The following is a 72,089-nucleotide window of genomic DNA, read 5'->3' as shown; positions in this document are numbered from 1 at the left end:
AATCTATAAAAACAGACCCCATAATAATCAGTGTGGCCCCTCGGCTTCCGATACAGGGGACCCTAATAGGGGGTAAAAAGCGCTCCAGTACCAGCAGCCAGGTGGGAACTGTGGGAAAATACTAAAACCCTATGTGTCATATTTGTCTATACCTATGCCTATGGTAGATTTTACCTATACCTATGGTAGATTTTACCTATGCCTATGGTAGATTTTTTAGTCATTTTTGTCTGTACCTATGCCTATGGTAGATTTTGTACAGTGTGCGGGAAATCAGCGATTCCGCAAAATTAATGAACATGTTGCTTTTTTTTCCGCGATTCGTTTTTTCGCGGAAAAAATCGCAACATTTGCACAAGTTTTGCGGATTACATAGAATCGATTGGGAACCATATGTAAGCGGTTTTTTCACGTTTTTATCGCGTTTTTATAGCGAAAAAAACGCGATAAATACTGAACGTGTGCACATAGCCTTACAACTCCCTTCTCTGTGTACCTGAACTGAGAGAGGGAGGGTGATGTTTTGAGTGAGATAAAGGCACCTTCACACTGAACAACAATGATAACGATAGCGATCCGTGACGTTGCAGCGTCCTAGATAGCGATATCGTTGTGTTTGACACGCAGCAGCGATCAGGATCCTGCTGTGACATCGTTGGTCGGAGCTAGAAGGCCATCACCTTATTTCGTCGCTGGATCACCCGCTGACATTGCTGGATCGGTGTGTGTGACGCGGATTCAGCGATGTCTTCACTGGTAACCAGGGTAAACATCGGGTTACTAAGAGCAGGGCCATTTACCCTGGTTAACAATGTAAATGTAAAAAAAAACAAACACTACATACTTACATTCCGGTGTCTGTCGGGTCCCCCAGCGTCCGCTTCCCTGCACTGTGTCAGCGCCGGCCGGCCGTAAAGCAGAGCACAGCGGTGACGTCACCGCTCTGCTTTAGGGCCGGCGCTGACACAGTGCAGGGAAGCAGACGCCGGGGGACGCGACAGACACCGAAATGTAAGTATGTAATGGTTTTTTTTTTGTTTTACATTTACACTGGTAACCAGGGTAAACATCGGGTTACTAAGCGCGGCCCTGCGCTTAGTAACCCAATGTTTACCCTGGTTACCCGGGGACTTCGGCATCGTTGGTCGCTGGAGAGCTGTCTGTGTGACAGCTCTCCAGCCACCACACAACGACGAAACAGCGACGCTGCAGCGATCGGCATTGTTGTCTATATCGCTGCAGCGTCGCTTAATGTGACGGTACCTATAGGCTAGAAGCTAATGTTAATATTGTCTACCTTGAGATAGTATATAAACCCTCCTCTCACACATCCAGTACCCTAGCAACCAGAGAATGCAGAGTAAGTGGACATACTAGCTGGGGCATATCTTACAGAAGTCAAGCTGCAACACCAGGCTCTCCCATCATCACTTTGGTAAGTATTACGAATAACCATTTTAAGCTCCGTTTTTTTTATTGAAATAAGTTCATATTAGTGACAGAAAGTTACTTTCCCAGTTTCATTAAGATCTTTTTAGGGATTCAGTCTTTATGCGCCATATTCTTCCATACCTATGCCTAGTGTGTTATCATGGTTGGAAACGGAATAACGATTTTAAGCTCTGTTTTTTTTATTGGAATATGTTCATATTAGTCCATGAAAAGAAAACGCACACGTCCGCACTGATGATATAAGAAAGCCCCCCGGCAGAGCCTTTTAGCTCGCAGCCCAGCAGCTTTATGAAGGTTGGCAACGGCTATGCAACTCCTCCACACCTGTACTGTGGGGTGCGACTTCCAAGAAATGTGCACAAAATCCAATGAAAAAACAATAGAAAAAATGGAAGCGCACTTACCCTGGTGGGATACAAATCACTTTATTTGGACATTCTAAAAAGCAGACAGCAGGGAGGAATGTGGTCAGCTACGGACAACGGCCGTTTCGTGCCTGGTTGCACTTCAACGGGTCCTGTTGAAGTGCAACCAGGCACGAAACGGCCGTTGTCCGTAGCTGACCACATTCCTCCCTGCTGTCTGCTTTTTAGAATGTCCAAATAAAGTGATTTGTATCCCACCAGGGTAAGGGTACTGTCACACAGTGCAATTTTGATCGCTACGACGGTATGATTCGTGACGTTCTAGCGATATCGTTACGATATCGCAGTGTCTGACACGCAGCAGCGATCAGGGACCCTGCTGAGAATCGTACGTCGTAGCAGATCGTTTGGAACTTTCTTTCGTCGCTTGATCACCCGCTGACATCGCTGGATCATTGTGTGTGACACCGATCCAGCGATGTGTTCGCTTGTAACCAGGGTAAACATCGGGTAACTAAGCGCAGGGCCGCGCTTAGTAACCCGATGTTTACCCTGGTTACCAGCGTAAACGTAAAAAAAACAAACAGTACATACTCACATTCCGGTGTCTGTCCTCCGGCGTCTCAGCTTCTCTGCACTGTGAGCGCCTGCCGGCCGGAAAGCGAGCACAGCGGTGACGCGGTGACGTCACCGCTGTGCTTTCCGGCCGCTGTGCTTACACAGTGGAGAGAAGCAGAACGCCGGGGGACAGACACCGGAATGTAAGTATGTACTGTTTGTTTTTTTTACGTTTACGCTGGTAACCAGGGTAAACATCGGGTTACTAAGCGCGGCCCTGCGCTTAGTAACCCGATGTTTACCCTGGTTACCCGGGGACTTCGGCATCGCTCCAGCGCCGTGATTGCAACGTGTGACCGCAGTCTACGACGCTGGAGCGATAATCATACGACGCTGCGACGTCACGGATCGTGCCGTCGTAGCGATCAAAATTGCACTGTGAGACAGTACCCTAAGTGCGCTTCCATTTTTTCTATTGTTTGTTCATATTAGTCCAACAAGGTTATCTTCCAAGTTTCATTAAGATCTTTTTAGGGATTCAGTCTTTATGCGCCGCCATATTCTTCCATACCTATGCCTATTGTGTTATCATGGTTGGAAAGGAATAACGGTTTTAAGCTCCGTTTTTTTTATTGGAATATGTTCATATTAGTCCAACAAGGTTATCTTCCAAGTTTCATTAAGATCTTTTTAGGGATTCAGTCTTTATATGCCGCCATATTCTGCCATACCTATGCCTAGTGTGTTATCATGGTTGGAAACTGAATAACGGTTTTAAGCTCCGTTTTTTTTATTGGAATATGTTCATATTAGTAAAACAAGGTTATCTTCCAAGTTTCATTAAGATCTTTTTAGGGATTCAGTCTTTATATGCCGCCATATTCTGCCATACCTATGCCTAGTGTGTTATCATGGTTGGAAACGGAATAACGGTTTTAAGCTCCGTTTTTTTTATTGGAGTATGTTCATATTAGTCCAACAAGGTTATCTTCCAAGTTTCATTAAGATCTTTTTAGGGATTCAGTCTTTATGCGCCATATTCTTCCATACCTATGCCTACTGTGTTATCATGGTTGGAAACGGAATAACGATTTTAAGCTCCGTTTTTTTTATTGGAATGTGTTCATATTAGTCCAACAAGGTTATCTTCCAAGTTTCATTAAGATCTTTTTAGGGATTCAGTCTTTATGCGCCGCCATGTTCTTCCATACCTATGCCTAGTGTGTTATCATGGTTGGAAAGGAATAACGGTTTTAAGCTCCGTTTTTTTTATTGGAATATGTTCATATTAGTCCAACAAGGTTATCTTCCAAGTTTCGTTAAGATCTTTTTAGGGATTCAGTCTTTATGCGCCATATTCTTCCATACCTATGCCTACTGTGTTATCATGGTTGGAAACGGAATAACGATTTTAAGCTCCGTTTTTTTTATTGGAATAAGTTCATATTAGTCCAACAAGGTTATCTTCCAAGTTTCATTAAGATCTTTTTAAAGATTCAGTCTTTATGCGCCATATTCTTCCATACCTATGCCTAGTGTGTTATCATGGTTGGAAACGGAATAACGGTTTTAAGCTCCGTTTTTTTTATTGGAATAAGTTCATATTAGTAAAACAAGGTTATCTTCCAAGTTTCGTTAAGATCTTTTTAGGGATTCAGTCTTTATGCGCCATATTCTGCCATACCTATGCCTAGTGTGTTATCATGGTTGGAAAGGAATAACGGTTTTAAGCTCCGTTTTTTTTATTGGAGTATGTTCATATTAGTCCAACAAGGTTATCTTCCAAGTTTCATTAAGATCTTTTTAGGGATTCAGTCTTTATGCGCCATATTCTTCCATACCTATGCCTACTGTGTTATCATGGTTGGAAACGGAATAACGATTTTAAGCTCCGTTTTTTTTATTGGAATAAGTTCATATTAGTCCAACAAGGTTATCTTCCAAGTTTCGTTAAGATCTTTTTAGGGATTCAGTCTTTATGCGCCATATTCTGCCATACCTATGGCTAGTGTGTTATCATGGTTGGAAAGGAATAACGATTTTAAGCTCCGTTTTTTTTATTGGAATATGTTCATATTAGTCCAACAAGGTTATCTTCCAAGTTTCGTTAAGATCTTTGTAGGGATTCAGTCTTTATGCGCCATATTCTGCCATACCTATGCCTAGTATGTTATCATGGTTGGAAACGGAATAACGGTTTTAAGCTCCGTTTTTTTTATTGGAATATGTTCATATTAGTCCAACAAGGTTATCTTCCAAGTTTCATTAAGATCTTTTTAGGGATTCAGTCTTTATGCGCCATAATCTTCCATACCTATGCCTACTGTGTTATCATGGTTGGAAACGGAATAACGATTTTAAGCTCCGTTTTTTTTATTGGAATATGTTCATATTAGTCCAACAAGGTTATCTTCCAAGTTTCATTAAGATCTTTTTAAAGATTCAGTCTTTATGCGCCATATTCTGCCATACCTATGCCTAGTGTGTTATCATGGTTGGAAACTGAATAACGGTTTTAAGCTCCGTTTTTTTTATTGGAATAAGTTCATATTAGTCCAACAAGGTTATCTTCCAAGTTTCGGTAAGATCTTTTTAGGGATTCAGTCTTTATATGCCGCCATATTCTGCCATACCTATGCCTAGTGTGTTATCATGGTTGGAAACGGAATAACGGTTTTAAGCTCCGTTTTTTTTATTGGAATAAGTTCATATTAGTAAAACAAGGTTATCTTCCAAGTTTCGTTAAGATCTTTTTAGGGATTCAGTCTTTATGCGCCGCCATGTTCTTCCATACCTATGCCTAGTGTGTTATCATGGTTGGAAAGGAATAACGGTTTTAAGCTCCGTTTTTTTTATTGGAATATGTTCATATTAGTCCAACAAGGTTATCTTCCAAGTTTCATTAAGATCTTTTTAAGGATTCAGTCTTTATGCGCCATATTGTGCCATACCTATGCCTACTGTGTTATCATGGTTGGAAACTGAATAACGGTTTTAAGCTCCGTTTTTTTTATTGGAATAAGTTCATATTAGTCCAACAAGGTTATCTTCCAAGTTTCGTTAAGATCTTTTTAGGGATTCAGTCTTTATGCGCCATATTCTTCCATACCTATGCCTAGTGTGTTATCATGGTTGGAAAGGAATAACGGTTTTAAGCTCCGTTTTTTTTATTGGAGTATGTTCATATTAGTCCAACAAGGTTATCTTCCAAGTTTCATTAAGATCTTTTTAGGGATTCAGTCTTTATGCGCCATATTCTTCCATACCTATGCCTACTGTGTTATCATGGTTGGAAACGGAATAACGATTTTAAGCTCCGTTTTTTTTATTGGAATAAGTTCATATTAGTCCAACAAGGTTATCTTCCAAGTTTCGTTAAGATCTTTTTAGGGATTCAGTCTTTATGCGCCATATTCTGCCATACATATGGCTAGTGTGTTATCATGGTTGGAAAGGAATAACGATTTTAAGCTCCGTTTTTTTTATTGGAATATGTTCATATTAGTCCAACAAGGTTATCTTCCAAGTTTCGTTAAGATCTTTGTAGGGATTCAGTCTTTATGCGCCATATTCTGCCATACCTATGCCTAGTATGTTATCATGGTTGGAAACGGAATAACGGTTTTAAGCTCCGTTTTTTTTATTGGAATATGTTCATATTAGTCCAACAAGGTTATCTTCCAAGTTTCATTAAGATCTTTTTAGGGATTCAGTCTTTATGCGCCATAATCTTCCATACCTATGCCTACTGTGTTATCATGGTTGGAAACGGAATAACGATTTTAAGCTCCGTTTTTTTTATTGGAATATGTTCATATTAGTCCAACAAGGTTATCTTCCAAGTTTCATTAAGATCTTTTTAAAGATTCAGTCTTTATGCGCCATATTCTGCCATACCTATGCCTACTGTGTTATCATGGTTGGAAACTGAATAACGGTTTTAAGCTCCGTTTTTTTTATTGGAATAAGTTCATATTAGTCCAACAAGGTTATCTTCCAAGTTTCGGTAAGATCTTTTTAGGGATTCAGTCTTTATATGCCGCCATATTCTGCCATACCTATGCCTAGTGTGTTATCATGGTTGGAAACGGAATAACGGTTTTAAGCTCCGTTTTTTTTATTGGAATAAGTTCATATTAGTAAAACAAGGTTATCTTCCAAGTTTCGTTAAGATCTTTTTAGGGATTCAGTCTTTATGCGCCATATTCTGCCATACCTATGCCTAGTGTGTTATCATGGTTGGAAACGGAATAACGGTTTTAAGCTCCGTTTTTTTTATTGGAATATGTTCATATTAGTCCAACAAGGTTATCTTCCAAGTTTCGTTAAGATCTTTTTAGGGATTCAGTCTTTATGCGCCATATTCTTCCATACCTATGCCTACTGTGTTATCATGGTTGGAAACGGAATAACGATTTTAAGCTCCGTTTTTTTTATTGGAATAAGTTCATATTAGTCCAACAAGGTTATCTTCCAAGTTTCGTTAAGATCTTTTTAGGGATTCAGTCTTTATGCGCCATATTCTTCCATACCTATGCCTACTGTGTTATCATGGTTGGAAACGGAATAACGGTTTTAAGCTCCGTTTTTTTTATTTGAATATGTTCATATTAGTCCAACAAGGTTATCTTCCAAGTTTCATTAAGATCTTTTTAGGGATTCAGTCTTTATGCGCCGCCATGTTCTTCCATACCTATGCCTAGTGTGTTATCATGGTTGGAAAGGAATAACGGTTTTAAGCTCCGTTTTTTTTATTGGAATATGTTCATATTAGTCCAACAAGGTTATCTTCCAAGTTTCATTAAGATCTTTTTAGGGATTCAGTCTTTATGCGCCATATTGTGCCATACCTATGCCTACTGTGTTATCATGGCTGGAAACTGAATAACGGTTTTAAGCTCCGTTTTTTTTATTGGAATAAGTTCATATTAGTCCAACAAGGTTATCTTCCAAGTTTCGTTAAGATCTTTTTAGGGATTCAGTCTTTATGCGCCATATTGTGCCATACCTATGCCTACTGTGTTATCATGGTTGGAAACTGAATAACGGTTTTAAGCTCCGTTTTTTTTATTGGAATAAGTTCATATTAGTCCAACAAGGTTATCTTCCAAGTTTCGTTAAGATCTTTTTAGGGATTCAGTCTTTATGCGCCATATTCTGCCATACCTATGCCTAGTGTGTTATCATGGTTGGAAACGGAATAACGGTTTTAAGCTCCTTTTTTTTTATTGGAATATGTGCATATTTGTCCAACAAGGTTATCTTCCAAGTTTCATTAAGATCTTTTTAGGGATTCAGTCTTTATGCGCCATATTGTGCCATACCTATGCCTACTGTGTTATCATGGTTGGAAACTGAATAACGGTTTTAAGCTCCGTTTTTTATATTGGAATAAGTTCATATTAGTCCAACAAGGTTATCTTCCAAGTTTCGTTAAGATCTTTTTAGGGATTCAGTCTTTATGCGCCATATTCTTCCATACCTATGCCTACTGTGTTATCATGGTTGGAAACGGAATAACGATTTTAAGCTCCGTTTTTTTTATTGGAATATGTTCATATTAGTCCAACAAGGTTATCTTCCAAGTTTCGTTAAGATCTTTTTAGGGATTCAGTCTTTATGCGCCATATTCTTCCATACCTATGCCTAGTATGTTATCATGGTTGGAAACGGAATAACGGTTTTAAGCTCCGTTTTTTTTATTGGAATAAGTTCATATTAGTAAAACAAGGTTATCTTCCAAGTTTCGGTAAGATCTTTTTAGGGATTCAGTCTTTATGCGCCATATTCTGCCATACCTATGCCTAGTGTGTTATCATGGTTGGAAACGGAATAATGGTTTTAAGCTCCGTTTTTTTTATTGGAATATGTTCATATTAGTCCAACAAGGTTATCTTCCAAGTTTCGTTAAGATCTTTTTAGGGATTCAGTCTTTATGCGCCATATTCTTCCATACCTATGCCTAGTATGTTATCATGGTTGGAAACGGAATAACGGTTTTAAGCTCCGTTTTTTTTACTGGAATAAGTTCATATTAGTAAAACAAGGTTATCTTCCAAGTTTCATTAAGATCTTTTTAGGGATTCAGTCTTTATGCGCCGCCATATTCTTCCATACCTATGCCTACTGTGTTATCATGGTTGGAAACTGAATAACGGTTTTAAGCTCCGTTTTTTTTATTGGAATAAGTTCATATTAGTCCAACAAGGTTATCTTCCAAGTTTCGGTAAGATCTTTTTAGGGATTCAGTCTTTATGCGCCATATTCTGCCATACCTATGCCTAGTGTGTTATCATGGTTGGAAACGGAATAATGGTTTTAAGCTCCGTTTTTTTTATTGGAATATGTTCATATTAGTCCAACAAGGTTATCTTCCAAGTTTCAGTAAGATCTTTTTAGGGATTCAGTCTTTATGCGCCGCCATATTCTTCCATACCTATGCCTAGTGTGTTATCATGGTTGGAAACTGAATAACGGTTTTAAGCTCCGTTTTTTTTATTGGAATATGTTCATATTAGTAAAACAAGGTTATCTTCCAAGTTTCGTTAAGATCTTTTTAGGGATTCAGTCTTTATGCGCCATATTCTTCCATACCTATGCCTACTGTGTTATCATGGTTGGAAATGGAATAACGATTTTAAGCTCCGTTTTTTTTATTGGAATAAGTTCATATTAGTCCAACAAGGTTATCTTCCAAGTTTCGTTAAGATCTTTTTAGGGATTCAGTCTTTATGCGCCATATTCTGCCATACCTATGCCTAGTATGTTATCATGGTTGGAAACGGAATAACGGTTTTAAGCTCCGTTTTTTTTATTGGAATAAGTTCATATTAGTAAAACAAGGTTATCTTCCAAGTTTCATTAAGATCTTTTTAGGGATTCAGTCTTTATGCGCCATATTCTGCCATACCTATGCCTAGTGTGTTATCATGGTTGGAAACGGAATAATGGTTTTAAGCTCCGTTTTTTTTATTGGAATATGTTCATATTAGTCCAACAAGGTTATCTTCCAAGTTTCATTAAGATCTTTTTAGGGATTCAGTCTTTATGCGCCGCCATGTTCTTCCATACCTATGCCTAGTGTGTTATCATGGTTGGAAAGGAATAACGGTTTTAAGCTCCGTTTTTTTTATTGGAATATGTTCATATTAGTCCAACAAGGTTATCTTCCAAGTTTCATTAAGATCTTTTTAGGGATTCAGTCTTTATGCGCCGCCATGTTCTTCCATACCTATGCCTAGTGTGTTATCATGGTTGGAAAGGAATAACGGTTTTAAGCTCCGTTTTTTTTATTGGAATATGTTCATATTAGTCCAACAAGGTTATCTTCCAAGTTTCATTAAGATCTTTTTAGGGATTCAGTCTTTATGCGCCGCCATGTTCTTCCATACCTATGCCTAGTGTGTTATCATGGTTGGAAAGGAATAACGGTTTTAAGCTCTGTTTTTTTTATTGGAGTATGTTCATATTAGTCCAACAAGGTTACCTTCCAAGTTTCATTAAGATCTTTTTAGGGATTCAGTCTTTATGCGCCATATTGTGCCATACCTATGCCTACTGTGTTATCATGGTTGGAAACTGAATAACGGTTTTAAGCTCCGTTTTTTTTATTGGAATAAGTTCATATTAGTCCAACAAGGTTATCTTCCAAGTTTCGTTAAGATCTTTTTAGGGATTCAGTCTTTATGCGCCATATTCTGCCATACCTATGCCTAGTGTGTTATCATGGTTGGAAAGGAATAACGGTTTTAAGCTCCGTTTTTTTTATTGGAATAAGTTCATATTAGTCCAACAAGGTTATCTTCCAAGTTTCGGTAAGATCTTTTTAGGGATTCAGTCTTTATGCGCCGTCATATTCTTCCATACCTATGCCTAGTGTGTTATCATAGCAAATAGATAATGGCTGCACTCAAGTTTATTGTGCTAAAGGAAGGAAATGTGCAATACATGAAATGTGAACAGCATAATGGCTTGTGAAATTTATGAAAAAACACATGAGATTTTTAGCACAAAATTTGGCCAAATGTTGTGAGCCCATTCACCAAACGTCAAGGTAATCTCAGATCGAATGGGTAACTAACCTGTCTGCCTAGTGTGAACACTTACCTATGGCTAATAAAATGGTAAAGCCTGTATTTATAGAGGAGGTTAGAACCAACTGTGTTTGGATGTAGTTAAAATCACAGCATGGTGAAGGGTGGGGCGTTCAAGTCAGAAAAAGCAATACATAGTAGGCCGGTTTCACACGTCAGTGGCTCCGGTACGTGAGGTGACAGTTTCCTCACGTACCGGAGACACTGACACACGTAGACACATTGAAATCAATGCATCTGTGCAGATGTCATTGATTTTTTGCGGACCGTGTCTCCGTGTGCCAAACACGGAGACATGTCAGTGTTCGTGGGAGCGCACGTATTACACGGACCCAATAGAGTCAATGGGTCCGCGTAAAACACGGACCTCACACGGACATTCTCCGTCTGGGGTCCGTGTGGCGTGCCGGAGACAGCGCTACAGTAAGCGCTGTCCCCCCCCACATGGTGCTGAAGCCGGTATTCATATCTTCCCTGTAGCAGCGTTTGCTATAGAGAAAATATGAAGAATAGTGTTAAAAATAAAGATCCATGTGTCTGCCGCCCCCCCACCCCCTGTGCGCCCCCCCGCTGGTCAGAAAATACTTACCCGGGTCCCCCGTCGGCTGTCGCTCCTTCCTGGTCTGGCCGCGCCTCCTACTGTATGCGGTCACGTGGGGCCGATCATTTACAATCATGAATAGTCGGCTCCGCCCCTATGGGAGGTGGAGCCACATATTCATGACTGTAAATGATCGGCCCCACGTGACCGCATGCAGGAGAAGCCGCGGCCAGACCAGGAAGGAGCGACAGCTGACGGGGGACCCGGGTAAGTATTTTCTGACCAGCGGGGGGGCGCACAGGGGGTGGGGGGGCGGCGGACACCTAAATCTTTATTTTTAACACTATTCTTCATATTTTCTCTGCAGCAAACGCTACTGCAGAGAGGATATGAATCACAGCTTCAGCAGGTTCAGCACCATGCAGAGTGGGTACCACACGCTCCGTGTGGTACCCACTCGCCATACGGGCGGCACACGTGTGCCGCACGTATGGCCTCCGTGAGTTCCCAGGCACACGGACACGGATAACTCCGGTACCGATTTATTCCGGTACCGGAATTATCTGGACGTGTGGGACAGCCCGTAAATATAGAAAAACTGACTGAACAGCCATCAAGTCTGAACTGGTGCATAACCAAAAAGTCTTACATAGCAAATAGATAATGGCTGCACTCAAGTAAATGTGCAATACATGAAATGTGAACAGCATAATGGCTTGTGAAATTTATGAAAAAACACATGAGATATTTAGCACAGTGTGTTAGTGTGTTATCATGGTTGGAAAGGAATAACGGTTTTAAGCTCCGTTTTTTTTATTGGAATATGTTCATATTAGTCCAACAAGGTTATCTTCCAAGTTTCGTTAAGATCTTTTTAGGGATTCAGTCTTTATGCGCCGCCATATTCTTCCATACCTATGCCTAGTGTGTTATCATGGTTGGAAACGGAATAACGGTTTTAAGCTCCGTTTTTTTTATTTGAATAAGTTCATATTAGTCCAACAAGGTTATCTTCCAAGTTTCATTAAGATCTTTTTAGGGATTCAGTCTTTATGCGCCGCCATATTCTGCCATACCTATGCCTAGTGTGTTATCATGGTTGGAAACGGAATAACGGTTTTAAGCTCCGTTTTTTTTAGTGGAATAAGTTCATATTAGTCCAACAAGGTTATCTTCCAAGTTTCATTAAGATCTTTTTAGGGATTCAGTCTTTATGCGCCATATTCTGCCATACCTATGCCTACTGTGTTATCATGGTTGGAAACGGAATAACGGTTTTAAGCTCCGTTTTTTTTAGTGGAATAAGTTCATATTAGTCCAACAAGGTTATCTTCCAAGTTTCATTAAGATCTTTTTAGGGATTCAGTCTTTATGCGCCATATTCTGCCATACCTATGCCTACTGTGTTATCATGGTTGGAAACGGAATAACGGTTTTAAGCTCCGTTTTTTTTATTGGAATATGTTCATATTAGTCCAACAAGGTTATCTTCCAAGTTTCGTTAAGATCTTTTTAGGGATTCAGTCTTTATGCGCCGCCATAGTCTTCCATACCTATGCCTATGGTATTTTTTTTTCTAAAGTTGTATTTTTTTAATGTATTTTTCCTTTCCACTTCACTCTATTTAAAAATAAATTAGCGGAGGTTAAACTTTAATTGCGTTTTCAACAAGGCAAACCCATACATTTCTATATAGTAACTTTAAATTTTAAATAAACACTGAATCCCTAAGAAGATCTTGATGCAACTTTGAAAATAAGTTTGTCATTAATATGAACTTTTTCCAGCAAGAAAAACAGAGCTTAAAAATGTAATTCTGTTTTCAACAATGTTAATTCATACATTCCTATATAATAACTTTACATTTCAAATAAACAGTGAATCCCTAAGTAGATCTTTATCGAAAAATGTTGCCTTAGGCCGGCCTCACACTAGCGTGTTTTACGGACGTATGAGAGGTGCTGAAAATACGGATTGCATATGGTACAATGCTTGTCTATGCCCCAGCCATATTTTACTGATCCGTATATTATACGGTCTTCTACGGCCGTAGATAATCACAGCATGCTGCGTTTGTCACCGTATTGCTCAAAAAAATACGCCAATGAAAGTCTATGGGGGTGAGAAAAATACGGATTACACACGGACCAGCAGTGTGACTTGCGAGAAATACGCACCGGTGTTCTATAGAAAAGCCGGCAATTCAATGCGGTGTACAGTAAAATCACACTGACAGGTTACATTAGAATAGCTAAAATAAATGTCTACACATAGTATAGGGGTGTATATATATATATATATATATATATATATATATATATATATATATATATATATATATATATATATATATATTAGATGGTGGCCCGATTCTAACGCATCGGGTATTCTAGAATATGCATGTCCACGTAGTATATTGCCCAGCCACGTAGTATGCTGCCCAGCCACGCAGTATGCTGCCCAGCCACGCAGTATATTGCCCAGCCACGCAGTATGCTGCCCAGCCACGTAGTATATTGCCCAGCCACGTAGTATATTGCCCAGCCACGTAGTATGCTGCCCAGCCACGCAGTATGCTGCCCAGCCACGTAGTATATTGCCCAGCCACGCAGTATGCTGCCCAGCCACATAGTATATTGCCCAGCCACGTAGTATATTGCCCATCCACGTAGTATATTGCCCAGCCACGTAGTATATTGCCCAGCCACGTAGTATATTGCCCAGTGACTTAGTATACAGCACAGAGCCACGTAGTATATTGCCCAGTTACGTAGTGTATTGCTCAGCAACGTAGTATACAGCACAGAGCCATGTAGTATATTGGCCAGTCACGTAGTATATTGCCCAGCTACGTAGTTTATTGCCCAGCCAGGTTTGTCTGTCATATACTCACCTTTCCGAGGGCCCCTTGTAGTCCACGGCAGCTTCCGGTCCCAGGGATGGTATGAGCGCAGGACCTGTGATGACGTCGCGGTCACATGACTGTGATGTCATGGCAGGTCTTTCTAGCGCAGGCGCGCTGGGCCTGTGAGGACGTCGCAGTCACATGACCGTGACGTCATGGCAGGTCCTTCCTCCCATACCATCTTTGCCACCGGAACCTGCAACGGAAGATGACGGCCGGCGCAAGCGACTATGGAGGGTGAGTATAGTATTTTTTTTTTTTATTATTGTTTTTAACATTACATGTTTTACTATTGATGCCGCATAGGCGGCGTCAATAGTAAAAAGTTGGGGACACACAGGGTTAATAGCAGCGGTAATGGAGTGCGTTACCCGCGGCATAACGCGGTCCGTTACCGCCGCCATTAACCCTGTGTTAGCGGTGACCGGAGGGGAGTATGCGGGCGACAGGCACTGATTGCGGGGAGTAAGGAGCGGCCATTTTCTTCCGGACTGTGCCCGTCGCTGATTAGGCCCGCGGCAGCCATGACAGGCAGCTTGCGAGACCAATCAGCAAATGAATAACCGTGACAGACAGACAGACAGAAGGACAGATGGAAGTGACCCTTAGACAATTATATAGTATACTAGATGGTGGCCGATTCTAACGCATCGGGTATTCTAGAATATTTATGTCCACGTAGTATATTGCACAGCCCACGTAGTATATTGTCCAGCCACGTAGTATATTGCCCAGTGATGTAGTATACAGCACAGAGCCACATAGTATATTACCCAGTTACGTAGTATATTGGCCACTTACATAGTATATAGGCCAGTTACATAGTATATTGCCCAGTTACGTAGTATATTGTCCAGTGACGTAGTATACAGCACAGAGCCACGTAGTATATTGCACAGCCCACGTAGTATATTGCCCTGTGACGTAGTATATTGCCCATTGATGTAGTATATTGCCCAGTGATGTAGTATATTGCCCAGCGACGTAGTATATTGCCCAGCCATGTATGACACAGGTTAAAAAAATAAAAAATAAACATATACTCACCTTCCGCAGGCGCGTTGTAGCTCTGTCGCCTGTGTGGGGTGCAGGCGGCAGCTTCCGGTCCCAGGGTGTGATGACGTTGCGGTCACGTGACGACGTCACGGTCACATGACCGTGACGTCACGACAGGTCCTTGTCGCGCAGGACCTGTGATGACGTCGCGGTCACATGACCGTGTTGCGGTCACATGACCGAGACGTCATGGCAGGTCCTTTCCGCGCAGGACTTGTGATGACGCATTCCTTTCATTAACTGCTCAAACAGATCTGAGTAGTGAGGTCTCGGTAGCATAACTTTTCCTTTTTGGCAGCATTGAGTAAACTGATTGTCAGATGGTTTTTCATCAATGAAATTCAGAGAGTCGCATTTAGAGCAAACTGCATTCATATTCCCGCAGTAGTGTTCATGAATTGTACTTTCATTGTCTGTTACTTAATGTGCAAGTTGTTGAATATTGTCCTGGTCGTGCCTTAGTTGGTAGAGCATTCGTTTTTTATGAATTTGGCGATCATGTTGTTCCTGTCGTACAACAGTTTGTTGTGGTGTCTCCAGTTGGCGAAGGTGTCTGTGAGATGCCGCATCCTGGGCTTGTCTAGCAGCAGTTTGTTGTGGTGTCTCCTGTTGGCGATGTTGTCTGTGAGATTCCACTCCCTCGGCTTGTCGGGCGGCAGTTTGTTGTGGTGTCTCCTGTTCCCGATGTTGTCGTTTTCTTGCTGCTGCTTTTCTGTCATCCTCATTGGCGTATTTTCGTTTACGACCCATTCTAAGATAGAAACACAAGGAGATGCCGCCCATACAGGGAGACGCAGGCACACACCCTACACAATGGCGGCACTTGACAGCAGTGGAGGACAATGATGATTCCAGAATTCGCGGCAGACTGTGCCCGTCGCTGATTGGTCGAGGCCGGCTGGCCTCGACCAATCAGCAAGTTGGGATTTCCGTATGAAACCAAAGAGAAAAAGGTAGACTAGTATAGTATGCACAACCACAATCAATATAGAAAATATATATAACACCTTTATTGCACCTCAAAAGATATACACATAAAAACATTTAAAACATGGTACATGAATTAGTACGAAAAAACCACACTCCAAACGATAGAAACTCCTCATAACACCTATAAATATTGTCCTGCATATGCATTGAAAATGAATGGCAATCCATATATATGACAACAACAGCACTATGTATATATCCACTATCCCAGGTATGAAGAGCAAATAGCCCAGGAGGGTGACCCATATATATAGTCCCCTGAAGTAAAGGTGACAATGAAATACATCAACCCTGTGGATACAACCTGTGCATGGATAAGATGGATCCTGAAATGTGCTTCAGAAAAATATGAGGCAGAAGTCCAAAAATAGCAAGTAAATAAACTCCCTATGAATGAACCGGGGAGATGGGCAGAATAGCCCAGAAATGGAGGAGTGTGGTGGAAGCAGGCCCCACGCGTATCGCTGCCGTAGCAGCTTCGTGACCCTGGGACCGGAAGCTGCCGTGGACTACAAGGTGCCCTCGGAAAGGTGAGTATATGTTTATTTTTTAAACTGTGACAAACCTGGCTGGGCAATAAACTACGTAGCTGGGCAATATACTACGTGACTGGCCAATATACTACATGGCTCTGTGCTGTATACTACGTCGCTGTGCAATATACTACGTAACTGGGCAATATACTACGTGGCTGTGTGCTGTATACTACGTCACTGGGCAATATACTACGTCACTGGGCAATATACTACGTCACTGGGCAATATACTACGTCACTGGGCAATATACTACATTACTGGGCAATATACTACGTCACTAGGCAATATACTACGTAACTGGGCAACATACTACATGGCTGGGCAATATACTACGTCGCTGGGCAATATACTACGTGGCTGGGCAATATACTACGTGGCTGGGCAATATACTACGTGGCTGGGCAATATACTACATGGCTGGGCAATATACTGCGTGGCTGGGCAATATACTGCGTGGCTGGGCAATATGCTGCGTGGCTGGGCAATATGCTGCGTGGCTGGGCAATATACTGCGTGGCTGGGCAATATACTGCGTGGCTGGGCAATATACTGCGTGGCTGGGCAATATACTACATGGCTCTGTGCTGTATACTACGTCGCTGTGCAATATACTACGTAACTGGGCAATATACTACGTCACTGGGCAATATACTACGTCACTGGGCAATATACTACGTCACTGGGCAATATATTACGTCACTGGGCAATATACTACGTTACTGGGCAATATACTACGTCACTAGGCAATATACTACGTAACTGGGCAACATACTACATGGCTGGGCAATATACTACGTCACTGGGCAATATACTACGTGGCTGGGCAATATACTACGTGGCTGGGCAATATACTACGTGGCTGGGCAATATACTGCGTGGCTGGGCAGAAAGGGCTATGGGTCACAAGGACCCAAAAACGACCAAAAAATCCCAGTATATATTCAAAAATATATAAACTTTATTAATATATAATAATGATGAAAACATAATATGTAAAAAACAGGTGAGGCACAATGCCGCAGGGTGTGTACAGACACCACCACAGGAGCATACTAAGGGGGCACGGGGCCAGGATACAGATATATACCCATCAAAAAACAACAATACCAGTGATAATGGACTGCATAATATATAATTATAGATGCCGGACATACTGCCGGAAATCCAGACATGTACAGATAGAAAGCAGGCCAGATATCAAGACATAGTACATAAATATATTACCTCAAAGAGCAGATGGGTACAGTGTATCCAGGGTCCGTGCGCCCTCCCCGACGCACGTTTCGGTGATAAGACCTTCCTCAGGGGGATTAATAAGAGGGGTCAAATGTGCTGTTTTATAGACGCCAGCGACCGGAAGTAACCGGAGCAAAACCGGAAGTTCTTCGCTGTTGCTATAGGGACGAAATGCGCATATCCCCAAAAGAAAATAACAAATGCTATAAAGCGGTTTGTGCCTGACCCCACCAGACACCGACAAACACGTCGCACAAAGCCACACACCGAGTCGACACAGGGCCCTGTGTCGCTCGGCGGTGAACGTGTGACGGCGCAAGCGCAGTGCAGGGTGAGGCAGGGGAAAGAGCCGCGCCTGCGCAGCAAGGCCAGCAGCTACAAAACCGCCATATTGAAAAGGGGAAACATCACCGCTAGCAACAGCAACACGCGGGAGAACGGTAACCGGGCATACATAATACATATATCAGAGGACAACATAAGGACAACATACTATACAAATGTGCAAAAAGACAACAAAATAAAAACAACATATGGTGGATGTGCAGATGCAAATAGTATGGATCGGCTGTCTGCAAAAAGAAAGAGATCACCATTCAATCTTATCAATTCCGGCCATATACAATACATATAAAGACATATACAGTATCTCATATGCATAGATTGTGTAAATAGCAGAGAAAATACGAATAAAACCTGATACTAATCAATATATTTTGCTAACAAGCTTATAATCTTATGCTAATACAGGTATTCAATCCGTATTATGCTCCGCAGTATGTCAACATGTTTGATGTATCCCGTTCATACAGAAATAGCCATCAGATGACAGTCGATCCAAAATTAGAAATTGTCCATATATCAACATCCATATATCAGACGCAGGAGAGACATGAAACAGCACACCTAAACCTAAATAGATCAATAAAAAAACGATTAGAAAACCACATATATGATAAAAAATTTAAAAACAACAGCAAAACTAAACTGAGGCGGTACCCAGCACAGATGTACCACAGGGAGAGATCACAAAAAGGACGAGAAATTGAAATGCTCGTTGAGACCCCGTGGATGGACCGTGCCAAGTGTCCAAATCCATCGGGATTCTAATTGAGAGAGGCGCTGAGAAATGTTGCCCCCCCGAATACCCAGATCAATTGAATCAATGCATCTAACACGTAGACCTCTACTGTCACACATATGGTGCAACTTGAAATGCTTTGGTATTGTTTTAAGGAGGGATGCATCCTCCTGTTCACTGGCCGCCTCTATGCCACGCACGTGCTCCCTGACCCGCACCTTAAACTGGCGTGTAGTAAGGCCAACATAGATCAGGGAGCACGGACACGTGGCATAATAAATGACATTCTTAGACTCACAGTTAAATGATTTTTCAATTTTAAAGCTATTATGCCCAGACGAGTCAACGAATGAGTTACTATGCTCAACATTTCTACAGGCGACACAGTGTCCACAAGGCCTACACCCACTCCTGATGGGAAAATCATCAAGAAATGTATGTAGAGGCGTACTTTCATAGTGACTACGTATTAGCCGATCCCGGAGATTTTTTGCGCGACGAAAAGTGATAGCGGGCTTCTTAGGGATAATTTTGGCGAGAGTTTTATCAGTCATCAAGATAGGCCATGCTTTCGTTAGGGCAGCACGTACCGACTCGGATTGGGTGCTGAAGTTGGTAACAAACCTTACCACGTTTCCATCATTGGTGTCAGCACGAGCCTGGTATAGTAAAGTGTCCCTATTTGACCACTTAGCCCTATGGTAGGCCCTCTTGATAGCCCTGCGACTATACCCTCTTTCGAAGAACCGCTGACTAAGCTTCTCCGCCTCCGCCTCAAATAATGCCTGGGTGGAACAAATACGTCGAAGGCGCAGAAACTGGCCCACAGGCACAGCACGGATCATGTGAGCCGGGTGCGAGGAGGAGGCATGTAGCAGCATATTAGTGGACGTGGGTTTACGATAGCGTGGCTGGGCAATATACTGCGTGGCTGGGCAATATGCTACATGGCTCTGTGCTGTATACTACGTCGCTGTGCAATATACTACGTAACTGGGCAATATACTACGTGGCTCTGTGCTGTATACTACGTCACTGGGCAATATACTACGTCACTGGGTAATATACTACGTCACTGGGCAATATACTACGTTACTGGGCAATATACTACGTCACTAGGCAATATACTACGTAACTGGGCAACATACTACATGGCTGGGCAATATACTACGTGGACATGCATATTCTAGAATACCCGGTGCGTTAGAATCGGGCCACCATCTAGTATATATATATATATATATATATATATATATATATATATATATATATATATATATATATATATATATATATATATATATATACACCCCTATACTATGTGTAGACATTTATTTTAGCTATTCTAATGTAACCTGTCAGTGTGATTTTACTGTACACCGCACTGAATTGCCGGCTTTTCTATAGAACACCGGTGCGTATTTCTCGCAAGTCACACTGCTGGTCCGTGTGTAATCCGTATTCTTCTCACCCCCATAGACTTTCATTGGCGTATTTTTTTGCGCAATACGGTGACAAACGCAGCATGCTGTGATTATCTACGGCCGTAGAAGACCGTATAATATACGGATCAGTAAAATATGGCTGATAGGAGCTGGGGCATAGACAAGCATTGTACCATATGCAATCCGTATTTTCAGCACCTCTCATACGTCCGTAAAACACGCTAGTGTGAGGCCGGCCTAAGGCAAAATTTTTCGATAAAGATCTACTTAGGGATTCACTGTTTATTTGAAATGTAAAGTTATTATATAGGAATGTATGAATTAACATTGTTGACAACAGAATTACATTTTTAAGCTCTGTTTTTCTTGCTGGAAAAAGTTCATATTAATGACAAACTTATTTTCAAAGTTGCATCAAGATCTTCTTAGGGATTCAGTGTTTATTTAAAATTTAAAGTTACTATATAGAAATGTATGGGTTTGCCTTGTTGAAAACGCAATTAAAGTTTAACCTCCGCTAATTTATTTTTAAATAGAGTGAAGTGGAAAGGAAAAATACATTAAAAAAATACAACTTTAGAAAAAAAAATACCATAGGCATAGGTATGGCAGAATATGGCAGCGCATAAAGACTGAATCCCTAAAAAGATCTTAACGAAACTTGGAAGATAACCTTGTTGTACTAATATGAACTTATTCCAATAAAAAAAATGGAGCTTAAAACCGTTATTCAGTTTCCAACCATGATAACACACTAGGCATAGGTATGGAAGAATATGGCGGCGCATAAAGACTGAATCCCTAAAAAGATCTTAATGAAACTTGGAAGATAACCTTGTTGGACTAATATGAACATATTCCAATAAAAAAAACGGAGCTTAAAACCGTTATTCCGTTTCCAACCATGATAACACACTAGGCATAGGTATGGAAGAATATGGCGGCGCATAAAGACTGAATCCTTAAAAAGATCTTAATGAAACTTGGAAGATAACCTTGTTGGACTAATATGAACTTATTCCAATAAAAAAAACGGAGCTTAAAATCGTTATTCCGTTTCCAACCATGATAACACAGTAGGCATAGGTATGGCAGAATATGGCGCATAAAGACTGAATCCCTAAAAAGATCTTAACGAAACTTGGAAGATAACCTTGTTGGACTAATATGAACATATTCCAATAAAAAAAACGGAGCTTAAAATCGTTATTCCGTTTCCAACCATGATAACACAGTAGGCATAGGTATGGCAGAATATGGCGCATAAAGACTGAATCCCTAAAAAGATCTTAACGAAACTTGGAAGATAACCTTGTTGGACTAATATGAACTTATTCCAATAAAAAAAACGGAGCTTAAAACCGTTATTCCGTTTCCAACCATAACACAGTAGGCATAGGTATGGAAGAATATGGCGGCGCATAAAGACTGAATCCCTAAAAAGATCTTAATGAAACTTGGAAGATAACCTTGTTTTACTAATATGAACTTATTCCAATAAAAAAAAACGGAGCTTAAAATCGTTATTCCGTTTCCAACCATGATAACACAGTAGGCATAGGTATGGCAGAATATGGAGCATAAAGACTGAATCCCTAAAAAGATCTTAACGAAACTTGGAAGATAACCGTGTTGGACTAATATGAACATATTCCAATAAAAAAAACGGAGCTTAAAACCGTTTTTCAGTTTCCAAAAAAGTGAACCCCTACATTCATGTATAGCAACTTTATGTCAAAATAAATACATAAGTAAATAAATTGGTTACTCTGCTTCAAATAGAGTGAAGTGGAAAGGAAAACTAAATTAAGAAAATGAAACGGTAAAAAAAATCTAAAATAGGCATAGGTATAGATGAATACGACTAAAATATCTACCATAGGCATAGGTATAGGTTAATTTGGCACATAGGGTTTTAGTATGCACCGGAACTGTGTCCCAGTCACCCCTGCATTATTCCAATCTGCCCCATCAGTCGCTTACATAACGTGCAGCCGGCACCTCTGCATTCCCAGCGCAGACTGCCCTGTGTGCCGGACTGCGGGGAGCTCCAGGCCTGATGTGACTGACGGGAATAAAAACGCAGATTGACGCTTGTGCAGAAAAACTATCATCCCAGACCCTCCATGCAGCCCCCACAGCAATCATCCCAGACCCTCTATGCAGCCACCCACAGCAATCATCCCGGACCCTCCATGCAGCCCCCCACAGCAATCATCCCATTCCCAGACCCTCCATGCAGCCCCCCACAGCAATCATCCCATTCCCTCCATGCAGCCCCCCACAGCAATCATCCCATTCCCAGACCCTCCATGCAGCCCCCCACAGCAATGATCCCATTTCCAGACCCTCCATGCAGCCCCCACAGCAATCATCCCATTCCCAGACCCTCCATGCAGCCCCCACAGCAATCATCCCATTCCCAGACCCTCCATGCAGCCCCCCACAGCAATGATCCCATTTCCAGACCCTCCATGCAGCCCCCCACAGCAATCATCCCATTTCCAGACCCTCCATGCAGCCCCCCACAGCAATCATCCCATTTCCAGACCCTACATACAGCCCCCCACAGCAATCATCCCATTTCCAGACCCTCCATGCAGCCCCCACAGCAATCATCCCATTCCCAGACCCTCCATGCAGCCCCCCACAGCAATGATCCCATTTCCAGACCCTCCATGCAGCCCCCCACAGCAATCATCCCATTTCCAGACCCTCCATGCAGCCCCCCACAGCAATCATCCCATTTCCAGACCCTACATACAGCCCCCCACAGCAATCATCCCATTTCCAGACCCTCCATGCAGCCCCCCACAGCAATCATCCCATTCCCAGACCCTCCATGCAGCCCCCCACAGCAATCATCCCATTTCCAGACCCTCCATGCAGCCCCCCACAGCAATCATCCCATTCCCAGACCCTCCATGCAGCCCCCCACAGCAATCACCCCATTCCCAGACTCTCCATACAGCCCCCCACAGCAATCACCCCATTCCCAGACCCTCCATACAGCCCCCCACAGCCAGATGTGACCGGCGCAGAAGAAGAACTCTGTGCAATCATTGAAATCGCAGTCCCCGCCCCCTCCCCAGTCCCCGCCCCCAGTCCCTCACAATGACCTATCCCTGATTCAGGAAACCTCGCCGGTGATTCAGCAATGGGGGAAGTGTCTGCTGCTGGTTTCTATCCAGTCTCTTCCTGCCTATCACGAGACATCGCCTGTCCTTCACCATGTACAGACATATGTTGCTTTGTGCCCTCATCTCCTGGGTTCATGGGGGGCTCTACTTTCAGGAGGGTCAGCACTGCTATAAACCAGTATCCAGAGGCAACTTTGGAGTGAGGTAGGTACCGCCGCCAGGTCAGTAGATGAAGGGATAGAAAAAAAGACTTCACATACAGCTGTTGTAGAACTATAAGTCCCAGCTTATCCTGTATAGGACTTCTCAGATACAGCTGTGGTAGAACTACAAGCCCCAGCATATCCTGTATAGGACTTCTCAGATACAGCTGTGGTAGAACTACAAGCCCCAGCATATCCTGTATAGGACTTCTCAGATACAGCTGTGGTAGAACTACAAGCCCCAGCATACTCTGTAAAGGAATTCTCAGCTGCAGTTCTACCACAGCTGTATCCGAGAAGTCCTATACAGGATATGCTGAGACTTGTAGTTCTACCACAGCTATAAGTCCCAGCATATCCTGTATAGGACTTCTCAGATACAGCTGTGGTAGAACTACAAGCCCCAGCATATCCTGTATAGGACTTCTCAGATACAGCTGTGGTAGAACTACAAGCCCCAGCATACTCTGTAAAGGAATTCTCAGCTGCAGTTCTACCACAGCTGTATCCGAGAAGTCCTATACAGGATATGCTGAGACTTGTAGTTCTACCACAGCTATAAGTCCCAGCATATCCTGTATAGGACTTCTCAGATACAGCTGTGGTAGAACTACAAGCCCCAGGCCTCCTTTATCATACTAATGTTCCACAAAACTTTAAAGTTTTTCTGTGTTTTTTGTGCCCCTCAGACGGGCGATACACATTAGGGTAAAGACAGAACGGAGACAATTTGGCCGAACACTGCAGTAGATGCATCTGTTCTCTGTTATCAGCCGCTGACTGCAGTGCTCGGTGTGCGATCCTCTGCCCTATGATAATGGTGCCGCACTATTAGGGTGTGTGGCCCTTTAATCCTCAGTCTCGCAGAGGCGTATAGTGACAGTGGTGGCTCCGCTTTACCAATATGAGTGCACTTTTCTAGTAAATGAGTGTGATGATCCGCTAAGTGCTGGAAAGGTGAACAGCGACAGCTAACCTCTCACCACGGAAAGATGACACGAGGGACATGTAAAGGGCACCTAACAAATATTCAGACACTTCCTCGGGTATAAAATATCCAGACTCGACATCTCCTGCGTGATTCTAGGACACTATGACAATAAGCGGCCGCACTATTAATCGGTGCGGTCAGGTGACACGTTTCGGTGTTGCAGTCGGGCTCACAGTGGGGAGGAGATTTTTCCAGCTCTCCGACTGGTAGTGAATCCTATTGTGCCCCTTAGGTCCATACCTTATACTGGTGTCAGGGTCCCTTTAAAGGGGTCTCATCATAGCCATCGCTAGTGTATCTGATCAATAGGGATCTCTGGCCTTTAGATCCACCTGATCCCTAGGCAGAAGGATCCATAGTACTAGGTAAAGTCCAGCACAAACATTGCAGATGTTCTACAACATGTTGTACAATCCAAAGAAACACTGAAAACAAAGGATTTTATATTGTTACACCTGAATGACTGAAGCTAGGCTGCAATACCACACACAGCCTGCTGACAAGTGTGGCGCTGTTTTAGCAAATCATACTTTTCTATTTTCTAGAACTCCAGATGGCAAAATAGTTCTCTGGCCGGCAGCCATATTCCCAATCATGTTTTTTGGTTCATGTATGAAGATCAGCTGCACGGGGGGGGGTACGGTAGCTGCTTATCCCCCAGGGAAGCAAAGGATCGGACAGGTTTTCATTAATCAGTGAAACTTTAGTTGTCAGCAGCCGCCGGTGGGATCTGTAGACCCCGCTGTATAAGAAGTGCGGACGTCTACAAAAATGAATGGAGTCACCGGCCAGATTATGTAATAATCCGGGCGTCTCGGCCAGTGATCAGTGTGCAGCTCTTAATGGCACTTGTTCTTCTCCAAGGTTCTTATACATACTTCACACTCCAGAGACTTGGATGCCAGAAATTCCTCCAGCAAATCTGTGTTACTTCCCGCTAGAGGTCATTTACACCTTCCCTTTAAGGGGATTTCCTCTCATCATAAATGGCTAAAATTGAAAATTTCTTGTAATAATTTATTAAAAATCATGAAGGAGTTAGTCCAAAATGTTGTCACTTATGGCATCAATTAGTGATGAGCGAATGTGCTCGGATAAGGTGTTATCTCAGCATGCTCAAGTGCTAACCGAGGGTCCTCGGTGTGCTCGAATAATGTGTTCACTTTGTAGCATATTCTTTTTCTTGCACCAGTCATTGACTTACGTATAATTTTAGCCCTTTCTTTGCTGCAGCTGCTGCAGAACATCATAAGGATTTCCTCGGAGACCTGTATGCATTTCCCGTAGCTTTGCTCTTGTATAATGTCACATTCTTATAACGTGAGCCCACATATAATATAGTAGAGACCAGGTAAATAATCACGTCCGTGACTTATCATATCCGCCTTCCTCTTCTACAGGACCTACCCACGTCCACATGAATACATCCCAGTGAAAAGTCTGCCCAAAGTCTGGGACTGGCGGAACGTCAACGGCACCAACTATGTCAGCTCCACCCGAAACCAGCACATCCCACAGTACTGTGGCTCGTGCTGGGCACATGGGAGTACAAGCGCTATGGCCGGTGGGTTCTAGTAAACTGACCAGTGCTCCCAAGGCCACGTGCACACGGTCAGTATGTGTAAGCCAAAACCAGGAGTGGGACAGTCAGAGGAAAAGTATAATAGAAACACGTCACCACTTCTGTATTTATCACCCACTCCTGGTTTTGGATTACAAATACTGAGGTAAAACACTGACCAAATACTGAGGTAAAAAAAACTGACCAAATACTGAGGTAAAAAACTGAGGTAAAAAAAACCCTGACCAAATACTGAACGTGTGCACGTGTCCCTAAGAGGAAGAAAAAAGAAGGCTCAGTCCAGTTTCTTGTAATGACACAAATTTGTTGAGTTTCTCCATCTCTTTGGCTTTTGCTGCACATAGTAATAGTAATAACACGGAGCTGCTCTGCACTGTAAACCTTAGGATTAACGTGGCAGTGGTCTTACCTATGTTAAGTTCCTGCTGTTACAAAGGGTTTCTCTCTCCAAACTGCTGCTTTGTCCCCCATGCTTGACACTTCACCTTTGTTCGCTTAGGGAAAGTAAAACTAAACTCAGCCAGAAACTCAGTGCCATTATAATTAAAAGGGGTATTCCCATCTCCAACATCCTGTCCCAATATGTAGTAGGTGTAATAATAATAATATTAGGAAATACCTCCAATTAGAAATGTAGTATAGTTTTTCTGATTCGCTGTGTCGCTTACCCCATGTGCAGGGCATTGCAGTAGCTTAAGTATCCATGGTTACGACTACTTATAGAGTGACAGTTAGTTGTTGGTGATCATAACGACGGATATGTAAGCTAGAGCATTGCCCTGCACATGGGGTAAGAGACATAGCAAATCAGAAGAACTATACTATATTTCTGATAGAAGGTATTTGCTAATACTATTGTTATACCTATTACTTGGAGATGGGAATACTCCTTTAAGGTTCGATAAGTAATTAAATTGCCAATAAGAACAAGATTACACGGTTACCGTCACACAAAACTAGGGGATATGAGCACATTTATTATAAGGAATAATTACAGGATTTTCTACACCCTAGAACTGAAGATGATATTGCTTCCCTTTCAGACCGGATTAATATTAAGAGGAAAGGAGTGTGGCCTTCAGCTTACCTGTCTGTGCAGAATGTGATAGACTGTGGAGAAGCAGGATCCTGTGAGGGTGGTGATCACGGAGGAGTGTGGGACTACGCCAGCAGGCATGGCATCCCGGACGAAACCTGCAACAACTACCAGGCGAAGGACCAGGGTAGGAGGACCTCATCAGCAGGGTGACCTCATCAGCAGGGTGACCTCATCAGCAGGGTGGCCTCATCAGCAGGGTGGCCTCATCAGCAGGGTGACCCCATCAGCAGGGTGACCCCATCAGCAGGGTGACCCCATCAGCAGGGTGGCCTCATCAGCAGGGTGACAAGGTCATGTATCCTTCAGAGGTCAGCCGTATGCTGAATTCGGACATGCGTGGAACATGGATACGTACCGCGATGTGAGGCTTGGCCGCGGGTCTCTTGAACCACACTTGACAGCTACAGGCATATATGAGGTTGTTGGGTTTGGTTAGGGAGCAGTGATGGGTCGTTCGCGACTGATATGAGAGAAAGAACCAGCTCCTTGCTGGGAACAATGAGAGCCGGCACCCCCGTGAGTGCAACTAAATTCTCCGAATGGCTCTCACTGTTAATTTCACTCATCTTCAATGTTCGCTCACCTACAGTAAACACATATTTAATAGAGATCCATAAGAGTCGGCTCTTTATGGTGAGCGGAGCCAAGTGATCCAGATGACTAAAAAGAGCCGGACTGCCCGTCACTAGACCCGGGGCCAGTCTATAAATCGCGGTAAGTACACAGACGTCTAAACTGAGCCCTAGTTCTGGAGGATTATCAAGAGTGACTTGCATCAAATTGTTTTCCAGCTCCATGCTATTCTCTCGTTTGAGGAAGGGCGTGAGGCCGCCCTAAAATACCATCCTTAAATAACATGAATTTGCTTTACATTGGTTATTATTATGATGTGGCACACACCGACAATAGTGATCCTGCTCCCTACAGTAAAAAGGGTGTCAACATTAACGGCCTATCCCTAAGATTAATGCGGGTGCACCCTCCAGGAATCCATGATTAGCTATCAAGGTCCCACTCTGACGCATCCCCCGCATACATCTGATCGTCCATAGAGGACCTCTATTCATTTTAATTTTTCCCATACAAGTAATTAGGCAGGAGAAGCAGCCCCTTCATTGCGCTGATCCGTGGGCTTCTGGAAATCAGACGCCTCAACGATACAACATTGATGGCGCATCCTACAGATATCAGTGATGAAGTCTTGCAGAACCTCTTTAATTCCCCTATGACGTTGCCAATCATAGTAAGCTACCCCAATACCAATAATAGTCCGGACCTCAGAATTTCCAGCATAGCAGACAGTGAGAACGGTGGTAACTGCAGTGCCAGTAAGCGCCCCTAGACCCCCCCAACCACAGCGCTACTATAGATTACATATAGAAAGTAAACAATATTTGTATTTTTTTCACACTAGATTTAAATGATCTAACATATTCTATGTGACCAGACATTAGACCTTCTTTACAGATCTGTCTGTGGCTGTAAGACAAATGGCTGCAGCAGGAGCCTCCCCCCACCGCTACCTGCAATAGAAGCCGCCAGCCCTCATTATCTGTAAGGTGTCGGAAGAACCCTTGTAATAGTTATGATCCCTGTAATTCCCAACCTTTCTCACTCCTGCGTCTTATTTCCATGGAATCCAGCATAAAGCTTCTCATGAGCGCTCTGCTCAGTTATCGCTAAACATACAGCAGAGAATAGAAATGGTGCAGAAAGCAAAATAATACATAACGTGTATGTAGCCCTCCGTAACAGACGTCTGCAGGGGCTGAAATCATTTCTACCATGTTATTTCTTACTCTTCAGAGTGCAACAAGTTTAACCAGTGCGGCACCTGCATCACGTTCGGCAAATGCTTCAACCTCTCCAATTATACGCTGTGGAAAGTCGCTGACTACGGCGTGGTCAGCGGGAGGGAAAAGATGATGGCAGAGATCTACAAGAATGGACCTATCAGGTAAAAAAATGGCACCTTTCACTATGCCAATGGCTGTAACAGACCAGAGGCCGAGGCAGCACCATCTGAGATGTTACAGTAGAGGTCTCCTCACACTGGGGGCCCCCTTTAGGCACCATGACATAATCTCAATGTATGAGAGAATATGTAGCTGTATAACCGACAAACCTGCAGCTGGTTGGTGATCATATATCGATGTAGGTGGTCAAATGTAAACGAGCGCTTACACTAGACAAGTCTAAAGATGCATCAGTGCTATCACACAGCATGAACCACCATGAGAAATAGGGTGCCTTTCAAAAAGGTTTCCTGGAGATGTCCAGAGCTGCTAATAAGCATCATGCTCTGTAGCCTGCAGTACACACAAGTGTCATGCTCCGCCCCGACCACCCCAAAACATAAGTGTCATGCTCCGCCCCGACCAACCCTAGGCATAAGTGTCATGCTCCGCCCCGACCAACCCTAGGCATAAGTGTCATGCTCCGCCCCGACCAACCCTAGGCATAAGTGTCATGCTCCGCCCCGACCAACCCTAGGCATAAGTGTCATGCTCCACCCTGACCAACCCTAGGCATAAGTGTCATGCTCCGCCCCGACCAACCCTAGGCATAAGTGTCATGCTCCGCCCCGACCAACCCTAGGCATAAGTGTCATGCTCCGCCCCGACCAACCCTAGGCATAAGTGTCATGCTCCACCCTGACCAAGCCTAGGCATAAGTGTCATGCTCCGCCCCGACCAACCCTAGGCATAAGTGTCATGCTCCGCCCCGACCAACCCTAGGCATAAGTGTCATGCTCCGCCCCGACCAACCCTAGGCATAAGTGCCATGCTCTGCCCCCCCCAATCCACTGCTACACTTAGACATAACCATTTTACATAGAACATTTATTTAATTTTTGGTAAACGAGTCATTTGTACATGTCGTTATTAAGCATGCAGATTTAACCCTTGTTGCTTTCTTCAGCTGTGGGATAATGGCTACAGAAAAGCTTGATGCCTATACTGGAGGGCTGTATGCCGAGTACCAGCCAAACCCGATGGTGAACCATATAGTCTCCGTGGCTGGATGGGGCATAGATGAAAATGGAGTGGAGTACTGGGTGGTTCGGAACTCCTGGGGAGAGCCATGGGTGAGTACTGTATCCGGTACGGCATGTAATAGACTGCCTGGGTCCTAGCATTGTACCTGCAAGCAGGAGGCGCCGTTCTAGGACTGCTGTGAATTCCTGGACCAGAAATTCTGGGTAATTTACAATACAGCCCATGTCGGGGATTTGGAAAATTTGTAGGTCTGTAGTGTTTGCCCCTAAAATTAGAAACCACAGTCAGGACTTTGATTATTATCAAATGTCCCAATTCAGAGACCCCACTGGTGACATACTTGACAAGGCCGTGCCTCACGTAGCACCATCTGTCCCAGTAAATCTGCTGCTCCTGCCCCACTGCAATCTGTATTTCCATAGTACATGGGCTGGCATTATGTAGAAAACATTAAAAAAACAAACAAACACTTTTTCTATAATCCTATATTACACAATTTTTACTACTTGACACAAGGCAACTTCTGGCTATGGGCTGTCTCTCATATTGACTTGAAAGGGTTTGAGCTGCAATACCAGACTCAGCCTGTGGACAAGAGTGGCACTGTGCACAAAGGGAAAAAATATATACAATTATACAACACCCCTTAAGGCCAATTTACATAAAATAATCATGGTTCAGATATACATTCTTAGGGGTTTTAGCAATAATAGTCACAAGTGTTGTACATCAATGATAAAACTACTTATTTATCGGTACTCAGGGTGAGAAAGGCTGGCTGCGAATTGTGACAAGCACATACAAAGGAGGCCAGGGAACGGACTATAACCTGGCCATTGAGCAGGACTGTGCTTATGGAGATGTAATAGTCCCTTGATGACTACAAGATGGACAAGGAAGACAGAATCTGTTGCAATCTGCATTTACCGCCTTGCTAGGAATGGGACTTTCTGCAGAGTCCGAGAGAACCACGGTACATCACACAACCGGATCAGCACCACAGGGACTGGAGCCCGATGCCGACAAGACGTCTTCTATTATTACCAAATCTGTTGTATAGATTGTGATTTTTACCTGTACATCGCTGTATTTTCATCGAGTGCAATAAACTGACTGCCGGCCATGTAAAAAACGCCAGCAAGGACAATAATGCGGGAGCACAAGTGCCCGAATAGGACACATGCTGAGAATATGGTCTGTGTGTGACGCAGTAATGATTCAGGAACATAATTAAAATCTGTTATTATACAAAAAGCGGGAGAATTTCTATCTATTTGCAGACCGGCTGCCCACAGATATAGCCGAGCAAAGATTTGCGCCTGGCCCGTCCGACCAGGACGGTTATCGCTCCCTAAGCCCCTGGGAGTCTCTTGCACTTACCGAGTCCCCTGCGATGTGATGACTGTTATGTAACACGTTAGGACGTTTTGTTTTTTTAATCAATAAATTTTTATTGAAATTTGCAAATATGGTAGAGGAAAAAAACTGGTATATTCGTACGTTACAGTATACAACAGAGAAAAGGGAAATATACCCAGTTAACATACTAACAAACGTTAGGACGTATTTTTACATATTGGTACAATTATTGTCCATAACAACACATTGGATCACAGCCTGTACTTTTTTCTTAAAACATACAGTACACAAAGTGGGCGCCACTCATGTTATACCATACAGAACACAGCCCAAATCAAATTACACTCTGAAAAATATAGCTACCATACAATAAATCAGAAAAAAAATATATAAAAAAAAATTGTGGAAAAATAAACACATAAAAAGGAGGAAAATTTCATAGACAGAAACATACAGCCGAGGGTCAGGTTGTATGGGACACAGTACATAGGATGCAGAAATGATAGAGCAGTACATCAGGAACATATAATCAACTGCACATTATGCTTTTATTTAAGTTTAGAGAATAAAACCAGCACACTACAAATGAAGTGAGAAGTGCAAATACCATGAAATATGAGGTATCGACCCAATAGGCTCTGCGTCCTGACGTGTGTTTCGCTTGCGCTTCTTCACAGGGCAATAAGTGCAATAAAGACATACGTCTGGGTGCAAAGAGTTATTTTATCCTGATGGAGTGTGCGGGATCTATTTTCTCGCTGTATCATTTCTCTATTATTTATTATTACTATCTATCACTGGTACAAAGGTATGAGGAGGTCACAGGATAAGTTCCACTGTTAAAACACACACAGTAAAACCTCTCTAATATCGCACATCTTTCTCAGCATAACAGATGCACAAACCAAACGTGTACAATAAAATGTATTTATAAAAATAAAATTTCAAAAGCAAATACCGTAAACAATGCATTTTAAAAAGGGCAGGGAAAGTATATATATATATATATATATATATATATATATATATATATATATATATATATATATATATATATACACAAAAACAAACGAGAAGATGCCTCTCACGCCACATCCAAGAGAATGTCCTTTGGGATGGTCAGTGTATCATAATGAATTTGGATTTGCAGTGAGCTGAAATAAAAATGAGTGAATGTATAAGTTCAGTGGAGCTGGTCAGATATGACTTTAGTCACCGCTGTGCTCTGCTTTTACATTACGGCCGGCCGGTGCTCACAGTCAGTGCGGGAAGCAGACGGCCAGGGACCTGACGGACATCAGAAGGTGAGTATGTACTGTTTTTTTTTTACATTTACAATGGTAACCAGGGTAAACATCGGGTTACTAAGCGCGGCCCAGCGCTTAGTAACCCGATGTTTACCCTGGTTACCCAGGGACTTCGGCATCGTTGGTCGCTGGAGAGCTGTCTGTGTGACAGCTCTCCAGCGACCACACAGCGATGCTGCAGCGATCGGCATCGTTGTCGATATCGCTGCAGCGTCGCTTAATGTGACGGTACCTTTACTCAGTGGTCCTCCATAGCCACCCAAGCAGACAGACATACACTAGACCTCATCTTCACCCACCTCTGTTCCTTATCTAATCTCACAACCTCTCCCTTCCCCCTATCTGACCACCATCTACTCACCTCATCCTTGTCCTCCTCACCTGCCCCCCATGTCCAGCCACTACCACATCCTCGCAGAAACCTTGCACACCTAGACATTCACAGACTCAAAACTCTCTTCTACCCCTGTCCTCCATATCTTCACGACACGGACAGCGCCACCGTTTTCTATAACTCCACCCTCACATCAGCCATAGACTCAGTCGCCCCTCTCATGCATGGCAAAGTGCGACAAATCAATAGGCAACCCTGGCATAACAACCTCACCAAAAAACTCCAACAAGCATCCAGGGTCGCTGGAAAAAAACACGCCTGCCAGACAACTTTACTGCTTTCAAACAAGCTACACTAGCCTTCAAACTAGACCTCACTTCTGCTAAACATACCTGTTTCACTAACCTTGTATCTTCATTATTATACAACCCAAAACAACAGTTCAGCACATTTAACTCTCTCCTCTGCCGACCACTGCCACCTCCAACTCCCCTCATCTCTTCTGAGGACTTTGCCACCTACTTCAAAAACAAGATCTACCAAACAAGACAAACCTTTACTGTTCCACCACCCCAACCACTCCATATACCAGACCTCTACCCTTCCCTAATGACCTCCCAACATCACTGAAGGAGAACTTACTTCCTTTCCAAATCTCATTTCACCACCTGTGCACTTGACCCCATCCCTTCCCACCTGCTCCCCAACCTCACTAACATGCTCATTCCAGCCCTAACCCATCTCTTCAACCTATCAATATCTTCTGGTACTTTCCCCTCTGCCTTTAAACATGCAACCATCACACACATCCTCAAAAAAGCTAACCTTGACCCAACTGCTATGCCCAGCTATCGCCCCATATCACTGCTCCCATTTGCTTCCAAACGCCTTGAGCAGCATGTCCATGCTCAACTTTCCTCCCATCCCTCATCTAACTCTCTCCTTGACAACCTCCAATCTGGCTTCAGCCCCATCACTCAACTGAGACCGCCCTGACCAAAATTACTAATGACTTACAGCCAAAGCTAACAGACAGTTCTCCATCCTCCTTCTTGACCTGTCCTCTGCTTTCAACACAGTCGACCACTGCCTACTGCTACAGATTCTTTCTTCCCTTGGCATCAAAGGCCTTGCCCTGTCCTGGATTGCTTCATACCTTTCTGACCGCACATTTAGCGTTTCCCACTCCCACACTACCTCCTCATCCCGCCCTCTCTCTGTTGGAGTCCCTCAAGGCTCTGTCCTAGGGCCCCTACTTTTTTCCATCTATACCCTTGGCCTAGGACAACTCAAAGTCCCATGGCTTCCAGTACCACCTGTATGCGGACGACACTCAGATCTACCTCTCTGGCCCAGATGTCACCTCTCCGCTGTCCAGAATCCCGGAGTGTCTATCAGCCATATCCTCCTTCTTCACCTCTCGCTTCCTAAAACTCAATGTAGACAAAACCGAACTCATCATCTTTCCCCCATCTCGCATATCCCCCCTACCTGATCTATCACGGTAAACGGCATCACGATCTCTCCCACACCTGAAATCCACTGCCTCAGGGTAACTCTCGACTCTGCCCTGTCCTTCAAACCGCACCTCCAAACTCTTGCCACCTCCTGTCGCCTCCAACTCAAAAATATTGTATTGCCAGAATCCATCCCTTCCTCACCCCACAATCTTCTAAAACTCTCCGCGCATGCCCTCATCATCTCCCGCCTCGATTACTACAACACCCTCCTCTGTGGCCTCCCCACTAACTCTCTTGCATCGTTCCAGTCTGTCCTCAACAATGCTGCCCGACTAATTCACCTCGCTACTCCCCTGCTTCTCCCCTCTGCAAATCCCTCCACTGGCTCCCAATTCCCCAACGAATCCAGTTCAAACTACTAACATTGATCTACAAAGCCATCCACAACCTGTCCCCTCCCTATATCTCTGAACTAATCTCCCAATATCTTCCCTCACGTAATCTCCGGTCCTCCCAAGACCTCCTACTCTCCTCCACACTTATTCGTTCCTCACACAACCGCCTCCAAAATTTCTCCCGAATATCCCCCATTCTCTGGAACTCCACACCTCAACACGTCCGATTATCCACCACCCTCGGATCCTTCATACGGAATCTGAAAACCCATCTCTTCAGGAAAGCCTACACCCTGCAATAACCATTCTGCCGCCTCACCACTACCCGGGCTGCCGCCTCACCAACCACCCAAGGTACCGCCTCACCAACCACCCGAGCTGCCGCCTCACCAACCACCCGGGCTGCCGCCTCACCAACCACCCGGGCTGCCGCCTCACCAACCACCCGGGCTGCCGCCTCACCAACCACCCGGGCTGCCGCCTCACCAACCACCCAAGCTGCCGTCTCATCATCACCAGAGCTGCCGCACCCCCGACCTTCTGTCTCTTCCCCATTATCTCGTAGAATGTAAGTCCACAAGGACAGGGTCCCCTCCCCTCTGTACCGGTCTGCCATTGTAAATTTGCTTACTGTAAATGGTATCTATAACTGTACGTAACCCCTTTCTCATGTACAGCACCATGGAATTAATGGTGCTATATAAATAAATAAATAATAATGTTAGGAGTTTGTTCACACTATTTGCATAGGAAAAGTGGTTGAATCTAAAGAACTGCTATACATCGCCACCTAGTGCTCACAGTGATAAGTGCAGGTAACAGTACACAGTCGACAGGTGCCACCTGCTGGCCAGGAAAATATAGATGAGCAGCAATAATAATCATCATCTTTATTTTTATATAGCGCTAACATATTCTGCAGCGCTTTACAGTCTGCACACATTATCAGCAAGTACTTACCTATAAACTCTGTCACCGGATCATGTTCTCCTTCTGTCTTAATGGTGCCGGCTATACTTTCGTTTTCTAGGATGGGAAGGAAAAGCTGCACAAAGTCTGAGGTATAGGGAGGCGCAATGACATCCAGAACCTGGAGGGGAAAATGGCAATTAAGTCATGGTAATTAAGATGGGGGATGGGCTGTGGAACATACAGATAGAGCCCACCTCTGTCACAAAGTATCGTATGAGAGAGATGTCAGTGTCAAGCTTCTCCAGGCATCTGCGGATGTAGGTGACGACAGGCAGCACATACCCCCGGCTCAGCAGGTGAACCATCCTGTCCAACAGGGTCTTCTTCAGCTCCATCTACTCAGAGACAAATTACAACTGAGTACAGAATTCTGCAGCCTTCAGAGCTGAACTCACCCAATAATAATATTTGAAAGCTTAATATTTCCTTCTAAAAATCTATTTCTGGGCAGGTAGCTACACATTAATTATTCTCTGTATTTTAGGTCTCGGAAGCAGAAGTGAGCAATGACAGACAAACCCTGTAAAAGTGCATCTGTCAGTAAGATTTCACCCCCAAACAATTTATATGCACATGTAGCTCCTTCAAAGACAAGTCCAGCAATACCTTTACATGGTCAGTCCATTCCTCCATTACTGAGAAGTCAGAGTTTGCATTGATATGCAAATGAGGCTGAAGGACTATGGTAGATCTGAAGCCTCTGTCACTCCAGCTCTATTCCTCACCCAGCGCACACACCTTCTGCTTGACTGACAGCCTTTACACTGCAAGCCTTCAGACAAACAAGCCATCAATCAAGCGGGAGGAGGTGGTGCTGGGCAGGGAATAGAGCTGGAGTGACAGGCTTCAGATATGGAAATGTGACGGGAGAATTATGGTATATCGAAACGCGGATTTCTCAGTAACGGAGGAATGGACTGGCCATGTAAATATATTGCTGGACTGGTCTTTGAGAGAGCTACGGTACATTACATCTAAATAGTTTGGTTGGTGAAATCCTGCTGACAGACTCCCTCTAAAGGGGATTTTCCACTTTAGGAGAAAAAAAAAAAAAATCCCCAAAAGTTTTTATGTTGTAAAATATCAAACAAAGCATAATCTCAACTTCTTGGGACACAGCGCCTGCTTTCTGCACATCACTGCTGCAGCCAATCACTGAGCTCAGCTGACAGACGAGTGGAACACCCCTTTAAATAAGACCCTATATTCTCATGACATATTTGGTTTAAGAAAAGCATCTGAAGCCTACATGGCCGCCACGCAGGCAGCACACCCTGCAGTCTCTTACCTGCTCCATGACGTCTAGCTGCGAGTGCTCGGTTTCGAAGAGTTTAATAAGTAGCTGCAGGACTTGTGGGTGTAGAAGTTGGTGACAAGTGCTGATCTACAAGGATGGTGACAAAACATGGAAGAATTCAGATGTGGAAATACAATTCCTTATTGCATAAAATTAGTTAGAATTGTCAGTCCGTGGTGGTAAGTTTGTCTGATTGCTTTCTATAGTCAATTTCATGGGTAAAATCCTCAAATTGTGGTGTAAATACACCAATGGTCTTTGGTGCACTCGCCTCATCCAGCAGAGCCAGGTGTACAGGTGTATGATCCGTCTGGAGCTGGAAATACCGAGGTTCTGATACCGTCCAGTCCACCCACTTCAAAACACCCATTGCTACAACTGGGAACCTGTGGTGGAAACATGAAACGTTGACCAGTTTTGGGCCAGTAGCCATGTCCACCATTCTAATGCAGCAATCCCATCCTATAAGCCGTGCATCATCTCAGCCTACCTGATACACTGATACAATGTGCCAAGCTCGGCTACAAGCTCCGAAGCGCCCTTGTTTTCATTGCAGCACAGATTATGGACAGTCTCGATCGCTTTGGATGTGGACTTCAACTCATCTTTATTAATATTCACTCTTTTATTCTGCGGTAAATAAGACAACGGGATGATCTGATGATTTTACACCTTGATACAAAAGGATAGGTCTGCAATACTAGACACAACCATGAGTAAGGGTGGTGCTGTTCCAGGAGAAAATTGTATTTATTTATTTTTTAAATCATCTGCTTTTTCTTTTTCTAAATTTTAGACAACCCATTTTATCTCATGCACAGGAAAGGGTAAATGCAGAGTACGCCGTGATCAGGCTTCTCCTATCCAAGTAAAGGCTTACCTTTTTCCATGTTTCTACCACACTGGCAGCATAAGCCAATATATGGATGTATTTATGCTTGTGGTCTTGATTTATCTTGGCTCCAGGTTTGAAGAGCGACTGCATGAAAAGATCCAGGAACGCAGGAACACGGATCTGAGAGAGGAGCAGATTTAGGAAATATGGACAAGTTACGGGATATATTAAGGAAGGGGCAGTGTGGGCATAATAACAGAAAACATACAGAAATACATTCTGCATGAGCCATCTTGTAAGTGATGGCCAGATACACTGATGACATGACGTATACATATAGTGTCCTGGTCAATAGAGGAGCCCCTTATCCTCACCAGCTCCACGGGGGGAGAGTCCATGCTTGTAAACATCTTGTACAGGACAGTAATGTCCGCAGGGTTCAAAGCGCCTTTGGATAACATAGCACCAAGTGCCTGGCATGCCCGAGGGTAGGAGGCAGCGGTGCCCAACGCAAGAGTGATCTGACTGGCATCATGGCCCCTGGGGAAGAAAAAGTCTACGTAAAATAACAATGTAATACTTACGGGTCGTATTGACAGTCCTTATGGGGATTCAGCTAGCAGCGAGTCTTTTTAGGGCAATAAAAGTTTTATATTCATATTTCCCAATTTTCTGTATACCTAACATGTTAAATGCTGCTGTCAATCTCTGACAGTGGAATTTAACACGATCGCGCTGAAAACGCGTCACTAAACCCACCCAACTTGCTGAACGGTTCACTATAACAGTAATTTTGGCCAGGGGTGCCCAAACTTTTACATGCCACTGTATATCTGAAATAAAACTATTAAAAGATTACGTAACCATTCTTACTTTTCATGAGCAAATCTCTGCACCTCTTGTGCAATCCTCCGCATGGCAGATCCTCCCTGCTCCTCTTGCGCCAATATAGACATGATGGCTTGTGCAAACAAGTAGGTGTGTTCTCCGTGACAAACCATTTTCTACAAGATGAGACAAAAAGGAGAATGCTTAAGTGAAGGCAGACTCCATGAATGGCACTGCAGTGCTGAGAGGAACATACAGCAAACTCAGGTAGGTTTTTTTCAAGGTTCTCCTCTCCTCCATCAAGAATGGTGGCCAGTGATGTACGAAGCACCCTGGAGAAGACCTCCAGCTGCTGGCAAGCTGTGGAGACGCTGGTGATTTCTCCTTGGTACCCGGCATCAGAGATGAGCTAGGAGACAGAGCAGGACGAGGATTTATCCGTCAGCAGTAAGCTGCGTCACACGAAGCAGTAATTCTCCGTCACTCACCTTCACTGTGAAGTTCAGCATCAAACAGTCTGGGTGCGCCTCGGCGAGCTTGTAGAACAGGTCCCTCCATGTGGTGTGTGCAATCATCTGCTCCAGCCACGCGGGGGTCTACAAATCAAAGTGGGAGCAAGGCCTTATCCGAGTATGCTCCAGTGTTCAAGTCCTCGCATCTGCATGTCTCGCGGCTGTTCGACAGCTGCAACACATGCAGGTGCGGGGACTCGACCATATTTTTCGAGCTCGCCGATGTCACTTGCTTAGCACCAGAGCATGCTCACATAACGCCTTATCTGATCACGTACACTGATCACTAATTATTACCTCTCCTTCCTCTGTAAATATGGAATCTGCTTTTCTCGGCTCAAAGTGTTTAATCAACAGACTCTTCAAGTGGTTTTCCACAGTCTCCTGGACTTGTACCGGCTCCACTCCTGTAACACAATATATGGAGAATGACCTTCTCATACAAGCCGCATAGTAACACGGACACTTAAAGGGGCTGTCTCATCAGAGAGAACCTCTTACCAAAACACATCTAGTCAGTAGCCCGGTCTGACATCACATCCCACAACTGAATGGTCCCCCGCTCTGCCATCACCATTCAGCCTTGACGCAGCCACCATGCCCCGTGGATGAATAGTGCCCGCTCTGCCATCATGTCCTAGCCTTACTCTACTGCAGGTCCCAATAAGATAACTTTTCTACTGGACCCAGACTTATTTTTATATTATTAACCCAATATATTCTCATCTTCGCACCGGGACCAACTCCACCAAGTGACAATGACCGGTACCTGAATGGATGAGCCATTCTGCCAACAGGTTGACGGTCTGTGCTACAGCTGCGTAATTCTCCGAGAGGAGCTGAATGACGTTCTCCGGAGACCCGCCTGCCTGGAAATACCTGCACAAAACAGAATCAGACCTCGCTCACACTGCCGTACACTCCATCAGGAGAGGGAATCGGCCCAATATTAGCACATGACACAATCTATAGTAACCAAGTCCCAAATAAAACACACATTATTTTGGTGTTTAAGGCCGCAGATGTATTTAAAAATCACATCACTATAACAGTAAGGGCTCAGTCAGATGTCCGATTTTTCTACATGTGAGAATAACAAACCAATTAGTCTGATCAGACCTTGATCACAGTCTGTAGTCCGAGTGTCATCCATTTTTCTCTTACGCTGAGGAATTTTAAAAAATGTCTCCATTCTGACAGTCCATGAAAATCGTATGACTGTTGTCACCTGAGTGAGGTCCGATTTTTCATGGACCCAATGACAATTTTGATTTGACCCGCGTATCAAAATGGGACATGCCTCCGATATTTTTTTGCAGATGACTCATTTCAAGGAAAAAAAAAATCAGTTTGATCTGAGTGTCATACGATTTTCTTGTATGACAGAGTCGCAGCACAGGTATGGAGAAGATGGAGGACTCCATCTTCTCCATTGTCTCCACCCGCGATTACAATTAAATAATTGCAGGTCTGCACTGCCCCATAATATAACATGGGGTATAGTGGCATCTGAAAAAGCATCATATAGCACTTGGCTGTGCTATACACCAGTGTGGCGAACCGTAACGCTAACAGATAACGTTTAAAAAAAACCCAACACATTTAACATAAAATCCTGATTTAAAGGGACTCTGTCACCTGAATTTGGAGGGAACAATTTTCAGTCTAATGGGCGGGGTTTTCGGGTGTTTGATTCACCCTTTCCTTACCCGCTGGCTGCATGCTGGCTGCAATATTGGATTGAAGTTCATTCTCTGTCCTCCGTAGTACATGCCTGCACAAGGCAGTCTTGCCTTACGCAGGCGTGTACTATGGAGGACAGAGAATGAACTTCAATCCAATATTGCAGCCAGCGGGTAAGGAAAGGGTGAATCAAACACCCAAAAACCCAGCCCATATGACTGAAAATTGTTCCCTCCAAATTCAGGTGACAGAGTCTCTTTAAACAATAGGTGATTTTCTGATAGCCGCTTCCCTTTGGGGTAGGGTCACGTGGCCATCTCCTCAACATTGGAGAAAACGAAAGGTCCGATTACTCTCATCAGACTTTGATCGGAGTGTCATCAGCTTTTCTTGGGGAAAAAAAAAATCTCCACCTTCTCTATTCAGTCGTTCTGTAAGCCCCATACAATACCATGGGTATGTGAAAACCATAGCGCTCATCCGATATAAGCGGTCGTGTACACGAGCCCAGAAGATGATCGTAGACGCAAATCTTAGATCTGCTACTCTCGAAAACCAGAAGGAGCTAACATGGAGTCAGCTCTGATGTACCTCTTCAAGGTGTTGAATATGGCCGGCTCCATGATGTAGTCACGACTGGACAGCTTCTGCAGACATTCCTGCTGCACCTCGGCGTCGTCCTCCGCCTCTCCGTACTCTTCATCCTGCCGTACAACAGAGAGCAGGACATAAGTCACTGACGCATCGGTGCACAGATTTCTTCACAATCAAGTGACAGGGGAACTGCTTGAAATGCAATTCCATAACGTTTAGGTGACAGTGTAGATACTGGGGGCCACATCAGGTTCCCTGTGGGCTTCCCCCACACACATGCATGCTCAGTTCAGCCGAGCGTACATTTGTTCGGATTGGGGGAGACGTCGCTGTCAGGCATCTCTTACCTCCACCCGATTCTTCTCTGCCCCACAACCTCCCATCTGGGAAGAGTCGGGGGTCACTAAATATACATGGAGGGAGCTGCTGAAATGGGTGGGCTCAGCCAAAATGTATCTAACGTGTTGGGGGCCTTTAAAGGGACACTCCATTTCTGATTTCAGGATGTATGCTTTTGTTAAAGGGGATTCTTTTTCCTAAGATTTTATTTGGATTTTAAAATAACAGGCAAGAAAAGGGAATGAGGGTGGGATAGGACGGTGGGGGGGGGTTAAAGGGGATTCTGAGCTGAAGACCTTGATGGGATATTATACCGATCGCCCCCCATTACGCCATAGAAGTGCTGCTGCTATTTTGGCTGTACTCTGACCCAGCACGTTCCTCCGAGTATTATTATGGTACTACAAGTCCCAGCAACACACACATCAGTTGCTATGATCCTCAGGAGGAATAAGTGCAGACTCACCGCTCCTCTCTCCTCCCAGTCCCCAATAATGGTCCCAGAGCTGACCCCTCCGCCACTGCTGCTCCCTAGGAAATATTCGGGGTCCATCTCCTCTTTAGGGGGTCTGCAGCTTCCTCTATTGACTTTCCGCAGTTTCCAGGCGCAATAAGATGACCTATGTTTTTTCTCCCGGAAGTGCAGAGGGAAGATATTATAGAACCAATCTGTCCACTATGGAGGCGGCGGCCATGTTTGTGAAGACCAGACAGGACCCGAGTACTGGACGAGAGCCGCCTCAGTACAACCGAGAAGCAGGGGCTGCACCCGGCTGTGTGGGTCAGGAAGGCTTTGGCATTTACCAGGCCCAGTCTGGTTGCCATAGGAAACAGCTGCTCTTCTTCCTTGCACCAGTTTATATAAATATCCAGTCGCCTCAGATTTTAATATCTCTTCTTGCTGTCAGTAAATGGAAACTCTCCAGCTGTCAGATGGGTCTCTGAAGGGGATATCTCCTAGCAAGTGGGAAGCTTATGCTGCTAAGTTCTCCCTGTAAAGCCAGGTTCAGACGGCCATATTGGAAACCAGGCAAACTGCAACCGCAAATAGTGGAGCTGACTGTTAGTGATGAGAGAACGTGCTCGGATAAGGTGTTATCTTAGCATGCTCCGGTGCTGACCAAGGGTCTTCAGCGTGCACAAAATATATGTTCCGAGTCCCCCGGCTGCATGTCTCGTGGCTATTAGCCACAACACATGCAGGCATTACTTAACTGGGAGCCCTGGGGACTCAAACATTTTTCGAGCACTTCGAAGACACTCAGCACCCGAGCACGCTTGCCCATCACTAGTGACTGTCTCCATGTGCTCATCGGCACCGTAGTCAGGGGTCAGACCTGCCTTTACATTGCATGTATTATTATGGTCCATAAAACTGACTAAAGTAGTGTATGCTGTGGTTTTTTTCCATGTTAGCTCGCCGTGTGGGCAATCGGGTGCGTTCAAACCCCAAAACAGACCGATTATTCGCCAAGTGCACACATATTCAGTATTTGGTCAGTATTTTACCTCAGTATGTGTAAGCCAAAACCAGGAGAGGAACAATCAGAGGAAAAGTATAATAGAAACACGTCACCACTTCTGTATTTATCACCCTCTCCTGGTTTTGGCTTACACATACTGAGGTAAAATACTGACCGAATGCTGACTGTGTGAACGAGGCCTTAGGAGGGTTCGTTATTCTCGGTCTGTGCCGTGTTCACGTGCTCAATGGACTGCACAGTGATCCAGTAATGACCATCGTGCCTGTGCACACAAGGGATTTTTCACACATGGAGTCTGGTAGGCTTTATGGACCCGGCTAGTGCTTGCCGATATCCAGCAGCTCCTGCACCTGTCCACAGTGCAGACGGGCACACAGCCAATCATATCCACAACTTGCCGACAGGACTGGCCCGATTTTAGTACCGGTGTGGTAAAATGGCATTTTTTGCCTAATGCATTCCTGGAGAACCCACCTGGGTAGCTCCAAGTATAATGGGCCGCGTCTTTCTAGTCGCATATCGCGTACTCAGTCACCTGACCGCCGTTCCCGCAGTACAATGTGTGTGAACGTGGCCTTACTCTGATCATACACATGGTCAAACCTAAAAGAAAGTCTGGGGAAAATGGAATATCAGATAACCACATGCTCAGTTTCTTTTTCCTCAGTATGAAGTCTGTTCTACTTTTTGAGAAAACATTGCGCACCCACCTCAGCATGTGCGCATCTGGGGGGTCAGGAGAAATCACTGACGGCCTTACCAGTTTTTGAGCAACAGCTCTCAGAAATGTGTGATCATCTTCAGACTGTTTCCAAGATGTGCCTTAACGGTGGCAGATAAGGGGCTTTATTCCTCAGCTCTGCTTTTTAACAGCGCAGAGAAGTAAGTGAATAGCGCCCCTTAGTATCAGAAAACCTGGGTTTCAGCTACCGGGGATAGCGGAGACCATGGAGAACACGGTTAGGGCTGTTTGCTATGGCCCCCGATCTTGTGATCAACATTAGCCAAAAAAAACAAAGTGGCATTTAAAAATAATGCTCTAATATGTCAGAAGAGAGAGAAATTAGGTCCTCAAGCCCCCACGGTACCTCGGTTTCTGGTGACACCATCTCCCGCTCCTCCTCCTCCTCATTAAGCAGATGGAGAAGTGTGATCATCCCTCCACAGAACACATTTCCACTGCTACAGAGTCCAGTGGCGGCAGGTTTACACCACTCCATCAATTGTGCTTGGTGATATAAGGCCTCATACAGCTCCTCGGTCATGGAAACCCAAGTCGTGAAGCTCCCAGGGCACAAATTTAGTACTGATGTTAATGAGAGGAGGTTTGGTTTATTGAGATATGGAGTCGGCAGGGCTTTGTGACTTTTATGCCCTTTGCTCCTTAGCACTTCTCTGTAACCTTACATGGTCTCCGCTTTGTGGCTCCATCTACTTTCCAATAATACCACTCACAGGTGACGGTGGAATGTTTAGAAGGGAAAAAATGCCATGGCCTGACTACCGGTGACATCCTATTACATTGTCAGTGAGCTTTCTAGTATGAGCCATTCTATCACAAATGTTAGTAGAGGCAAAAGGCACGGCAGAAGGCTGGATCTTATACACCTATGACAATGGGACTAAAACAAACCTGAATTCCGAGATTAAGGCGTGTGTCCCAATACTATTGTCCATATAGTGTATTCTGCAGGGATGGTGAGGGTTATTTCCTTTAATGGTTCTTTAGAAGTAGGGTTCCCTCCAGACCTTTGCCGTGTTTATTAAAGAAATATTGCAAGTCCTGAGGATGCCTCGTTTGCAAACCACTGTCTAGGCATAATGCATACCTCCCAACCGTCCCGGATCCCACGGGACTGTCCTGATTTTGACAGTCAGCCCCGTGATCCCGGGCGGGACATTAGTTGTCCCACACTAGGCAAGGTTTGTTGCTGTTTTTTTTTTTTTATAAAAGTTGGGTCACCTCCCGCCCGCCCCCGCGGGGGGGTGGCAGGAGGGGGGTGGAGAGATGAGCCATGTATACAGGAGGGGGAAATATGAGCCATGCAAACAGGAGGGGGGGAATATGAGTCATGCATACAGGAGGGGGAAATATGAGCCATGCATACAGGAGGAGGGAATATGAGCCATACATACGGGGGGGGAATATGAGCCATACATACGGGGGGGGGAATATGAGCCCTGTGTACAGGAGGGGGAAATACGAGCCATGCATACAGGAGGGGGGGGGGAGTATGAGCCATACATACAGGAGGGGGGTCAGTATACAGTATTAAGCATCGTGTGGGATCATTTTACAGTATGGAGAACTGTGTGGCCATTATACAGTATGGAGCATCATGTGCGGTCATTATACAGTATGGAGCATCATGTGCGGTCATTATACAGTATGGAGCATCATGTGTGGCTATTATACAGTATTGAGCATCATGTGGGGTCATTATACAGTATGGAGCATCATGTATGGCTATTATACAGTATGGTGCATCATGTGTGGTCATTATACAGTATGCAGCATCATGTGCGGTCATTATACAGTATGGAGCATCATGTGCAGTCATTATACAGTATGGAGCATCATGTGCGGTCATACAGTATGGAGCATCATGTGCGGTCATTATACAGTATGGAGCATCATGTGCAGTCATTATACAGTATGGAGCATCATGTGCGGTCATTATACAGTATGGAGCATCATGTGCAGCCATTATACAGTATGGAGCATCATGTGGGGTCATTATACAGTATGGAGCGTCGTGTGTGTTCATTATACAGTATGGAGCATCATGTGTGGCCATTATACTGTATGGAGCATCATGTGTGGCCATTATACAGTATGGAGCATCATGTGTGGCCATTATACAGTATGGAGCACTGTGTGGCCATATTTTTTTGTTTATAATTATTGTATATGAAACAGTGTGATCAGCAGTGCTAAATGGGTGTGGTTGGGACGTGGATATGGGTGTGACTAATTATGAATGGGTGTGGTCAGAGGTGTGGCCTAAAATTTGCCGCGACGCATGTTGCGCTCCGCAAACTTTGTCCCTCTTTCCCATCTTCAAAAGTTGGGAGGTATGATAATGGGATTGGGCTAGACAAAATGAGAAACTGTACTGCAACTAAAAAAGAAAGCTCCAAGTTGCTCCTTAAGGAAAAGGAGCTTTTACTGCAGTCTGTTCTATTTCAGAAATAATCATGCAAAATAAGAAGAGCAGCACATGATGTCCCAATCATGGTGAACATGTAATAGAAAGCGGTGCAGCTCCTGTAACCCAGAAGAACACTAGGCGTCTACTTTGGCAAGATCATGAAGAAAACAAACTCTTGAACAGAAGGTACCAGTAGATTTTCACAAATCGTTAGAGTGCACTCACACTGACCGATGATCGCGAGTGAGCATTTCTAGGATAGCTTGTCTCCCGATAACGGGCCAATGTAAAACACGCTGCCACTCATCTGACAAAATGCTTAGTGACAGAGGCAATTTTGTGCTTAATGACCAGGCCAATTTTTACAATTCTGACCACTGTCACTTTATGTGGTTATAACTCTGGAACCTTTCAACAGATCCCACTGATTCTGAGATTGTTTTTCATGGCATATTGTAATGTTAGTGGTAAAATTGCTTTGATATGACTTATTTAAGGAAAAAAACTGAAATATGGAGAAAATTTTGCAATTTTCAAACTTTGAATTTTTATGCCCTTAAGGGCTCCTTTTCACTTGCGAGATAAACGTCCATGTCTCGCATGTGAAAACCAAGCTCTGGCGCCGGCACTCCAGAGCGGAGCGTGCGGCTGCATAGCAATACATGCACCCGCACACTCCGCTCCCAAATGCCGGCGCCAGAGCTTGGTTTTCACATGCGAGACATGGACGTTTATCTCGCAAGTGGAAAGGAGCCCTTAATCAGAGAGTTGTGTCACATAAAATAATAAATAACATTTCCCACATGTCTACTTACATCAGCACCATTTTGGAAACAATTTTTTTTTTGCTAAGAAGTTATAAAGGTTAAAGGTTGACCAGCGATTTCTCATTTTTCCGACAAAATTTACAAAACCATTTTTTTAGGGGCAACCTCGCATTTGAAATGACTTTGGGGGGTCAATTTAACAGAAATTATCCAAAAGTGACACCATTCTAAAATCTGCACCCCTCAAGGTGTGCAAAACCACATTCAAGAAGTTTATTAACCCTTCAGGTGTTTCACGAGAACTGAAGCAATGTTGAAGGAAAAAATGAACATTTTACTTTTTTCACAAAAAATTTACTTTGGAACCATTTTTTTTATTTTCACAAGGGTATCAGGAGAAAATGGCCCACAAAATTTGTTGTGCAATTTCTCTTGAGTACACCGATACCCCAAATGTTGGGAAAAGCCACTGTTTGGGTGCATGGCAGAGCTCAAAATGGAGGGAGCACCATTTGACTTTTAGGCTATGTGCACACGATGCGGATTAGCCTCTGGAATTTTTTGTGCGGATTCTGCATCTCTTGGCAGAAAACACAGGTGCGGATTTGATGCGTTTTCCGTAAATCACTTGCGGATCTGCAGCATTTCTGCGCTGAAAAAAAACTCTGCGGATCCGCAGTAAATCCGCAATATGTGCACATAGCCTAAGAACGCAAAATTGGCTGGAATCAATGCTGGCGCCATGTCGCATTAGGATACCCCCTGATGTACCTAAACAGTGGAACCCCCCCAATTCTAACTCCAACCCTAACCCCAACATAACCCTAATCCCAACCCTAACCCCAACACACCCCTAACCCTAATCCCAACCATAACACTAACCACAAACCAAACCCCAACACACCCCTAATCCCAACCCTACCCATAACCCTAACCACAAACCTAACCCTAACACACCCCTAACCCTAATCCCAACCCTAACCCTAGCCCTAACTTTAGCCCAACTCACTTTAGCCCAATTCTAACCCTAATGGAAAAAAGGAAATTAATACATATTTTTATTTTATTTTTAGCTAACTAAGAGGGTCATAAAGGGGGGGTTGATTTACTATTTTTTATATTTTGATCACTATGATAGACCCTATCACAGCGATCAAAATTAACCAATAGGAAAAATTTCCTATTGGTGCCGGCCGGCAGATCTCGCTCACGCACCCACCATTTTCTCCCGGAAGAAGACGCTGGCAGCCCGGGGGGACTTCACGGGGGCATGCAGGGACACCAGAAGTACCCGGGGGGGGGGGGGGGAATCGAGGCACCCTATTTCACATTTCACAATCACATCAGAGGAGAGAGAAATTAAATGGAAAATCAGACCTTTTTTTTTGGGCAGTCGCTGATATACTGTTAATAGTGTTGAGCGATACCGTCCGATACTTGAATGTATCGGTATCGGAAAGTATCGGCCGATACCGGCAAAGTATCGGATCCAATCCGATACCGATACCCGATACCAATACAAGTCAATGGGACTCAAGTATCGGACGGTATTCCTGATGGTTCTCAGGGTCTGAAGGAGAGGAAACTCTCCTTCAGGCCCTGGGATCCATATTAATGTGTAAAAGAAAGAATTAAAATAAAAAATATTGCTATACTCACCTCACCGAGGGAACCGGCAGCGTTGTTTGCTTAAAATTCGCGCTTTTCTTTCCTTACGTGAAGTCCCGGCTTGTGATTGGTCGCGTGCCGCCCATGTGGCGGCGACGCAACCAATCACAGCAAGCCGTGACGTAATTTCAGGTCATTCAGTATTTTAAAATTACGCTCCGGCTTTGTGATTGGTTGCGTCGCAGTCACATGGGCGACGCAACCAATCACAGCAAGCCGTGACGTAATTTCAGGTCCTTAAGGATTTTAAAATTACGTCCCGGCTTTGTGATTGGTTGCGTCGCAGTCACATGGGCGACGCAACCAATCACAAGCCGTGACGTCACGGGAGGCTGGACACGCGCGCATTTTAAAATGCGCGCGTGTCCAGCCTCCCGTGACGTCCCGGCTTGTGATTGGTTGACCGCGCCGCAACCAATCACAAGCCGGGAGGCTGGACACGCGCGCATTTTAAAATGCGCGCGTGTCCAGCCTCACGTGACGTCACGGCTTGTGATTGGTTGCGTCGCCCATGTGACTGCGACGCAACCAATCACAAAGCCGGGACGTAATTTTAAAATCCTTAAGGACCTGAAATTACGTCACGGCTTGCTGTGATTGGTTGCGTCGCCCATGTGACTTCGACGCAACCAATCACAAAGCCGGAGCGTAATTTTAAAATACTGAATGACCTGAAATTACGTCACGGCTTGCTGTGATTGGTTGCGTCGCCGCCACATGGGCGGCACGCGACCAATCACAAGCCGGGACTTCACGTAAGGAAAGAAAAGCGCGAATTTTAAACAAAGAACGCTGCCGCTTCCCTCGGTAAGGTGCAGGCTGCGTCGGAGAGGTGAGTATAGCAATATTTTTTATTTTAATTCTCTCTTTTACACATTTTTACATTAATGTTGTTTCGATACCGATACCCGATACCACAAAAGTATCGGATCTCGGCATCGGAATTCCGATACCCGCAAGTATCGGCCGATACCCGATACTTGCGGTATCGGAATGCTCAACACTAACTGTTAATAATGGCGATCGCAACATCGGGGTGGGTAAAAACCAGCCAGAATCATGTTCTCTGGGGCCTCAGCTACCCCCGGTAGCCGAGACCCCGGAGAGATTACGACGCGGGGGGACGCTATACACTTAAACCTCAACACCCCTAAAAAGTGGCGCTGTAGTTTAAGTACCCTTAACTGCCGCCGTTAAAAGGCATATTTGCTGTCATTAAGGGGTTAAAAATCCTCATTCTCAGCATTACATCGTGCAGTGTAAACGTGCTGCCAAGACCTATGATATTCTATGCTTACAGAACGATCCATTACTGATTGTTTTTGTGCACAGTGGCGTATGTAGGGGGGGCAGCCGGGGCATGTGCCCCGGGCGCAGCCGGCAGGCGGGCGCAGTGTCTCCCCCGGCGGCTGCATTCTGCCGCCCCTGGTCTGGGAGTCAGCTGTTCTCTGTGCCGACTGTCAAGCTGACAGCCGGCACAAAGAAGCTGCAGAGCGCCGGCTCCCAACGTGTGCAGAGGTGGAGCGGGGCCCCTGCAGGGTGGCTGCGGCGGGCAGGGAGAAATCCCTGCAGCTCCGCTGCCCAGCGAACTGTCTTCCTGCTTCCTCTCACACAGACGTGCCGCTGGATGACGTCATCATTCAGCGCCCGGCTGTGTCAGAGGAAGGCTATGAGATGCTGCGGCAGAGCGCGAGGAGAGGTGAGAGGTGTGTGTGTATGTGAATGTGTGTGTGTGTGTATGTGAATGTGTGTATGTGAATGTGAATGTGTGTGTGTGTATGTGAATGTGTGTGTGTGTGTGTATGTGAATGTGTGTGTGTGTATGTGTGTGTGTATGTGAATGTGTGTGTTTGTGAATGTGTGCGTGTATGTGAATGTGTGTGTGTGAATGTGTGTGTGTGGCTCAGTATTGGGTGTGTGTATTGCGCTGCAGGGGAATGCAGAGAAGGGAATGGCGTGTGTGTGTGTGGGGGAAGGAGAGAGCAATGATGGGGCTGACGGGGAGAGAGCAATGATGGGGATGGTGGAGGAGGAGAGGGCAATGATGGGGCTGACAGGGAGAGAGCAATGATGGGGATGGTGGAGGAGGAGAGGGCAATGATGGGGAAGGTAGAGGAGAGGGCAATGATGGGGCTGACGGGGAGAGGGCAATGATGGGGCTGACGGGGGGGCATATGTCCTGGGGGGGCGCCAAAATGAATTCTTGCCCCGGGTGCCAGAAACCCTAGATACACCTCTGTTTGTGCGCATAGGTCTAAACAGCAACACCTACAGAGGATGTATCCGCTGTCATGCATGATAAGCGAAGTTTTACTAGACAGTATTAGGCTACGTTCACATTTGCGGTCGGCGCCGCAGCGTCGCCGCATGCGTCATGCGCCCCTATATTTAACATGGGGGCGCATGGACATGCGTCGCACTTGCGTTTTGCGCCGCATGCTGTTATGACCCCAGTGGACAGGGTCTCAGAGGAACGTGTAAGTCTGCGAGATTCAAAAATCCAGCTCATAGGGCTGTGGTAACTGGGTTGACCAAATAGCTACTCCTAACGCCAACACTAGAAGTAGCCGGGGATCATGCCTACGGTGATCGCTAGATGACTCGCGCCAGCCGGAGAATCTAACTACCCCTAGGAGAAGAAAACAAAGACCTCTCTTGCCTCCAGAGAAAGGGACCCCAAAGCAAGATACAAGCCCCCCACAAATAATAACGGTGAGGTAAGAGGAAATGACAAACACAGAAATGAACCAGGTTCAGCAAAGAGAGGCCAGCTTACTAATAGCAGAATATAGCAAGATAACTTATCTGGTCAACAAAAACCCTATAAAAATCCACGCTGGAGATTCAAGAACCCCCGAACCGTCTAACGGTCCGGGGGGAGAACACCAGCCCCCTAGAGCTTCCAGCAAAGGTCAGGATACAGATTGGAACAAGCTGGACAAAAATACCAAACAAAACAAAAGCAAAAAGCAAGGAAGCAGACTTAGCTTGAAATACAGGAACCAGGATCATAGGACAAGAGCACAACAGATTAGCTCTGATTTCAACGATGCCAGGCATTGAACTGAAGGTCCAGGGAGCTTATATAGCAACGCCCCTGAACTAACGGCCCAGGTGAGGATATAGGAAAAGACAGAAGCTCCAGAGTCAAATCACTAATGACCACTAGAGGGAGCAAAAAGCAAAATCACAACAGTACCCCCCCCTTAGTGAGGGGTCACCGAACCCTCACCACGACCACCAGGGCGATCAGGATGAGCGGCGTGAAAGGCACGAACTAAATCGGCCGCATGAACATCAGAGGCGACCACCCAGGAATTATCTTCCTGACCATAGCCCTTCCACTTAACCAGGTACTGAAGCCTCCGCCTGGAGAGACGAGAATCCAAGATCTTCTCCACCACGTACTCCAACTCGCCCTCGACCAACACCGGAGCAGGAGGCTCAGCAGAAGGAACCACAGGCACAACGTACCGCCGCAACAAGGACCTATGAAACACGTTGTGGATAGCAAACGACACAGGAAGATCCAGGTGAAAGGATACAGGATTAAGGATTTCCAATATCTTGTAAGGACCAATAAAACGAGGTTTAAATTTGGGAGAGGAAACCTTCATAGGAACAAAGCGGGAAGAAAGCCACACCAAATCCCCAACACGTAGTCGGGGACCCACACCGCGGCGGCGGTTTGCAAAGCGCTGAGCCCTCTCCTGTGACAACTTCAAGTTGTCCACCACAAGATTCCAGATCCGCTGCAACCTATCCACCACAGAATCCACCCCAGGGCAGTCAGAAGGTTCCACATGACCCGAAGAAAAACGAGGGTGGAAACCAGAGTTGCAGAAAAACGGCGAAACCAAGGTGGCGGAACTAGCCCGATTATTAAGGGCAAACTCAGCCAACGGCAAGAAGGTCACCCAATCGTCCTGATCAGCAGAGACAAAACACCTCAAATAAGCCTCCAAAGTCTGATTAGTTCGCTCCGTCTGTCCATTAGTCTGAGGATGGAAAGCAGACGAAAACGACAAGTCAATGCCCATCCTACTACAAAAGGATCGCCAGAATCTGGAAACGAACTGGGATCCTCTGTCTGACACAATATTCTCAGGGATGCCGTGCAAACGAACCACGTTCTGGAAAAACACAGGAACCAGATCGGAAGAGGAAGGCAGCTTAGGCAAAGGAACCAAATGGACCATCTTGGAGAAGCGATCACATATCACCCAGATAACAGACATGCCCTGAGACACCGGAAGATCAGAAACGAAATCCATGGAGATATGTGTCCAAGGTCTCTTAGGGACAGGCAAGGGCAAGAGCAACCCGCTGGCACGAGAACAGCAAGGCTTAGCTCGAGCACAAGTCCCACAGGACTGTACAAATGACCGCACATCCCTAGACAAGGAAGGCCACCAAAAGGATCTGGCCACCAGATCTCTGGTGCCAAAAATTCCTGGGTGACCTGCCAACACCGAGGAATGAACCTCGGAAATGACTCTGCTGGTCCACTTATCAGGCACAAACAGTCTGTCAGGTGGACAAGAATCAGGCCTATCAGCCTGAAATCTCTGCAACACACGTCGCAGATCTGGAGAAATAGCTGACAAGATAATACCATCCTTAAGAATACCAACAGGTTCAGCGACTCCAGGAGCATCAGGCACAAAGCTCCTGGAAAGAGCATCGGCCTTCACATTTTTTGAACCTGGTAAATACGAGACAACAAAGTCAAAACGGGAGAAAAACAATGACCAGCGGGCCTGTCTAGGATTCAGGCGTTTAGCAGACTCGAGATACATCAGATTTTTGTGATCAGTCAAGACCACCACATGATGCTTAGCACCCTCGAGCCAATGACGCCACTCCTCAAATGCCCATTTCATGGCCAACAACTCCCGATTGCCCACATCATAATTTCGCTCCGCAGGCGAAAACTTCCTAGAGAAAAAGGCGCAAGGTCTCATAACAGAGCAACCAGGGCCTCTCTGCGACAAAACGGCCCCTGCTCCAATCTCTGAAGCATCCACCTCAACCTGAAAGGGAAGCGAGACATCAGGCTGGCACAAAACAGGCGCCGAAGTAAACCGACGTTTCAACTCCTGGAAAGCCTCCACGGCAGCAGAAGCCCAATTAACCACATCGGAGCCCTTCTTGGTCATATCCGTCAAAGGTTTCACAATGCTAGAAAAGTTAGCGATAAAACGACAGTAGAAGTTAGCGAAACCCAAGAACTTCTGAAGACTCTTAACTGACGAGGGCTGAGTCCAATCAAGAATAGCTCGGACCTTGACTGGGTCCATCTCCACAGCAGAAGGGGAAAAAATGAACCCCAAAAAGGGAACCTTCTGTACACCAAAAAGACACTTTGAGCCCTTGACAAACAAAGAATTTTCACGCAAAATTTTAAAGACCATCCTGACCTGCTCCACATGCGAGTCCCAATTATCAGAAAAAACCAGAATATCATCCAGATAAACGATCAAAAATTTATCCAGATAGTTCCGGAAAATGTCATGCATAAAGGACTGAAAAACTGAAGGGGCATTAGAGAGCCCAAAAGGCATCACCAAGTACTCAAAATGACCTTCGGGCGTATTGAATGCGGTTTTCCATTCATCCCCTTGCTTAATGCGCACAAGGTTGTACGCACCATGAAGGTCTATCTTGGTAAACCACTTGGCACCTTTAATCCGGGCAAACAAGTCAGACAACAGCGGCAAAGGATACTGAAATTTGACAGTGATCTTATTTAAAAGCCGATAGTCAATACAAGGCCTCAAAGATCCGTCCTTTTTAGCCACAAAAAAGAATCCCGCACCAAGAGGGGAAGAAGACGGACGGATGTGTCCTTTCTCCAGAGACTCCTTGATATATGAACGCATAGCGGTATGTTCAGGTATCGACAGATTAAACAGTCTTCCCTTAGGAAATTTACTGCCTGGAATCAAATCTATTGCACAGTCACATTCCCTATGAGGAGGCAATGCACTGGACCTGGACTCGCTAAAGACATCCTGATAGTCAGACAAATACTCCGGAACTTCCGAAGGCGTAGAAGAAGCAATAGACACAGGCAGGGAATCCTCATGAATACCACGACAGCCCCAACTAGACACTGACATAGCCTTCCAGTCAAGGACTGGATTATGGGTCTGTAACCATGGCAGCCCCAAAACAACCAAATCATGCATTTTATGTAGAACGAGAAAACGTATCACCTCACGGTGTTCAGGAGTCATGCACATGGTAACCTGTGTCCAATACTGCGGTTTATTTTCTGCTAATGGCGTAGCATCAATACCCCTAAGAGGGATAGGATTTTCTAATGGTTCAAGAATAAAACCACAACGCTTAGCAAATGAGAGATCCATAAGACTCAGGGCAGCACCTGAATCTACAAACGCCATGACAGGATAAGATGACAGTGAGCAAATCAAAGTTACAGACAGAATAAACTTAGGATGCAAATTACCAACGATGACAGGACTAACAACCTTAGATATACGTTTAGAGCATGCTGAGATAACATGTGTAGAATCACCACAGTAGTAGCACAAGCCATTCCGGCGTCTATGAATTTTCCTCTCATTTCTAGTCAGGATTCTATCACATTGCATCAAATCAGGTGTCCGTTCAGACAACACCATGAGGGAATTTGCGGTTTTTCTATCACATTGCATCACATCAGGTGTCTGTTCAGACAACAACATGAGGGAATTTGCGGTTTTGCGCTCCCGCAACCGCCGGTCAATTTGAATAGCCAGGGACATGGTATCATTCAGACCTGTGGGAATGGGAAAACCCACCATAACATTCTTAATGGCCTCAGAAAGGCCATTTCTAAAATTAGCGGCCAGTGCACACTCGTTCCAATGTGTCAGCACGGACCATTTCCGAAATTTTTGGCAATACACCTCAGCCTCGTCCTGGCCCTGAGACATAGCCAGCAAGGCTTTCTCTGCCTGAATCTCAAGATTGGGTTCCTCATAAAGTAAACCGAGCGCCAGAAAAAACGCATCAATATCAGCCAATGCCGGATCTCCTGGCGCCAACGAAAAAGCCCAATCTTGAGGGTCACCCCGTAAGAATGAAATAACAATTTTTACTTGTTGAGCAGAGTCTCCAGACGAACAAGGTTTCAGGGACAAAAACAATTTACAATTATTCCTGAAATTCCTAAACTTAAATCGGTCTCCTGAAAACAGTTCAGGAATCGGAATCTTGGGTTCAGACCTAGGATTTCTGGTAACATAATCTTGTATACCCTGCACACGAGCGGCAAGCTGGTCCACACTTGTAATCAAGGTCTGGACATTCATGTCTGCAGCAAGCTTAAGCCACTCTGAGGTAAAGGGGAAAAGAAGAAAAAAAAAAAAAAAAAAATGAGAGAGGGAAAAAAAAAACCTCAAAATTTTCTTTCTTATAATCCCACTTCTGCAATGCATTAAACATTTAATACTGGCCTGGCATACTGTTATGACCCCAGTGGACAGGGTCTCAGAGGAACGTGTAAGTCTGCGAGATTCAAAAATCCAGCTCATAGGGCTGTGGTAACTGGGTTGACCAAATAGCTACTCCTAACGCCAACACTAGAAGTAGCCGGGGATCATGCCTACGGTGATCGCTAGATGACTCGCGCCAGCCGGAGAATCTAACTACCCCTAGGAGAAGAAAACAAAGACCTCTCTTGCCTCCAGAGAAAGGGACCCCAAAGCAAGATACAAGCCCCCCACAAATAATAACGGTGAGGTAAGAGGAAATGACAAACACAGAAATGAACCAGGTTCAGCAAAGAGAAGCCAGCTTACTAATAGCAGAATATAGCAAGATAACTTATCTGGTCAACAAAAACCCTATAAAAATCCACGCTGGAGATTCAAGAACCCCCGAACCGTCTAACGGTCCGGGGGGAGAACACCACCCCCCTAGAGCTTCCAGCAAAGGTCAGGATACAGATTGGAACAAGCTGGACAAAAATACCAAACAAAACAAAAGCAAAAAGCAAGGAAGCAGACTTAGCTTGAAATACAGGAACCAGGATCATAGGACAAGAGCACAACAGATTAGCTCTGATTTCAACGATGCCAGGCATTGAACTGAAGGTCCAGGGAGCTTATATAGCAACGCCCCTGAACTAACGGCCCAGGTGAGGATATAGGAAAAGACAGAAGCTCCAGAGTCAAATCACTAATGACCACTAGAGGGAGCAAAAAGCAAAATCACAACAGCATGCGTCCCTGCGGCGCCCGCGTCCGGGCGCAGAGGACGCAGCAAGTTGCAGATTCGTTCCAGGTATATTTTGATCACTGAGATATAACCTATCACAGTGATCAAAATAAAAAAAATAGTAAATGACCCCCCCCCCCCCTTATCACCCCCATAGGTAGGGACAATAATAAAAAAAAAGAAAATATTTTTTTTTCTTTTTCCACTAGGGTTAGGGTTAGAACTAGGGTTAGGGGTAGGGTTAGGGGTAGGGTTAGGGTTAGGGTTAGGGCATGTGCACAAAAAAAAACTAAAAACAGGGAGAGACTGAGAACTGTTGAGGAAGAGCTTCGTGTGTGTCTTTCCACCATTCCTGCCAGGATATCCCTTTTGTGTTTATCGAAACAGGCCCAGGTTTCACACTGAGTGAGTATAAATTCATTTAGAATCTATATTATTAACTATATGGAGAATATGTACTGTTTTAGTGTCATTTTGTGCCATTTTGGTTGGTGGTGTGCCCCGGGATTTTTTAAGTATAAAAAGTGTGCCGCGGCTCAAAAAAGGTTGAAAATCACTGTTCTAGAGTAATCATTCTTGGTAAATCATGGTGCAAACTTTACAGTTTTTCATGATACCCTGTTGATACTGGCCTCGACAGGTCGCAGACAAAAGGCATGCCCATGGCCTGCTGGGGTAGGTGTTGCAGCCAGCGACTTTGTGCTGTGTCACAACTGCTAACAGTGTGGGCATCTTGAGGATGCACATCCTGATAACAATGTAGCAGCCAAGGTGGCCCAAGACCCTCAATCTGTAGTGTGGGGTCTGTCACTCCCTATCTACCCTCCATGTGTAGTGCGAGATCTATCACTCTCTACCTGCCCTCCATGTGTAATGCGGAGTTCTGTCACTCTCTACTTGCCCTCCATGTGTAGTGCAGAGGTCTGTCACTCTCTACCTGCCCTCTATGTGTAGTGCAGCCTCTGTCACTCTCTACCTGTCCTCCTTGTGTAGTGCGGGGTCTGACACTCTCTACCTGCCCTCTGTGTAGTGCAGCCTCTGTCACTCTCTACCTGTCCTCCATGTGTACTGCGGGGTCTGACACTCTCTGTCTGCCCTCCATGTGTAGTGCGGGGTTCTGTCACTCTCTACCTGCCTTCCATGAGTAGTGCAGGGGTCTGTCACTCTCTACCTGCCCTCTATGTGTAGTGCGGGGTTTGTCACTCTCTACCTGTCCTCCACGTATAGTGCAGGGTCTGTCACTCTCTACCTGCCCTCTATGTGTAGTGCAGCGTCTGTCACTCTCTACCTGTCCTCCATGTGTAGTGTGGGGTTCTGTCACTCTCTACCTGCCTTCCATGTGTAGTGCAGGGGTCTGTCACTCTCTACCTGCCCTCTATGTGTAGTGCGGGGTTTGTCACTCTCTACCTGTCCTCCATGTATAGTGCAGGGTCTGTCACTGTCTACCTGCCCTCTATGTGTAGTGCAGCGTCTGTCACTCCCTACCTGTCCTCCATGTGTAGTGCAGGGGTCTGTCACTCTCTACCTGTCCTCCATGGGTAGTGCGGGGTCTGTCACTGTCTACCTGTCCTCCATGTGTAGTGCGGGGTCTGTCACTCTCTACCTGTCCTCCATGTGTAGTGTGGGGTTCTGTCACTCTCTACCTGCCTTCCATGTGTAGTGCAGGGGTCTGTCACTCTCTACCTGCCCTCTATGTGTAGTGCGGGGTTTGTCACTCTCTACCTGTCCTCCATATATAGTGCAGGGTCTGTCACTGTCTACCTGCCCTCTATGTGTACTGCAGCGTCTGTCACTCTCTACCTGTCCTCCATGGGTAGTGCGGGGTCTGTCACTGTCTACCTGTCCTCCATGTGTAGTGCGGGGTCTGTCACTCTCTACCTGCCCTCTATGTGTAGTGCGGCGTCTGTCACTCTCTACCTGTCCTCCATGTGTAGTGTGGGGTCTGTCACTCTCTACCTGCCCTCCATGTGTAGTGCGGGGTCTGTCACTCTCTACCTGTCCTCCATGTGTAGTGCGGGGTCTGTCACTCTCGAACTGTCCTCCATGTGCAGTGCAGGGGTCTGTCACTCTCTATCTACCCTCCTTGTGTAGTGCAGGGGTCTGTCACTACCTGCCCTCCATGTGTAATGCAGGGGTCTGTCACTCTCTACCTGCCCTACATGTCTAGTGTGGGGTCTGTCACTCTCTACCTGTCCTCCCTGTGTAGTGCGGGGGTTGTCAGTCTCTACCTCCCCTTCATATGTTGTGCGGGGTTCTGTCACACTCTACCTGCCCTCCCTGTGTAGTGCAGGGGTTTGTCACTCTCTACCTACCCTCCATGTGTAGTGCAGGGTCTGTCACTCTCTACCTGTCCTCCATGTGTAGTGTGGGGTCTGTCACTCTCTACCTGTCCTCCATGTGTAGTGCAGGGTCTGTCACTCTCTACCTGTCCTCCATGTGTAGTGTGGGGTCTGTCACTCTCTACCTGCCCTCCATGTGTAGTGCTCGGTTCTGTCACTCTCTACCTGCCCTCCATGTGTAGTGCAGGGTCTGTCACTCTCTACTTGCCCTCCATGTGTAGTGCTGGGTTCTGTCACTCTCTACCTGCCCTCCATGTGTAGTGCAGGGTCTGTCACGCTCTACCTGCCCTCTATGTGTAGTGCAGCGTCTGTCACTCTCTACCTGTCCTCCATGTGTAGTGCGGGGTCTGTGACTCTCTGTCACTCTCTACCTGCTCTCCATGTGTAGTGCGGAGTCTGTCACTCTCTACCTGCCCTCTATGTGTAGTGCAGCGTCTGTCACTCTGTACCTGTCCTCCATGTGTAGTGTGGTGTCTGTCACTCTCTACCTGTCCTCCATGTGTAGTGTGGCGTCTGTCGCTCTCTACCAGCCCTCCATGTGTAGTGCGGGTCTGTCACACTCTACCTGTCCTCCATGTGTACTGTGGGGTCTGTCACTCTCTACCTGCCCTCTATGTGTAGTGCAGCGTCTGTCACTCTCTACCTGTCCTCCATATGTAGTGCAGGGGTCTCTCACTCTCTACCTGCCCTCCATGTGTAGTGCGGGGTCTCTCACTCTCTACCTGTCCTCTATACGTAGGGCAGGGGACTGTCATGCTCTACCTGTCCTCCATGTGTAGTGCGGGGTTCTGTCACTCTCTACCTGCCTTCCATGTGTAGTGTGGGGTCTGTCACTCTCTACCTGCCCTCCATGTGTAGTGCGGGTCTGACACTCTCTGCCTGCCCTCCATGTGTAGTGCGGGGTTCTGTCACTCTCTACCTGCCTTCCATGTGTGGGGCAGGGGTCTGTCATGCTCTACCTGCCCTCTATGTGTAGTGCGGGCTTGAAAACTATTTATCCTCCAGACATAGATTACAGCGTGGGACAGAACGACGGACAGGTGAGGGATATTCTTGTTTTTTATTTTTGTTTTATTACTGGAAATGAGGGATTCAATGGAATGGGCATTAGGTGAGTATAACTGTGTTTGTTATTTTTAAATAAAATTGGAAAAGTGTGTTGTTTTATTTCAAATAAAGAACTTTACACTTGCTGTGTCTTTATTTACCAAATAACTATAGGATTAGTAATGGATAGGTGTCTTATAGACGCCTCTCCATTATTAAGCTGTGAGCTTGATGTGACCTGACAATACAAAGGTGACATCAACCCCAAAAATATGAACCCCACTTGCCACCACTATAGGGCAAGTGGGAAGAGCCAGGCAAAGAGCAAGAATTGGCGTATCTAATAGATGTGCCTTTTAGCTGCAGGCTGCTAGTTTTAGGTTAGGGAGGACAATATCTATGGCCCCTTACCAACCCGAGAATACCAACCTCCAGCTGTCAGCTTTAGCTTGGCTGATTGTCAAAAATTACTTAATTATTTAAATAATTTAAAAAACAACTTGGGAACCCCTCTATTCTTGATAACCAGCCTAGTTGACAGCTGAGGGTTGCAGCTCGCATCTGTCAGTTTTGTCTGGTTGGTTATCAAAAATACAAGGGGACCCATCACTTTTTTTTTTATTTATAGTGCAGGCTGACGAGTACTCCCATCAGCAGCCACCTGCTCTCACTGTTATTAACGGCAGCAGGTGTAGGCTGATGGAAGTAATAGTCCCATCAGCCGTGGCCTGCACTCACTGTTATCACTTGAATATAACTCTCATTCTCCCCTGCTCGCGTTGATCGCCGGCAGAGCAGGGGAGAATGATGCGAGCCGTCTTCAGCACCCGGCACCAGGGAACAGCGCTAACTCTACCACTGCTTCCCTGGTGGCACCAGTGCGTGTGGTACTGATGTGGCACACAGGCGGCACACGGTTGCCACATGTATGCCACAAGTTTTACACACACAGACATACAGACACGGATATCTCCGGTACCGTTTTTCCGGTACCGTAAATATCAGGACATGGGAAATAGGCCTTAGTGAGCGAGCAAAATATTTTTATGAACTCTAAAATGGCATCAATGGAAACATCAGCTCACAAGGCAAAAACAAACAAACAAAACAAGTCGTCACACAGCTTAACTCATGGAAAAGTAAAAACGTTACAGGTCTTAGGAAATAACTAAAAAAAAAAATTAAATTGGTATTGTCATTCTGGCCTGGAGAATCAGGCTTCCAGGTCATTTTTACCATACAATCTACACCATTAAAATAAAGTTGGAATTGCATATTTTTCACCATTTCATCCCATTTTAAATTTTGTTCACATTATTTTGTAAATTGTATGGTAAAAAGAATGTGTTATTCAAAACTTTAATTTGTCTCACAAAGAAACAAAACCTCTTACAGCCATGTTAACACAAAAAAGTTATGGCTTTTGGAAGACAAGGGGGGGGACTGAAAAGGTAAAAAGTGAAAAATTGGCTGGGAGTGAAGGGGTTAGGCTGGGGTCACACTTACGAATGCAATGCGAGAAACTCATCAATACCCGGCACTACCGCCGGCACTCGGGACCGGATCGTGCGGATGCATGTATTTCTATGCAGCTGAACGCTTCGGTCCTGAGTGCCGGTGGCAATGCCGGGTATTGATGCAAGAGACTCGTTCGAGTCTCTCGCATTGCACTCGCAAGTGTGACCCCGGCCTTAAAGAGACTATGTATGACGTCTTAGGGTGTATTCCCACAGTTTTAGATTTTGAGTGGGGTCAAAAGGGACAAGTTTTATACCGTAAACCGCTTAAAAGGGTATGTATAAGGCCGGTGTCACACTTGCGAGTGCAATGCGAGAAACTCGCATCAATACCCGGCACTGCCGTCGGCACTTGGGACCGGAATGTGCGGCTGTATGTATTTCTATGTAGCTGAACACTCCGGTCCCGAGTGCTGGCGGCAGTGCCGGGTATTGATGCAAGAGACTCGCGCAAGTTTTTCGCATTGCACTCGCAAGTGTGACACCGGCCTAACTCTTACATACCTGCCAGTCCCAGTTCAGAAACTGGCGAATCCCCGCAGTGCACAGAGCGTGCGCTGTTGGGATTCATAAATCTGCAGTCACTGCAGACTTATCAGTTTGGAATGGACCTCCCCTTTAAGGAAATGCTCCTCCTTTAGGGATTAAGTGAAGGAGTTTTTTTAGTTTCCTTAAACCGTTTTGAATTTTTTTTGTTTAAAGTGTTTTTGCTCAGTTTGTTTCCTGAATAATTTTATTTTTGTAGTCTTTTGATTGGACAGTGCCTAGGTTGGGGCATTTTTCATCAGGAGATGCAACACCTAGCAATCTTTGACATGCACGCTCCCATCGAGTGTTTTCCACAACCTGATGTGGAAGAAAAATGTATAAAAAGACTGAATATATGACGACGAGCAAAAGAAAAGGTACAAATAAGTAAAGATGCAAAAAAAAATATTTACACAAGTTTTGTTTGTTTTTTGCTAATGATACATTCCCTGAGTATTTGGTTGGTTTTTGATGTTGCAGATCTTCTGTAAAACACTTCTGTACCTTTTATGGTGTATACATTGGGTTTCTTGCGTTCTTGAGTTTGTTGTTTTTACAGGTGTTTTTATCATTACAGCAGTTTTTGTATTTTGTATTGATGCGAAACACGCGTTGGGGCGTTTGTGGTACCGTGGACGGGCGCTATATCACTATATGGGTATGTTTTGAATTTAGTATATGGCATCCTGTGTGTTTTTGATTCTCTATTGTGCACTAAAAGCACTTTACTGTTTAATCCCATAAGCACTTTGTTACTTAAACTTGGTGTTTTTCTCAAGCCTCAGGATAAACCAATATGATAAATTTATTAGTATTTTCCAACCCATAGCCTGTTACTATTTCCACCGTATCACTTGTATCTTACTTGAGTAAATGTTTTCCTCTTACCTATCTCTTTATACATGTTTCATATTATTTGTGATTCATGATATTTTATGAACTTTTTGTGTTGTATATCTTCTTTCAATAAAATTACTTTTTGTAATATATCTTCCCTCAGTGGTGTGCTTGGATACTTTGTATCCTCTTTTTAGGTTGTATATAGTTTTATTATTTTGTATTTGGCAGTGACAAAACTTTATTCATACAATCATATGTGGTTTAGTGCGCACAAGACATGCATATGTATTTTTTAGCTATGGATTTTCCACATTTGATTCTATGAGAAAAAAACTCGGTGTACTCAGAGAAATTAACATGTTGTGGATTTCAAAAATGCCCTGAAGGTCAGTAAACACAGCATAAAAAATTAACACTTTTCACATGAGATTTCTATAAATATCATCCACTTTGCTGGAACTAGGGGGGGGGGGGGGGGGAGTTTCCAGCACCAAAGCGAAACAAATATTCATTGTGGAAACTTTAAAAGTGTGTGTGTATATATATATGTATATATATATATATTATATATATATATATGTATATATATATATATATATATATATATATATATATATATACATTCACACTGCTCAAAAAAATAAAGGGAGCACTAAAATCCCACATCCTAGATATCACTGAATAAAATATTCCAGTTATAAATCTTTGTTCATTACAGGGTGGAATGTGTTGGGAACAATAAAACCTAAAAATGATCCTACGTAAATCACAACTAATATCCCACGGAGGTCAGGAGATGGAGTGATGCGAAAAATCAAAGTGGAAAATGAAGTTTCAGGCTGATGCAACTTCAGTGGAAATGCCTCAAGACAAGGAAATGATGCTCAGTAGTGTGTGTGGCCTCCACATGCTTGTATGACCTCCCTACAACGCCTGGGCATGCTCCTGATGAGGCAGCGGATGGTCTCCTGAGGGATCTCCTCCCAGACCTGGACTAAAACATGCACCAACTCCTGGACAGTCTGTGGTGCAACGTTAAGGTGGATGGTGCGAGACATGATGTCCCAGATGTGTTCAATCAGATTCAGGTCTGGGGAACTGGTGGGCCAGTCCATAGCTTCAATGCCTTCATCTTGCAGGAACTGCTGACACACTCCAGCCACATGAGGTCTGGCATTGTCCTTCATTAGGAGGAACCCAGCGCCAACCGCACCAGCATATGGTCTCACAAGGAGTCTGGGGATCTCATCTCGGAACCTAATGACAGTCAGGCTACCTCTGGCGAGCACATGGAGGGCTGTGCGACCCTCCAAAGAAATGCCACCCTACACCATCACTGACCCACTGCCGAACTGGTCATGCTGAAGGATGTTGCAGACAGCAGATCGCTCTCTACGGTGTCTAGAGACTCTGTCACATCTGTCACATGTGCTCAGTGTGAACCTGCTTTCATCTGAAGAGCACAGTGCGCCAATGGCGAATTTGCCAATCCTGGTGTTCTGTGGCAAATGCCAAGCGTCCTGCAATGTGTTGGGTGTGACCACAACCCCCATCTGTGGACGTCGGGCACTCAGACCATCGTCATGGAGTCGGTTTCTAACCGTTTGTGCAGACACATGCACATTTGTGGCCTGCTGGAGGTCATTTTGCAGGGCTCTGGCAATGCTCCTCTTGTTCCTCCTTGCACAAAGGTTGAGGTAGCGGTCCTGCTGCTGGGTTGTTGCCCTCCTATGGCCCCATCCACGTCTCCTGGTGTACTGGCCTGTCTCCTGGTAGCGCCTCCAGCCTCTGGACACTACGCTGACAGACACATCAAATCTTCTTGCCACAGCTCTCATTGATGTGCCATCCTGGATGAGCCTCATTACCTGAGCCGCTTGTGTGGGTTGTAGAGTCTGTCTCATGCTACCACGAGTATGAAAGCACTACCAACATTCAAAAGTGACCAAAACATCAGCCAGAAAGCATTGGTACTAAGATGTGGCCTGTGGTCCCCACCTGCAGAACCACTGCTTTATTGTGTCTTGATAATTGCCAATAATTTCCATCTGTGGTCTATTCCATTTGCACAACAGCATGTGAAATTGATTGTCAAACAGTGTTGTTTCCTAAGTGGACAGTTTGATTTCACAGAAGTTTGATTTACTTGGAGTTATATATATATATATATACACACATATATACACTCACCGGCCACTTTATTAGGTACACCATGCTAGTAACGGGTTGGACCCCTTTTGCCTTCAGAACTGCCTCAATTCTTCGTGGCATAGATTCAACAAGGCGCTGGAAGCATTCCTCAGAGATATTGGTCCATATTGACATGATGGCATCACACAGTTGCCGCAGATTTGTCGGCTGCACATCCCAAAGATGCTCCATACAAGGCAGGATGGATCCATGCTTTCATGTTGTTTACGCCAAATTCTGACCCTACCATCCGAATGTCGCAGCAGAAATCGAGACTCATCAGACCAAGCAACGTTTTTCCAATCTTCTACTGTCCAATTTCGATGAGCTTGTACAAATTGTAGCCTCAGTTTCCTGTTCTTAGCTGAAAGGAGTGGTACCCGGTGTGGTCTTCTGCTGCTGTAGCCCATCTGCCTCAAAGTTCGACGCACTGTGCGTTCAGAGATGCTCTTAGGCCTACCTTGGTTGTAACGGGTGGCGATTTGAGTCACTGTTGCCTTTCTATCAGCTCGAACCAGTCTGCCCATTCTCCTCTGACCTCTGGCATCAACAAGGCATTTCCGCCCACAGAACTGCCGCTCACTGGATTTTTTTTATTTTTCGGACCATTCTCTGTAAACCCTAGAGATGGTTGTGCGTGAAAATCCCAGTAGATCAGCAGTTTCTGAAATACTCAGACCAGCCCTTCTGGCACAAACAACCATGCCACGTTCAAAGGCACTCAAATCACCTTTCTTCCCCATACTGATGCTCGGTTTGAACTGCAGGAGATTGTCTTGACCATGTCTACATGCCTAAATGCACTGAGTTGCCGCCATGTGATTGGCTGATTAGAAATTAAGTGTTAACAAGAAGTTGGACAGGTGTACCTAATAAAGTGGCCAGTGAGTGTACGTTCCTATGGTTAGATTTCCTTTCTGTCGTAGAAAGATAAATAGTTTTGGATGATTACCATTGTCCCTTCATTGTCTGCACCGTTGCTGCCAAATAAGCTGTTCACAAAATCAAAGTATGTCATTGGGTGGGAAGAGGTTAAACAGGCAGTTTGGATGACATCACAAAGGACATAAACATCATAGACATCATATGACATCACAATTGGCATAGAATGTGCAAAGTGTAACCCCTGAGCCATCTTGTTTCATTAGAACCTTGACAGCTTGAAGGAAACAAGTCCAGGTAGGGAACTCTTCACTTACGACTAATGATGAGCTAGTGTTCTCCGAGTATCTACGGCGTGCTCGAAGATTATGTTTGTGTCTCGGCAGCTGCATGATTTGCGGCTGTTTGACAACCTGAACACATGCAGGGATTGCCTGTTTGTTAGGGAATCCCCACATGTATTCAGGCTGTCTAGCAGGCGCAAATCATGCAGCTGCGTCAACAAACTAAATCTCCGAGTATGCCGAAATACTCAGAGACCACCCAAGCATGCTCGGAAGACTCGAGTAACGAGCTCACTCGCTCAACACTAGTAGCTTTGCCATTAATGTTGTGAAAAATTTATCATAACATAAATGTAGTTGCAGATTGCTACAGTTCTCCATTATCAGCTCCTTTGGTCCTGTTGGATTAGGGGTGACCAGGAACTGACGGTTTATCATAATCAGGAATTGCAGTATGGCGTCCTGTGTTTTCCTCTAGTTCATAGAACAGTAGGTGATACGGATTAGAATAAAAGGGTGGAAATACATAGGTTTTAACCCCTTAGTGACAGAGCCAATTTGGTACTTAATGACCAAGCCAATTTTTACAATTCTGACCACTGTCACTTTAAGAGGTTATAACTCTGGAACGCTTTAACGGATCCCGCTGATTCTGAGAATGTTTTTTCGTGACATATTGTACTTCATGTTAGTGGTAACATTTCTTCAATATTACTTCCTATTATTTATGAAAAAAAAACTGAAATATGGAGAAAATTTTTAAAATTTTGCAATTTCCAAACTTTGAATTTTTATGCCCTTAACCCCTTCAAGTCGCGGCCCTTTTTTGTTTTTGCGTTTTCGTTTTTCACTTCCCTCCTTCCCAGAGCCATAACTTTTTTATTTTTCTGTCAATATGGTAATGTGAGGGCTTATTTTTTGCGGGACGAGTTGTACTTTTGAACGACACCATTGGTTTTACCATGTCTTTTACTAGAAAACGGGAAAAAAATTCCAAGTGCGGTGAAATTGCAAAAAAAGTGCAATCCCACACTTGTTTTTTGTTTGGCTTTTTTGCTAGGTTCACTAAATGCTAAAACTAACCTGGCACTGTGATTCTCTAGGTCATTACGAGTTCATAGACACCTAACATGTCTAGGTTATTTTTTATCCAAGTGGTGAAAAAAATTCAAAACTTTGCTTTAAAAAAAAAAAAGTGCCATTTTCCGATACCCGAAGCGTCTCCATTTTTCGTGATCTGGGGTCGGGTGAGGGCTTATTTTTTGCGAAACGAGCTGACGTTTTTAATAATATCACGTTTGTGCAGATACGTTCTTTTGATCGCCCGTTATTGCATTTTAATGCAATGTCACGGTGACCAAAAAAACGTAATTCTGGCGTTTCAAATTTTTTTTCCACTACGCTGTTTAGCGATCAGGTTAATGCTTTTTTTTTATTGATAGATCGGGCGATTCTGAACGCTGTGATACCAAATACGTGTAGGTTTGATTTTTTTTTTATTGTTTTATTTAGGATGGGGCGAAAGGGGGGTGATTTAAACTTTTATATTTTTTATATTTTTTTCATATTTTTAAAAACTTTTTTTTTTTAACTTGTGCCATGCTTCAATAGCCTCCATGGGAGGCTAGAAGCTGGCACCACTCGATTGGCTCAGCTACATAGCAGCGATCATGAGATCGCTGCTATGTAGCTGAATTGCAGGTGTGCTGTGAGCGCCGACCACAGGGGGGCGCTCACAGCAGGCCGGCATTAGTAACCATAGAGGTCTCAAGGACCTCTATGGTTACCATCCTGATGCATCGCCGACCCCCGATCATGTGACAGGGGTCGGCGATTACGTCAATTCCGGCCGCCCGTCCGGAAGCGCCGGTTAAATGCCGCTGTCTGCGTTTGACAGCGGCATTTAACAGGTTAATAGCGGCGGGTGAATCGCGATTTCACCCGCCGCTATTGCGCGCACATGTCAGCTGTACAAAACAGCTGACATGTCGCGACTTTGATGTGGGCTCAGCGCTGGAGCCCACATCAAAGGGGGAGACACGACATGCGCCGTACATGTACGGCGCATGTCGTAAAAGAGTTAAATTAGAGAGATATGTCACACAAAATAGTTAATAAATAACATTTCCCACATGTCTACTTTACATCTGCACAATTTTGGAAGCAAATTTTTTTTTTGTTAGGAAGTTATAAAGGTTAAAAGTTGACCAGCGATTTCTCATTTTTACAACAAAATTTACAAAATAATTTTTTAAGTGACCATCTCACATTTAAAGTCACTTTGAGGGGTGTACATGACAGAAAATACCCAAACTTGACGCCATTCTAAAAACTGCACCCCTAAAGGTGCTCAAAACCACATTCAAGAAGTTTATTAACCCTTTACGTGCTTCACAGGAACTGAAACAATGTGGAAGGAAAAAATGAACATTTAACTTTTTTTTGCAAACATTTTACTTCAGAACAATTTTTTTTTTATTTTCCCATGTGTAAAAAGAGAAAATGAACCACAAAAGTTGTTGTGCAATTTCTCCTGAATACGCCGCTACCCCATATGTGGAGGTAAACCGCTGTTTGGGCGCACGGCAGAGCTTGGAAGAGAAGGAGCACCTTTTGACTTTTTCAATGCAGAATTGGCTGGAATTGAGATCGGACGCCATGTCGCGTTTGGAGAGCCCCTGATGTGCCTAAACAGTAGAAACCCCCCACAAATGACACCATTTTTGAAACTAGACCCTTTAAGGAACTTGTCTAGATGTATGGTGAGCACTTTAAACCCCCAGGTGCTTCACAGAAGTTTATAACGTAGAGCCGTGAAAATAAAAAAATTGAATTTTTTCTACAAAAATGATTTTTCGCCCCCAAATTTTTATTTTCACAAGGGTAACAGGAGAAATTAGACCCCAAAAGTTGTTGTGCAATTTGTCCGGAGTACGCCAATACCCCATATGCGGGGGTAAACCACAGTTTGGGCGCATGGCAGAGCTTGGAAGAGAAGGAGTTCCGTTTCACTTTTTCAATGCAGAATTGGCTGGAATTGAGATCGGACGCCAAATCGCATTTGGAGAGCCCCTAATGTGCCTAAACAGTGGAAACCCCCCACAAGTGACCCCATTTTAGAAACTAAACCCATTAAGGAACTTATCTAGTTGTGTGGTGAGCACTTTGAACCCCCAAGTGCTTCACAGAAATTTATAACGTAGAACCGTGATAATAAAAAATCCTTTTTTTTCCTCAAAAATCATTATTTTAGCTCGAAATTTTTTATTTTCTCAAGGGTATCAGGAGAAATTGGACCACAAAATTTGTTGTCCAGTTTGTCCTGAGTACGCTGATATCCCATATGTGAGGGGGACCACTGTTTGGGCACACATCGGAAGGGAAGTAGTGACGTTTTAAAATGCAGACTTTGATGGAATGGTCTGCGGGCATCATGTTGCATTTTCAGAGCTCCTGATGTACCTAAACAGTAGAAACCCCCCACAAGTGACCCCATTTTGGAAACTAGACCCCCCAAAGAGCTTATCTAGATGTGTGGTGAGCACTATGAACCCCCAACTGCTTCACAGAAGTTTATAATGTAGAGCCATGAAAATAAAAAAAAATATTTTTTCCACAAAAATGATTTTTCACCCCCAGATTTTTACTTTCACAAGGGTAACAGGAGAAATTAGACCCCAAAATTTATTGTGCAATTTATGCTGAGTACGCTGATACCCCATATGTGAGGGTGGACCACTGTTTGGGCGCATGGCAGAGCTCGGAAGGGAAGGCGCGCCGTTTTGCAATGCAGACTTTGATAGAATGGTCTGCAGGCGTTATGTTGCGTTTGCAGAGCCCCTGATGTGCCTAAACTGTAGAAACCCCCCACAAGTGACCCCATTTTGGAAACTAGACCCCCAGGAAACTTATCTAGATGTGTGGTGAGCACTTTGAATGCCCAATTGCTTCACAGAAGTGCAGAGTCGTGAAAATAATTTTTTTCCCACAAAAATGATTTTTCAGCCCCCAATTTTTTTTTATTTTCACAAGGGTAACAGGAGAAACTGGACCCCAAAAGTTGTTGTCCAAATAGTCCTGAGTACGCTGATTCCCCATATGTGGGGGTAAACCACTGTTTGGGCGCACGGCAGAGCTCAGAAGGGACAGAGCACCATTTTGACTTTTTGAGCGCAAATCTGGCTGTCGCTTTTGGAGACCCCTTGATGTACCTAAACAGTGGAAACCCCCCAATTCTAACTCCAACCGTAACCCCAACACACCCCTAACGCTAATCCCAACCCAATCCATAACCCTAATTAAAACCCTAACCCCAAAACACTCCAAACCCTAATCCCAACCCTAACCCTAATAAAATCCCTAAGCCCAACACACCCCTAATCATAATCTCAACCCTAAACTCAAACCTAACCCTAATCCCAACCGTAACCTTAACCCTAATCCCAAATGTAACCCTAATGCCAACCCTAACCCTAATGCCAACCCTAACCCCAACTTTAACCCTAACTTTAGCCCCAACCCTAACTTTAGCCCCAACCCTAACCATAGCCCTAACTCTAACTTAAGCCCAACCCTAACCCTAACTTTAGCCCCAAACCTAACTTTAGCTCCAACCCTAACCCTAGCCCTAACTTTAGCCCCAACCCTAACCCTAGCACTAACTTTAGCCCCAACCCTAACCCTAGCCCTAACTTTAGCCCCAACCCTAACCGTAACTTTAGCCCCAACCCTGACCCTAGCCCTAACCCTAACTTTAGCCCCAACCCTAACCCTAGCCCTAACTTTAGCCCCAACCCTAACCGTAACTTTAGCCCCAACCCTGACCCTAGCCCTAGCCCTAACTTTAGCCCCAACCCTAACCCTAGCCCTAACTTTAGCCCCAACCCTAACCCTAGCCCTAACTTTAGCCCCAACCCTAACCCTAACTTTAGCCCCAAACCTAACTTTAGCTCCAACCCTAACCCTAGCCCTAACTTTA

General features: G+C 44.7%; 2 protein-coding genes across 2 annotated transcripts; one reads left to right on the top strand and one right to left on the bottom strand.

The window, feature by feature from the left end:
- The first annotated feature begins 23,412 nt into the window (after nt 1–23,412).
- Nucleotides 23,413–31,526, top strand: CTSZ (cathepsin Z). Its single transcript, XM_077252814.1, has 6 exons — nt 23,413–23,602; nt 25,993–26,156; nt 27,218–27,397; nt 29,080–29,230; nt 30,196–30,361; nt 31,036–31,526. The coding sequence occupies exons 1-6, from the start codon at nt 23,490–23,492 to the stop codon at nt 31,147–31,149; spliced, it is 888 nt and encodes a 295-aa protein (XP_077108929.1). The 5' UTR covers nt 23,413–23,489; the 3' UTR covers nt 31,150–31,526.
- A 171-nt stretch (nt 31,527–31,697) lies between these two features.
- On the bottom strand, nt 31,698–42,861 carry NELFCD (negative elongation factor complex member C/D). The gene is made up of 15 exons (XM_077252813.1): nt 42,654–42,861; nt 41,846–41,958; nt 40,341–40,450; nt 39,869–39,978; nt 39,548–39,655; nt 39,316–39,468; nt 39,105–39,235; nt 38,606–38,771; nt 38,277–38,411; nt 37,887–38,026; nt 37,668–37,782; nt 37,388–37,483; nt 36,294–36,434; nt 36,088–36,217; nt 31,698–32,785 (listed from the first exon to the last, which is right to left on the bottom strand). Exons 1-15 carry the CDS (start codon nt 42,738–42,740, stop codon nt 32,751–32,753), a joined length of 1,770 nt encoding a protein of 589 aa, XP_077108928.1. The 5' UTR covers nt 42,741–42,861; the 3' UTR covers nt 31,698–32,750.
- Nucleotides 42,862–72,089: the final 29,228 nt, after the last annotated feature.

This window comes from Ranitomeya variabilis, chromosome 4, assembly GCF_051348905.1.
Source record: "Ranitomeya variabilis isolate aRanVar5 chromosome 4, aRanVar5.hap1, whole genome shotgun sequence".
NCBI lineage: Eukaryota > Metazoa > Chordata > Amphibia > Anura > Dendrobatidae > Ranitomeya > Ranitomeya variabilis.
The sequence above is the reverse complement of the archived record's forward strand: the minus strand, read 5'-3'. Positions and strand labels throughout refer to the sequence as shown.

Coding starts and splice junctions, on each gene's coding strand:
- CTSZ (XM_077252814.1), top strand. CDS start 23,490: ATGTACAGACATATGTTGCTTTGTGCCCTCATCTCCTGGGTTCATGGG. Junction 23,603..25,992: donor AGAGGCAACTTTGGAGTGAG/GTAGGTACCGCC, acceptor CCTCTTCTACAG/GACCTACCCACGTCCACATG. Junction 26,157..27,217: donor GAGTACAAGCGCTATGGCCG/GTGGGTTCTAGT, acceptor CTTCCCTTTCAG/ACCGGATTAATATTAAGAGG.
- NELFCD (XM_077252813.1), bottom strand. CDS start 42,740: ATGGACCCCGAATATTTCCTAGGGAGCAGCAGTGGCGGAGGGGTCAGC. Junction 39,656..39,868: donor TATTTACAGAGGAAGGAGAG/GTAATAATTAGT, acceptor TTTGATTTGTAG/ACCCCCGCGTGGCTGGAGCA. Junction 38,772..39,104: donor CAGAGATTTGCTCATGAAAA/GTAAGAATGGTT, acceptor TTTCTTCCCCAG/GGGCCATGATGCCAGTCAGA.